The 66,660-nt window shown below is 44.2% G+C and overlaps 1 protein-coding gene across 1 annotated transcript; it reads right to left on the bottom strand.

Moving 5' to 3' along the window:
- Positions 1-10,463: 10,463 nt before the first annotated feature.
- Prp16 (ATP-dependent RNA helicase l(1)G0007) lies at positions 10,464-60,333 on the bottom strand. Its single transcript, XM_068393780.1, has 2 exons — positions 60,218-60,333; positions 10,464-14,611 (listed from the first exon to the last, which is right to left on the bottom strand). The coding sequence occupies exon 2, from the start codon at positions 14,606-14,608 to the stop codon at positions 10,691-10,693; it is 3,918 nt and encodes a 1,305-aa protein (XP_068249881.1). The 5' UTR covers positions 14,609-14,611; positions 60,218-60,333; the 3' UTR covers positions 10,464-10,690.
- Positions 60,334-66,660: the final 6,327 nt, after the last annotated feature.

Below are 66,660 nucleotides of genomic sequence, written 5' to 3' on the forward strand. Positions count from 1 at the left end.
GTGCTTAGAAAGAACCTCTGCTACATCTTTGGGGTCAGATATATATCTATTATTTTCCCTTAATATTGGTAGAGGCTTAGGGACGAATTTACCTTGAAGTTTTCTAATCTTGTCCCATATTTCCTTTGAAGGAGTTTTGGTATTAATATTAGATATATATTTCTTCCAAGATGCTCTCTTTGCTTTTTTAAAAGTTCTTTTTTGTTTGGCACAGGCTCTGAGGTACGCTATTCTATCTGCTACATAGTTTGTTCTCAAGTATCTTCTGAAGCAAGTTCGGGTCACTTTTCTTGCGTTGGCACATTCTTTACTCCACCAAGGAACTACAGAGTGATGAGGTAAACCGCATGTTTTAGGTATAAACTTGCTAGAATTATCATCAATAATATTTTCAAGATGTTGATAGGCATGCACTGGAGATGTAAATTCATCATACTCTTTATCGGTGTGTGAACAGTTTTCATAAGCTGCCCAGTCTGCCTCATCTATCTTCCATTTTGGTGGACACTGAGAAGGAAGATTATGGACATAATTTAACATTATTGGCCAATGGTCACTGCCATGTAGGTGTTCATTTACTGACCAAAGGTAGTCCAATCGAATGGATGAGGAACAGATTGACAAATCAATGGCTGATGTAGAGTTGTGGAATACATCATACCTAGTTGGAGAACCATCATTCATTAGTATTACATCATTGTTGTCGATTAATTCTTCAACAAGATTACCCCATCTATCGCACACATTTCCACCCCATAAAGTATGCTTTGCATTAAAATCACCCATCATAATAAAAGGGGCAGGAAGCTGATTGATCAGGTCTTGGAGGTCAGAAAGTCTAAGCCTTCTTGGATTACCAGCATGATCTAAGAGGAAAAGTTCTAAAGATGGTTCAATATATAGCGAGCATAAAGTAATTTTTTTCCCGATATGAGTTCTAACTGCACATGCCTGTAGTGGTGTATTGAGTAGGATTGTTTCAAATTTTACAGATTTGTGAATAATAAAACCTGTACCACCTTGAGCTCTTGCAGCTTGCAAAGGAGGTGATCTACAAAAATGATAATTGAGTCCAGGATTAAATGGTTTGTCACTAATCTTGGTTTCCTGTAGACAAATTACCTTCGTGTCTGAGTCCCTGGTTAAAGATTTTATTTGCTCAATGCTAGTACTTAGACCTCTGCAATTCCACTGGATGATAGACATTATCTTTTGTTATTATTTTTCTTTCTGTCATTTGTCTTTTGGGACTTTTCAGATGAAGCCATGTAAGGCCTGGAGATGGAAGGCTTTACTAGGCCACCACTCTTCTTTTCTTTCTTTCTAGGATCTTTATAAGAGTCAACCTTAGGATCATGAGCAGTAGGGCACTTACCTGACTTAGATGAAGGTGAGGATGATGGGGACCTTTTCCTCTTTGGAAGATCTTGTTTTCCAATCTCCATCAAATCAGGTAGAGATTCTGCCTGAGACAATACATTTAAGGTGGTGGAAGCCACATTGGCTTCCTTGGAAGATTGTGCTAGAACTTCAACAGTTCGAGCACTTAACCCAGAAGGCTGGGCTACTACCTCTAGGGGAGATGCTCCTATCGGTGACAATACTTTTGGTATGTTGGAAACCATATTGACCTCTTTAGAGGTTTGTGCTCTGGCTTTTATAGGCTGAGCACTTGACCCAGATGGCTGGGCTACTACCACTAAGGGAGATGCACCTGACGGGCCAGGTGCTGCCACTGGTCCCCCTGTGGTAGTAAGGGGTAGTGGATTATAATCTTTTGGTGGCATCTTAACCGCGCGAACAAAATTAAGTTGCCGATTGAGTAAATGCTTTGCATAACCTACACTTATATGTTCAGCATTTGCTTTCAAGATTGCAGCTTTTTCTTTCTTGTATTCTCTACATCTTTTATCATTTGATTTATGATGATCTTTACAGTTTGCACAGGTTGTATCTCTGTTGCATTGGCCATGTTCTAACAAAGAACAGTTAATACAGATCTTCGTATTATTGCAGTACCGGGAAGGGTGACCGTACTTGAAACAATTAAAGCATTGTAAAGGCCTAGGTTTATATTCTCGAACACGTACTCTTTCATTCTCAATAATTATATGATCTGGTATAACAGGGGTTTCAAATGTTAAAACTATCATGCTTGTTTTTGGGATCTTACTTACTTTCCAAACATTAGCAGGGCACATGTCCAGAATTTCTGGTTCTGAAAATTCATATAGATCTTTATCAAAAACTACTCCTTTACCATAGCTGAAGCTCATATGTGGTTTAATATCCTTAATAGGATCAATTTCTGCAATCTTCATGCCACAAAGCATGTGAGCTTGAGTATCTGATTTTGCATTAATCAAAACAGATTGCTTCGAGTATCTGCTAATATCCTTACTTTTAATTAAACCAACTTTTTTTTGTATAAATTTACTAATCTTATAATAGTTATAATTATCTAACTTCCCAGATGCAATTATCCATGTTGGGGGCTTGGGGGTTCTTACTTCTGGAAGTCTATGCTCTATTTCTTTTTCCATCCATTCTTCTGGTTTATATACCTCTAGGTGTCTTGGTGCTTTATCACATAGAGCCCCAGAAATCAAACAATTGTCAATTTTTATGCTCTCTAAATTTTTATTTGCTTCTAAAGCAATCTCAAAACTTGAAAATGATACCCAAGCTTCCAAAAAGCCTTTACCACCATTAAGCTCCATTAAAATTTCTTTGATTGCCCCAAATCTACAGAAGGCTTCATGAATTATGTCATAGCTACAACCAATTGGTATGTTTTTTAAGTGGAGAATTTTCAGATTTTTTGTTGGATCTGGTAATGAGCCAGAACCAGAGAGTAAAGTATTACATACTGTTATTACAAGAATCATTTTCCACCAGTGCCGATAAATTGTCTTTAACAACACTGGTCAGAGAAGTATTGTTGGAGGAATCCTTTTTATTGCCGAGGTTGTCAACAGAGCTTTCCCTATTTAAACAAGCAGAAGTCGTCAACGGTGTCTGGGGTTCGCCATTTGATCCAGGGGTACGGGGAATATTAAGTTTACTCATTAATTATTTTTTTGGGGGGAGGGAAGGGGTCATAATAACAATGAAAAAAAAACAATGGAAAAAAATAAAGTTTAAGGGAGAGAAAAAATTAAGACTGTCTGAAATTCCAAAGAGGACACCGTTAACCTCTCACATGTGAACATGGGGAAAGATTGGTATCAAGTCCAAGGAGACAGACTGTATATCAAAAGGAGATGCTTTTCCCCACTTATAAGCTTCACAGACCTCAAGGATTTTAGGACTGGCAATGTCAATACTGTGATGGAAGGACACAGGTTCCTCTCCAACAGCAGGCGATGACTCTTAGATGGTAACCACGTCGCACAGCTCCATTGTAGGTGGAACAGCCAAAGACACCAGACCCTTTAGAAGCTTTTCAGCCGATAGGATGCCATTGGTACCATAGAAGGCCAAAACATGTCATCGTCAGGCAACAAAACAGAGGGGGTATTTCGGGAGGCAGAGGAGTATTACTTTTACTGCAATGCTTCAGATAACTCTCAAAATGTAATATTGAAAGGAGGTTTTCGTCACATAAAATGAGATTCTTCTCTAACTCCTGTCAGGAAGAAACTCAGTAACGCAGAAATCTCTTTAAGCTTCGTGGGACGAGAAGCATAACTTTCCCACAGGGAAGGAGACTACTCCCTACAATAATTACATGAAGATTCTTTTGAACATCTCTTGTTTAGGCAAGGTCCGCCCGGCTCATAAAGACACCACAATCGTTGCTATGCCGTCCTGGGCAAAAATGTAAAAATGACAAATTCGGAGATAATTTGTATTTTTCCCTAACTAATACAAATCTGGGGTTATTTATGTGGATATTCTTTCAACAGCAGCTGGAGGTAGCCATTAGACATTAATTGCAAGGTGGCAACCCTGACTAACCACTTAGCGGGTAGGCTTAGGGGTACCCAGCCGCCTCTATATATATTCTCACAGAGGTGTGAGATGTCATTCTTACTGCAGGCAAGACTTCTGGAGGACAGGTGATGGCAGGCCAATTTATATAAATAACTCCAAGTTTGTATTAGTTGGGGAAAATTACAAATTATCTCCGAATTTGTTATATGTTTCCATACTAACAAACCTTCCGTTATTCATGTGGATGACTCACTCTTAGGTGGGTGAAAGTCCTAGATCTGGCATGGACATTGACCCGGTTTTATCTAGTACAGTATATGACTGTGGTCTAGAGAAAACTTTAACACCTCGCTGAAATATGCAAAGTGAGTATACTCGCGGCCTGTGCAATGTAGTAAAACAGAGGTTGTTATTTGTATGAATGTCTGTGAGTTTATAAGGAAAAACAACAAGACGTATCCCATTGCTCCCTCGCAGATAGCAATTGGGCGTAGACAGTAAAACAATTTTATAACTTACACTAGGCTGCACAAGGGAAGTGATAATTACCTGCAGAGGTTGAAGCCAACTTGCAGAGGAACCCATGGTGCTGCATCCCAAGGGAGGGGAAGATGAAGAAAGGAAAGCCAGACATTCTTCTCATTCATCCTAGTCTTGACCTGGGTAACCAATGCCCTCAACCAACTGCTACTTGTCCATCAAGGAACTTGAGGTATCTTAAACCACTTGTTGAGCAGCCACCACAGGACCGATAGTAAATGTATCGAGTCTCCTGTGGGTCATACCTTTGAAGTAATGGGCTGTGAATGTGGTTTGTCTTTTCCACATGCCCGCTTGGAAAACCTGCAACATGGATAAGCTGCGTTTAAACGCCAGAGAAGTACTGATTCCCCTGACTTCGTGGGCCTAGGTCAACGAGCCCGAGGATGATCAGGAGCCAAGGCTCTTTCGATCTCTTGGCGAATCCAGGAGGAAGCTGTGTTCGTGGTGATCCTCCTCTTTACTCTCCCTGAGTTATCGAACAGAGATGTTAGTCTTGGCCGTGTTGCTGCAGTGTTTAATATAGTATCTCAAACTCCTCATTGGACAAAGTAACAACTGATCTTGGTCGTTGGTTACAGAACGAAGACTTGCAATCTGAAAGGGCCCAAATTTATGGTCCAGCACCCCCGGATTTTGAGTCTAAGCAATAAACTCAGGGATGAAGCCGAGCGTCTTCGTCTCCCGTCGATCTTCTTCTGGGGTCTTGACTCCCAACTGAACAGCTCGACAAGGGTTCCAGAGGGATTCTAGAGGTTGCCCCGACTGGAACAGTCGGGGGTTGTGGCAGTGGAGGTGCTAACTTCAAAGCCCTCAGGATATTGGACATGAAGGTTGATGACCATGGAGGAAGCTCTGAATCCCTAGGTACACTCTGGAGGTCCCTAGAAGAGTGTCTTTTGGGTGAAACACCAGAAGGATTGCCAGTCAATGTAGGAGATAACCTCTGAGGACAAAGAACACGTTCGTTCAGACTAATAGGCACATTTGTGAACCTATTAGGAGGCTCCTTGAACCCTTCTGGGAAGGAGGTCGGTCTTCCGCGGGAGGTGGAAGATGCAGAAGGGCGATAGGAAGGTGTTGGATCCACAGTTGCTCGCAATTCTGACACACCTACTAGCGAAATTCACGGATTTGCTCGTGAAATCTCGAACTTCACGCGTCAACGGACACGATTCGCGAGCAGAAGTGCTCGCAACAGGAGCACTAGGAGTCACAGAGGAAGAGGAAGGTCTAGTGCCTTCCTGCTGGCCCAAAGGAGCACCTACGTCCGACGAAGTTGGCAGAGGAGGTCTCTAAGTAGGGACTACTCTAGAAAGAGAATGCATCACAGAGGGATGCGTCTATAAGCGCCGCGTAGGCGAGCGCTTCGCTAAAACTCCCCATGCTGTGAATGGCACTGAGGGTTTAGCTGGACGCCTGTCTGAGGAGTGGTCAGGCTCATCATCAGGTTTGGTCCGAGGTTGTTTGGAAGGTTTGGTTGACGGGCTGCGTGTTGATGGACTGCAGATAGGCCTACCTCTACCTCTAGACGAGGAACGTCTACACATTGGTTGGGAACACACGGTTCGTGATCGTGATGTTCGTGAACGCGAGTGTCTAGCTTTCGTTTAAGAACGGCGTGGATGTCGTTCTCGTTAACAATACCCTCGCAAGCGCGAACGCCACCCTCATGATCGTGAGCGTCGTTCTCGCGAGCGCGAGTACCGTCCTCGTGATCTAGATTGGAACGATCTAGAATTTGAGCGTCTGGACCTAGGTCTAGACCTTGCTCGCTATCGTGAAGAACGCAACAGGAGACTAGTCCTCTTGAAGAGGAAAGCCTCCGAAGAGGGCATTGAGACCTTTGGTCTCATGAGCGCGAAACTCTAGAACTTGAGTGTCTTCTAGCCGAAGAACGCTTTGATCATGATGACCTACGATCATTACGATCTTTCGATCGTTGCGAATGGTGATCGGTGGAAAAAGTTCCAGAAGGGCGAGGCGAGCCTGTGGGAAGAAACAGAGGGTTGAGGGTTAAGGGATGACAAGGTCCGAGGTTGGAGAGAGGTTTCGTCGTCAGCAGTGGGTCTTTGGTGAGGCGAACGATCACCTCGTCCACGCGTGGAAGGGCCAGGGGAAGGCGACAGATGGACCTCGCACAGCTCCAGAGCGTGAGATGTCGACGCCTCCGGAGAAGGATCCCGCGTGGCACCATGCTGAAGAAGGCGCTGCAGCTCCTTCGAAGGGGGTCCCGAAATCCCTAAGGACGACCACACCTGAAACAGATCTGAAAGGGGGAAAGGCTCGCCAGCAGCTGGAGAAGTTGCTCCTTTAGGGGAAGCAACAACCCCTCCAGTACCCTGGGTTTGCCAAGGAGATAAGCGATCTGTGCTTCTACTTGCACGCCCCCTGTGGAAGCGCGAGCAAAATGGAGCCTTTGAAAGAGATTTGGGGGTGCGAGAAGAACACGCACCGCTCGCTCCTGATGGAGAAAGATCGTGCTTAGTCGTCTTCTTCCTAAACCGCCCAAACTTCTCCCACTGGGAGGCAGACCACTCCTTACACTCAGCGGAGGGCGAACCCTGCTCGCAACGATGCCCTCAGCATATAGGACACAGAGTGTGTGGGTCAGTCTCCATCATTCAATCTGTTTTCTTTATTTCCTTATTTTCAGTGGGCTATTTTCCCTGTTGGAGACATTTAGGACCTATAGCATCCTGCTTTTCCAACTAGGGATGCAGCTGAGCTAATAATAATAATAATAATAATAATAATAATAATAATAACAATAATACATACATACATATACCAAGGCACTTCCCCCAATTTTGGGGGGTAGCCGACATCAACAAAGAAACAAAAACAAAAAGGGGACCTCTACTCTCTACGTTCCTCCCAGCCTAACAAGGGACTCAACCGAGTTCAGCTGGAACTGCTAGGGTGTCACAGCCCACCCTCCCACATTATCCACCACAGATGAAGCTTCATAATGCTGAATCCCCTACTGCTACTACCTCCGCGGTCATCTAAGGCATCGGAGGCAGCAGCAGGGCCTACCGGAACTGCGTCACAATCGCTCGCCATTCATTCCTATTTCTAGCACGCTCTCTTGCCTCGCTCACATCTATCCTCCTATCACCCAGAGCTTCCTTCACTCCATCCATCCACCCAAACTTTGGCCTTCCTCTCGTACTTCTCCCATCAACTCTTGCATTCATCACCTTCTTTAGCAGACAGCCATTTTCCATTCTCTCAACATGGCTAAACCACCTCAACACATTCATATCCACTCTAGCTGCTAACTCATTTCTTACACCCGTTCTCACTCTCACAACTTCGTTCCTAACCCTATCTACTCGAGATACACCAGCCATACTCCTTAGACACTTCATCTCAAACACATTCAATTTCTGTCTCTCCATCACTTTCATTCCCCACAACTCCGATCCATACATCACAGTTGGTACAATCACTTTCTCATATAGAACTCTCTTTGCATTCATGCCCAACCCTCTATTTTTTACTACTCCCTTAACTGCCCCCAACACTTTGCAACCTTCATTCACTCTCTGATGTACATCTGCTTCCACTCCACCATTTGCTGCAACAACAGACCCCAAGTACTTAAACTGATCCACCTCCTCAAGTAACTCTCCATTCAACATGACATTCAACCTTGCACCACCTTCCCTTCTCGTACATCTCATAACCTTACTCTTACCCACATTAACACTCAACTTCCTTCTCTCACACACTCTTCCAAATTCTGTCACTAATCGGCCAAGCTTCTCTTCTGTGCCTGCAACCAGTACAGTATCATCCGCAAACAAAAACTGATTTACCTCCCATTCATGGTCATTCTCGTCTACCAGTTTTAATCCTCGTCCAAGCACTCGAGCCTTCACCTCTCTCACCACTCCATCAACATACAAGTTAAACAACCACGGCGACATCACACATCCCTGTCTCAGCCCCACTCTCACCGGAAACCAATCACTCACTTCATTTCCTATCCTAACACATGCTTTACTACCTTTGTAGAAACTTTTCACTGCTTGCAACAACCTTCCACCAACTCCATATAACCTCATCACATTCCACATTGCTTCCCTATCAACTCTATCATACGCTTTCTCTAGATCCATAAATGCAACATACACCTCCTTACCTTTTGCTAAATATTTCTCGCATATCTGCCTAACTGTAAAAATCTGATTCATACAACCCCTACCTCTTCTAAAACCAAATTATAACAATAATAATAATAATATCACTAATGATAATGGTGAAGGCAATTGCAAAAGGAGAACACACACACCTGTAAAGAGAAAGCAAAAATCAAAAAGTCTAATGACAGTCAGGAGGAGAGCGGACACGTCTGTTCTCTACTTAGCCAAAAGAAAACATGACGTCTCTCACTGCTGTGAGAGCATATATAGAGATGGCTCGGTAACCCCCAGCCTACCCGGTAAGTGGTTAGGCAGGGTTGTCACCTTGCAATTAAAGTCTAATGGCTACCTCCAGGTCCCGCTGAAAGAATATCCACATAAATAACGGAAGGTTTGTTAGTATGGGAACAAACTGAGATTTACTGGACATAAGCACTCACTCATATCTCACTGTTACTAAATAGTCACTCAAATGACTGTGAATTAAGGATAAAACACAAGTAAAGACAGCTAAACACTAAATGGGTAAACAAGAAGAATGCGAAAGGCTCGATCGTAGAGAAGTGAGAGAACAACCTCTTCACTTCAAGACCAGCAGCGTTGAGAGAAGATGCTGTGAGCAACCTCCCGCTTGCTTCTTGCGCATGAGTTTACCCAACACGAAGCATGGCGCAATCAACTTTTATTGGCCTGTCGTAGAAACCATGATTAGTAGTTTTCATCTTTTTGTTATTTTCAAGTTTTTATAGATTATAAATGAAAGATTTATTTTAATGTTGTTATTGTTATTAAACTTCTTTTAGTTTTTCCTTATTTCCTTTCCTCACTGGGCTATTTTCCCTGTTGGAGCCCTTGTGGTTAAAGTATCCTGCTTTTCCAACTAGGGTTGTAGGTTAGCAAGTCATAATAATAATAATAATAATAATAATAACCCCATATAAGTGATTAAAAAGTTTGTATCGGCTTGAAAATAAAAGGTATATAAGACCACAAAATTTTGTCCAACATATTAAGATGAGGCCTGATTATAACTGTCAATTACCAAGCCAGTGATGGAACATTGGAAAAAAGCAATTAAAAAAGGAAATAAGAACCATGGTACAGTATGATCTAAATTCATCGGGACCCCAACTTCGATAGGTCGTGATCACGATGGTCGTAACAGATAATTCATAAATGTTTTCATCAACTAACTTCTTATCTGTTGGTGACGTTAGTATACCCAAACGATATATTGTAGGCATTACTGTACTTAATAAGTCTTAGTACAGTGGAGTTCTGTGCTCCCTTTCCAACTTTTGACTATACAGTATCTTTGTTTCCACTTCTTTCGTGGTGTTACAGTGGTGCCCTTTCCCCCCCCCCCCCCCAAGGTACATCCAGGCACTGGATAGTCTTATCCCAATCCCATCTTCATAAGCATTTTGAACTTTTCCACAAACCTTTCTTTTTATTCTATTCTGAGCTTATCATATGTCATGCTGATTGGCCTCAGTGAATGTAATCCCTGTCAGAGCTTTCATGCTGAATGTCCCACCTGTAAGTCCATCTAAACCAAAGAGGTATCACAGACCTTCACCAGGTCAATTTCAATTTTCCACCTTTGTATCTCTTGAAGAAGAAGAAGGGGTTGCACCATCATTCACTATGTGTGAATCAACTCGTCACATTCTATTTGGATTGTAACTGGACAGACATCAAGAATCTGTGACTTGGCTTTATAATTTGAAAGCAAGCAGTTTGGTGTCACTTTAAACTAGTGCTTGTATTCATGTGGGGACATCCGCTAATAAACCTAAATTTTCTAAAGATAAAACAAAGGAGCATAACATACACTACTTCAAGTACAATTATTTTTAATATAAATCTCACAACTGTACAAAAACTACTTTAATTATATATTACAACAGAGATGTTAATCTACTAAACAAAAGTACTTGGTTGTTAAAATATCACAGTAATTGTATTACTGTTCAAAATAATTCATAGACCTGTGATAAAACTACACCATAATTACACCACTATTTACATAACATCTGTTTCTTCTGCAACTTACGTGCCTTTTAGAAGCCATAACGGGCTGACGTCTGTGCTCGTCTTGGAGTGCCTATCACATACACCTGTTGTTGGTGGGAGGATTCCTCCCTTCTCTGTTTTTCTTCGGCACGATCCTTCAGCGTCTGCTGTGCCCTGTCCATCTCGGCCTCCATGGCTGCTTTGTGGGCCATCGCCATGCGACGTTTCTCGATACGCGATGCTCCACCCTCGTTAACACTGTAGAACTTGTCGCCGACTTCCGCCAGCCAGCCACCCTCGACGGCCGTGACGCACTGCATGTATTCCTTGCTGGTCATGACCAGTTCGTGATACACTATGTAGTCCGGAGTGTATCCCATGCCAAACAGGGCCGACGTCGGGTGCAGGTGACACGGCGTTCCCGTCCTGAGATTGACATATTCTCCGATACCCTTGAGACGACACGCTTGATGAAAATAGGCTGCGCAGATGCACTTCCTCACCAGGTCTTCATCCATGCCGCAACTTATCAAGTCGAGCTTCTGTTGGTCCATGATGTCGTGGAGCTGTTGCCTCACTTCACGAACCTTCTTCAGCGCTTTGAAGTGCAGGAAATGTTTATTGCACCAATTCATGGAGTACTTCTGGATGCGCCACTGGCGGTAAATATTGAGATAGGTCAGATGGTCAGACTCGGGTACCTGGAACTTTTCCCGCATGGCATCGGCCTCTTCTTCTCGGCCCTTTGGTCGGTAAAATAAAGCGGGCACAGACAACATGGACACAATAGTCAATATCTCTTCAGAACACCCCATCTCGACCCCGGCTAACAGCATCTTGGATAACGCCGGATCCAAGGGAAATTCGACCATTGCACGGCCCAGCTTTGTGAGAACGCCCGTGTTGTCCAGAGCACCTAGCGTCCACAACTGGTATTGTGAATTCAGTAAGTTATCCTGAGGTGGGGGATCCATGAAATGAAACTTTAGTAGGTCTTCAACTCCGAGGGATTTGAGCAGAAGTACAACGTTAGCCAGATTCGTCCTCTGGATTTCGGGGACTGTTGTCGCTAGGAGCTCATCCTTATACTGCCTCTCGGTATACAACCGGTAACACATGCCAGGACCGGTTCTGCCGGCTCTTCCAAGCCGCTGATTGGCATTGGCCTGGGACACTGGATACACCTGCAATCCATCCATACCCACTCGAGGATTAAAAACTTTCAGCTTGCAGTACCCAGAGTCGACTACATACTTGATGCCATCGACAGTTAGAGAAGTTTCAGCGATGTTGGTGGCCACGACGCATTTGCGTAGACCGTTTGGAGCACGCTGGAAAATCTTCGCCTGAAGATCGGATGGCAGCTGTGAATATATGGGAAGGACGGCTAGTTGGGGAGCATTATCAATCTCGTCCAGCTTTTCGACGATCAATTCGCAGGTTACTTCAATATCCTCCTGGCCCGGCATAAAGACGAGAATGTCCCCTTCATCAGCCTGGAGGTGAATCTGTAGCGCCTGCTTAACAGCTGCTTCCACGTAATCTTCAACAGAATTGCGAGAAAAGAATAATTCTACTGGGAATGTACGGCCAGGAATTGTGAAGACGGGTACTTCGCCGAAGAATGTGGCAAATTTTTGCGCATCCATTGTGGCTGAAGTTACAATAAGTTTAAGATCCTGCCTCCTGGCAACTACCTCCCGAAGCAGGCCAAACAGCACATCCGTACTGAGCGATCTTTCGTGGGCTTCGTCCATGATGACAGCACTGTAATTATCCAGGTCACTTTCACGCAGGCATTCTCGAAGTAGGATACCATCAGTCATATACTTTATGATTGTATCTTCGGTGGTACAGTCTTCAAAACGAATGGCGTAACCAACCTCCTTTCCCAAGTGTGTCCCCATCTCATCAGAAACTCTCTTGGCAACAGACATGGCGGCCACACGCCTTGGTTGGGTACAGCCGATCATGCCGTGCTCACTATAGCCGTCTTCGTGCAAGTACTGAGTCAACTGGGTCGTTTTTCCACTGCCCGTTTCTCCGACGATAATGACAACGGAGTTTTCCCTGATGATCCGCAGCAGTTCCTCTCTCACGGCAAAGGCGGGGAGATACTCCCTCTGCTGCTTGATCGATTTCTTTATGGCGAAGTCACTGCATGCCTCTCCGGTGTCCTTCATGTGCTCGGCAAACTTCTGATCGGCTTTATAGTCAGTCTCGCCTTCTTCTATATTCCTGTCATCCTTCTCATCTTCCTTCTTGACTCCGATGAGATCTCCCAGCTGAGTCCCTGCAAGCTCCCATTCTTTCTTGGCTGCCTTCCTTCTCTCTCTCTGTTCGCGACGGGCCTTCACTGCCACCGACCCTTTCCTCGACACGATCGCCATGTCTGAAGTTGAATCCTTGACGGGAATCACCGGCTCTGGTTGCTTGGTGAAGACAATCCTACCGTCCAAAAATGGAGGAACTATGTTATGCACCAGAATATGAACTCTGTTTGTGAATTCTTCTTCAAAATCCTCGTCGTAATCAATTTTCTGAACGACGCCGCTGGTTAACATCCTGTTGGTTTCCCAGAGTTCGTTATCTTTGTGAATCTGTCTCTGTTTGGCACTCATTTTTCGCTTGCTCTTTTCCACCTTTTCAGTCTTCCTCTTCTCGTACTCCGCGGAAACGTCAGAGAACGGATTGTTGGTGTCGTCGTAACCTTGATCCATGTCGTACCACTGACGATCCAGCCTCTTCTCTTCCTCCTCCCATCTCTCTCGTTCCTCTTCATCCTCAAACTCCATCTCTCCTTTGTTGCGCCTCTCGGACATCCAGACGTTATCTTTGTATGACGGCGTCGGCAACGGTGTCTTGTCGCTTATCTGGTGATGGCTTTTCTTACCAGGCGAGTTTCTGTCTCGTACAGATCTGTTCCCACTTCTGAAGGACCAGTCTGAATCTCTAGATCTGTTATGCACTGACGGAGTTGGTAAATCCCACGACGACGTTTTATGTGGAGTGTTATCGTCCTCGTCCCAGGGGCAATGCGACGGAGTGTCTTTTACTCCAGGTATCCGCGGGGTTTCAGGAGCATCCGAGAACCTGGGAGTTCTGCCATATCTCTCAGACCAGTCGCCTGGTCCAGATGATCTCTCTGAAAAGTTGCCCCTGTCGGACCGTGCACTAAAGTCGTTACGTCTCCTCTCGCTTCTGTCATTCTCTCGTCTTTCGCTTCTGTCATTCTCCCTTCTTTCGCTTCTGTCATTCTCCCGCCTTTCGCTTCTGTCGTTATCTCGCCTTTCATTTCTGTTCTTCTCTCGTCTTTCGCTTCGATCGTTCTCTCGCCTGTCGTACCTGTGTCTGTCACCTCTGTCTCTACCCCTGCCATATATATAATCCCTTTCCCTCTCGTCTAGGTAACGCCTGTCCTTGCGATCATTGTAAGAGCCTCTTCCACCGTCTTGCTCTCTGCTGTTTTTTGACGAGGCATGGACATACTTATCTTTCTGTTTTCTCTGCTTCTCCATCATCCTACTCTGTATGTCTCTGTTGACACCGCCGGTGTATGTCGGCGTTTCGTCATACCTGGCTCGGTACTCCCTGTCTTTCACCTTGTCTTCTTTTTCATCTTTTGGCTTGTCCGGTTTGCACCGATCCTCATGCTCATTCTCTCTTTTCGTATTTTGCAGCCTGTCTGGTTGGCATCGGTCCTTAAACTCATTCTCGCCGTCACTTTCGCTGTCGCTCGATGACGAGGATGAGGACGAGTTGTGCTGATTCCTGGCTTTCTTTTTCTCCAGGTCTTCGTCTTCGCGTATTTTTCTCTTCAAGGCGGCTAATTTGTCTAGCCCCAGCAGGGACCCTCTCACGGGCAAGCCTGGCTTCTTGAATGTGCCATCGCTGTCTTCTTTCTTAGTCTTGCGGATGATGAGGCCACCTCCTCCGCCGGATGAGCCCGCCAAGATGTGTGACATGTCCTGGAGAAAAGAAATAAAAAGTTAAAATGCAGAAAACAAATAAAATACAAAAATATCAATAAATATAAATAAAAACCAGACATCATACCCTAGACAATACACCACTGCATTAACCATCAGATGTTTTGAATGTTAACATCAGTTCCTAACAAGGAATACTAATTATAAATGACACTTTCTTTCATCTTAAGTACTACACAAGAAATCATGATATGACAAATTGGTAGATAATCTGTATTTTTCCTAACGATACAAAACTTTATCTATTTATTTGGGGGTATAATTTTTGGCGAAGCTGAAATGATGAGCCATTAAAATTTATTGAGGGTTAACTACCCATTTCGCTAGTTAGCAGGGGTAGGGGGGGGGGTGGCTTGCTACCACTCACACACTGGTGACTTAGCTCACTTTGCTTGGAGGTAGGACTTCAAGGGGGATAGGGCTGGTGGGTAAGTTTGTACAAATGGCTAAATGTTTGTATCGTTAGGAAAAATACAAATTATCTATGAATTTTTCCTTTTTTCCGTAACTGGAATACAAACCTACGCTATTTATTTGGAGGTGACTCACCCATTACGAAGGGTGGACATTCCTGCCAATCTGGCTTTTTGGCTTTACCTGGGGGCTCCTTATTTGAGTATATTTGTACCCAAAATAAGGAGTCCTTGCACCTCCCTAAAACCTTGCTATGTAAGGTTTGCGGCCTATGCAATCGGTGTGTTGAGATATTTAGAAGTGTGACCGTACAGGTAAAGGTTATTTCGCGTCTTTTGTAGGAAAAACTGTTGTAACCAAGACTTTCCCAATACCACCTCGCCAGGGTATGGGGACGCAACAGTGTCAGCTTAATACTAGGTACAGAAGGGAGCATGGTTTACCTGCAGTGGTTTGAGGTCAGCTTATGCAGAGAACCCAGGATGCTGCTTTCCCCAAGAGAGGAGGATGAAGAAAAGAATGAGAGACAGACAAACCTTTTCATTCACGCAGACTAAAACCAGGTAACAGTGCCCTCATCCTTCTCCCACTTGTCCAATAAGCAGCTTGAGGTATACAACCAGCTGTTGTGCTGCCATCACAGCACCAATAAAAATCGTATCGAGTTCCTGTGGGTCACGTCTTGAAGGAGAAAGGTTATGAAAGCCACCTGGAGCATTCACACCCTTTCATGTAGAACATGCGTCACAGAGTAATCTGCTTAGAAAGGCCAAGGGCATAGCTAAGTCCCTGACATCGTGGGTCAACGTGTTGGATGAGGATCTGGATTCAGAGCGTAATTGATGACTCTGCGAATCCAGTAGAGATGCTGTTTTGGTGATCCTCCTGTTGTCTCTCTCAGTGCTGACGACAAGAGAAGGGATCCGGGTGGGTTGATGCTGTTTTCTTGAGGTAGAGCATCAAACCTCACCCCGAGTACAGTAACAGATGATCTGGATCATCAGTTACTGAGTGGAGACTTATTGTCTACGATCCTTCACCTCTGGAGACTGACTGGCAACAAACTCAGGGACAAAACTGAACGTCGCCTTTCACCCTTCTCATGAATGGCCGATGTCGAAAGAGAGAACATGAAGTTCCTTGACTTGTTTGGCCGGTGTCAAAGTGTGTAGGAACACTGTCTTCTAAACCAGGTGAAAATTTATTGCCAGGTGAAGTGGAACATAGGGAGGTCTCCTCAGAGACTGGAGAACTCGAACCATGTTCCGAGAGGAAGGTCTCAATTTCGACTGGGAAAAGGCAAGTTTGCAAGGCCGCATGAGTTAGGAAAGATCTAGTGATGGGGGGATGTCCCTTCCTTTCAGTTTGAAGGCGAGGCTCAAGGTTGAGTGATCGTCTTTACCTGCTGAAACTGAAAAGGGGGTCTTTTCCTTGTGCATATACTTAAGGATTCCGCTATTGCTGGAATAGAGGTATCAAGTGGAAAGATACGCTTTCCCAAGACACCAACCACAGAAGATGTTATACTTTGCCTGGTAGACTGATGCTGAGGATTTCCTCAGATATCTAGACAACCTCTTCGCAACTTATTCGCTATAGCTTGTGGTAGATGTCGAAGTGTAGTTGTCTGTGACGTGGAGAGGATTCTCTTGGAGGCTCTATCAGGAGCTGCGGAAGGTTTGGAAACCATTCTGTGTAATGCCATCGCGGAGCTATGAGAGCCCTTGAGAGGCTGACTGATGTTCTAGCCTTGTTGAGTACCCTTCTCTTCAGACAAAAAACAGGACGAGACATAAACGTCGTTGTTGTACCCACCGTTGTTGGCATGCTTCTTGCCAGACAGCCTTGGGGTCTAGGACTGGGGACCAGCGTAAGCCTGAGGTTCAGGGGCGTTGCATACAGATCCATAGTTGGAGAACCCCGTAAAGTCAGGACTTTGTTGGCTACAAGGTGATCCAAAGACCATTCTGTGAAGCCTCTTCCCTCCTTTCCCGGTGGGCGATGGTGACCTGTCAAAAAGTTTTCCCTTTCGTTCTTTCAGCCTGATGCATGAGTGCGCAGGAGAGTACTGGAGCGTTGGCGATCTGGAGAGCGCTGGTGCACAGGATGATACTGGTGTGCAGTTTCCAGAGAATGCGCAGGAGAGCGCTGGCGCGCAGTACGGTGATGCACAGGAGGAATCTAGTGCGCAGAAGAATGCTGGCGCGCAGGAGAGCGCTGGCTCTTTGGCGAGTGCTAGATCTGAGAGTTCAATTGCGCAGGAGAGCGCTGGCGCACAGTAAAGCACTGTGCAGTGTGTTGCGCAGTCTCTCTAGATTGCGCAGGAGAGCGCAGGCACGCACTAAGACGCTGCGCAGGGTGTTGCACAGTCTCCTTAGAATGAGCTGCAGTTCGGCGCTGCACAGGAGGTTGCTACTAGAGAATGCAGGTGCACAGGTGAGCGCTGGCGAGCCGGAGGTTGCTGAAGAGCTGGTGAAAGCTTCGGTGCTGGAGAGCCTGATGCACAGAGGAGCACTATTGCTAGTGCCCAGGAGAGCGCTGCGGCTTGGGAGAGCAACGTCGTGCTGGAGAGCGTTGGCGAGCAGAAGCCTGAGGTTGCTCAGGAGCGCGCTGTGGTTTTGGTGAGCGTTGACAAGCTCGAGCTGGAGAGCGCACTTGCGCTTGCAAGCGTATGTAGGCTGGTGAGCACTGGTGAGCTGGCAAACTCTGCTCCCTGGAACGGGGAGGCTGCGCTGGAGAGTGCAGGCGATTGGGAGATTGCTGGGGCATTGGAGGGCGCTGAGGATGAGCAGGAGAATGCTGCAAGTCAGGCGAACGCCGAAGCGTGGTAGAGCGCTGACGAGTTGGAGAGCGGGGGCACTCTGGAAAGCGTGAAGAAGCAGGCTGGCACTGACACGATGTTGTTGAGCACTGGTGCACTGCAGGGCGCTGGCGTGCTGGAGACCGTTGGTCTCAAGAGGATGTACAGGAGACAGGAACGGCAGGTCTGAAGGTCAGCTGGTAGGATGATTGGGAACTGGGATGTGCCCTTTGGAAGGGCAAACATCCACCTATGGAGATCGCGGCCAAAGTCCGAGGACTAGCTGCAGCTTCATCAGGAGAAGGTCCAGGAACAGATGATGCCCCTGAGGGCCGGTGGATCAGCAAGCTGACCTTCAGCCAAAGCAATCCTCCGAAGAGGAGTCTCTGTGAGTGGCCCTTCTCGCAAACGAGAGAGGTGATCACTTCGCAGGAGAGACTTGCCTAAGACTATGCTCCGCCCCCAAAGGAGGAGAGACTCAGCAAGGGGGGGAGCGTAGTCTAGGCGAAGACAGCAACAGCAGTCAGAGTCGATGAAGTGATGAAGAAGATGCAGGGAAGTTCTCCCTTGGAAGGGAAAAACAACCGCACACCTGGGGAGGAAAACTCTCCCTCAGAAGGGAAAGTAGTCCAACCCTGAGGTGAACCTCCTGGTAGCACTCTAAGATGATCTGCCAAGAGCACTGCCTGAGGAAGCGTAGCCGGAGCTAGTTCCTCAAAGATGAAGTACTGATCAGGTGGTGCCATGGGCGTACTTCTAAGAAGAAGGGATGACGCCCTCTGAGGGTCGACAGTGACAGCAGATTCCCCAGGCATGAACAGAACAGCTCTGCTTCGTGGCTCTCTTAGTCGAATGATGAACTGCATTGCTAACTGAGGAAAAATAAAATAAATTATGTAACAAAAAACTACCTCGGGTGGAACACCTAGTCCGTGACGGGAAAGGAGACCACCGAGGGAACAAACATAAAATACGAACTGCGCCCTCCCTTCCCTCATTGACATCGACAGGAGAAGGGGAGCGGAGAGTAACTGTAATAAAATGGTATTTTCATTATAAAATAAATTTTTGAACATACAGTACTTACCCGGTAGTTATATATATAGCTTACGTCCCTGACGGCACGGCAGAAAATTCAAAACTCGCACCAATCGCCGATTGGATAGCCAGGTGTACCACCCCTGCGCCCTAGCGAGGTACCTAGGAACCATTCCAGGAACCCTCATATATTCCATGCCTCTAGTCTCTTAGAGGGGAGGAGGGTGGGACTTTAATTATACAGTGAACCCTCGCTACTTCGCGGTTCGACCATCGCGGATTCACCACTTCGCGGATTTTTTCCATAACCCATATATATACAGTAATATATATATATATGTATGCATGTATTTATGTATATATGTAGGTATGTATATATATATATATATATATATATATATATATATATATATATATATATATACACACACACACACACACATATATATATATATATATATATATATATATATATATATATATATATATATATATATATATATATATATATATATATATATATATATATATATATATAAAGTAGGAAGATGTGATGTAGTTCTAAGGGAAAAGTATGGGAAATATGTCTGGGTAATAAGCAAAGCTCTACCTCCAGTTTGTTTCTTCATTATGATCAGAGATAAATGTAAACAAAACATTGGTTGCCATTTTTTATCGTGCTTTTTAGCGTGTTTAGGAAATGCATGATATAAAATCACCTTTAATATTTGTGCCTGTTTTAGTTTAGGGTACTGTAGTACATGCATTAAGTGTTCTGTACATTAAAGGGTAGTTTGTTAACAGAACTACGTACAAGAGAAGGTTTTAAAAGTCTGAATATACATGTTGAATAAATAGGTAAGTATGGTGTCACTACTTCGCGGATTTTCACCTATCGCGGCCGCGACTGGAACCCATCTACCGCGATAAACGAGGGTTCACTGTATATAACTACCGGGTAAGTATGTTCAAAAATTTATTTTATAATGAAAATACCATTTTTAAACAAAAAACTACACCCGGTAGTTATATATATAGCTGATTAACACCTTTGGTGGAGGGTTAGAGACAGCTAGTATATCTGGAATTTTTCTCAAGAGTTAATTAAAACAAACTTAAGGGTTCGTACCTGATAAGGAAGCTGACTTCAATGATTCTCTGTCTCATTATGTCTGCTAGCCTTATGAGATCCAGCAATCCTCCCAGGGGGCTGAAGATCTTGTAGGGACTGTCAAACCGGTGTATATACCTCATTATGACAGAACCTCCTCCAATAACCAGTTCCGGGCGCTCTTCAAGGAACAAAATTGACCACCTGACTAAAATCAATGATTTTGGAAGACTAACAGTCTCCACAAACAACCATAAAAACAAATATAAGTTCCAAGAGAAGAAAAGGTTATTGGGATTACGGGAACGTAGTGGTGGATCCTTCACCCACTACTGCACTCACTATCACGAATTGTCCCAGAGTGTAGCAGTCCTCATAAAGAGTCTGGACACGATTAAAATAGTGTGAAGTGAACACAGATTTACTCCCCCAAAAGGTTGTGTCCATAATACTCCACCACAATCTATTCTGCTTGAAGGTCATTCAAGTTATTATAGTACTAACCTCATGCGTCTTGACCTTAAAAACTTGAGGCCAGTCTCACTGTAATGTATATGAGCCTCTCTTATAAGAGTCTGATGAAGAATGAAAGGACATTCTTGACATCTGATAACGAGGGCTTCTTAATCGAGCACCAAAGAGCTTTCGACTTGCCTCGCAACTCTTTCATACTGCCTGGGTAGAACTTCAGGGTTCTTACTGGTCACAGGACTCTCTCCAACTCCTCGCCAACCATATCCGAAAAATTCGGAAACTCAAAAGCCTTGGGTCAAGGTTGAGAAAGGCGGTCATTCCTGGCGAGAAAGCCTAACTGCAATGAGCACATAGCTTCGTTATCTCGAAAGCCAACGTTTTACTAAACGTATGAATTAACCGATTCTTTTAGATGTCACAAGACTAACAAAAAAAAAAGTTTTCATCGAGAGGTCCTTAAAATGAAGATGAAAGCAAGTGCTCAAGCTTGTCACTCATAAGGAACTTCAGGATTGAGTCCAGGATCCAAACTGGTGAATCCTGGTTGTTTGATGTTTCAAACAAGTTGAAAAGTTCCTGTAGGACTTTATCAATCGAAAGGTCCAAGATACTGTGTCTGACAACAGTCGCTAACACACACCTGTATCCCTTGATGGAAGAGGACGAAGAAATGAGCTTCCTTCGAAGGTAAAACAGGAAGTCAGCAATCTGAGTTGTAGAGATACTGGAAAAGAAAAACAGAGTTGACTCTGCACCTTTCTCTAAAGCCTCCCACTTGGATTGATAAATCCTGATGGTAAAAGTTCTTATTGCTCTTGTAAAAGACTTAGCTGCCTCTTTCGAAAACTTCTAGTTCCTGTGAGGTTTCAAAAGGCTGAAGGTAGCTAGAAGAAAAGCTTGGAGACTAGAGAGGTAACATTCCAAGAGAGGTTGTTTGAGTAAAACTACTCTTAATGGAGGACTTCTAGGAGAGTCCACCATCCATTCCAGTATCTCTGTGAACCATCCTCTTGAGGGCCAAAAGAAGGCCACTAAAGTCACCTGGTCCCTTCGTGTGACACAAACTTTGTGTCACCTTGTAAGGAAATAGAATGAGGAAAAATGTTATTTTCATTAGTAAAATAAATTTTTGAATATACTTACCCGATAATCATGTAGCTGTCAACTCCGTTGCCCGACAGAATTCTACGGAAGGGATACGCCAGCGATCACTATACAAGAAGGGGGTGTACTCACCAGCGCCACCTGTGGCCAGGTACTGCAGTACTTCTTGTTGACACCACCTCAATTTTTCCTCGGTCCACTGGTTCTCTATGGGGAGGAAGGGTGGGTCAATTAAATCATGATTATCGGGTAAGTATATTCAAAAATTTATTTTACTAATGAAAATAACATTTTTCAATATTAATCTTACCCGATAATCATGTAGCTGATTCACACCCAGGGAGGTGGGTGAAAACCAGTGTACATGTATATCAAGAAGCTAAGTATCCCGTATTTCATATTATCAGTTATTCAAAATAACAATGAAATTATAAGTACCTGGTAAGGAAGTCGACTTGAACCATTACTCTGCCTTTAATAAGTTCGTCTTCCTTACTGAGCGCAGCGTTCCTCTTAGGAGGCTGAACAACCCTAAGGTGCTGAAGTATAAAGGGCTGCAACCCATACTAAAGGACCTCTACACAACCTCTAACCTAGGCGCTTCTCAAGAACGAATTGACCACCCGCCAAACCAACTAGGATGCGGAAGGCTTCTAGCCTACCGTAACAACCCAAAAAACAACAATAAAAGCATTCAAGAGAAAGGTTAAAAAAGGTTATGGGATTAAGGGAATGTAGTGGCTGAGCCCTCACCTACTACTGCACTCGCTGCTACGAATGGTCCCAGGGTGTAGCAGTTCTCGTAAAGAGACTGGACATCTTTGAGATAAAATGATGCAAACACTGACTTGCTCCTCCAAAAAGTTGCATCCATAATACTCTGCAGAGAACGGTTCTGTTTAAAGGCCATCGAAGTGGCTACAGCTCTCACTTCGTGGGTCCTTACCTTCAGCAAAGCAAGGTCTTCCTCCTTCATGTGAGAATGAGCTTCTCTAATCAGAAGCCTTATATAATACGAAACTGCGTTTTTGGACATAGGCATCGAAGGTTTCTTGATGGCACACCATAAGGCCTCTGATTGTCCTCGTATAGGTTTTGACCTTTTAAGATAGTATTTTAGAGCTCTGACAGGGCAAAGAACTCTCTCTAGCTCGTTACCCACCATGTTGGAAAGGCTAGGAATTTCGAACGATCTAGGCCAAGGACGTGAAGGAAGTTCATTTTTTGCTAAAAATCCGAGCTGTAAGGAACATGTTGCTGATTCGGATGTGAATCCTATGTTCCTGCTGAAGGCGTGAACCTCACTAACTCTTTTGGCTGTTGCAAGGCAGACGAGGAAAAGAGTTTTGAGAGTAAGGTCTTTGAAAGAAGCTGACTGGAGAGGTTCAAACCTAGGAGACATAAGGAACCTTAAGACTACGTCTAGATTCCAGCCTGGAGTGGACAATCGACGTTCTTTAGAAGTCTCGAAAGATTTAAGGATGTCTTGTAGATCCTTGTTGGAGGAAAGATCCAAACCTCTGTGGCGGAGAACTGAAGCCAACATACTTCTGTACCCTTTGATCGTAGGAGCCGAAAGAGATCTAACATTCCTAAGATGTAACAGGAAGTCAGCAACTAGGGTTACAGAGGTATTGGTAGAGGAAACTGCATTGGCTCTGCACCAGCTTCGGAAGACTTCCCACTTGGATTGATAGACTCTACGAGTGGATATCCTCCTTGCTCTGGCAATCGCTCTGGCTGCCTCCTTCGAAAAGCCTCTAGCTCTAGCGAGTCTTTCGACAGTCTGAAGGCAGTCAGACGAAGAGCGTGGAGGTTTGGGTGTACCTTCTTTACGTGAGGTTGACGTAGAAGGTCCACTCTTAGAGGGAGAGTCCTGGGAACGTCGACCAGCCATTGTAGTACCTCTGTGAACCATTCTCTTGCAGGCCAAAGGGGAGCAACCAGCGTCAGCCGTGTCCCTTCGTGAGAGACGAACTTCTGAATGACTCTGTTGATGATCTTGAACGGTGGGAATGCATATAGCTCGAGATGGGACCAATCCAGCAGAAAAGCATCCACGTGAACTGCTGCTGGGTCTGGAACTGGGGAACAGTACAAAGGGAGCCTCTTGGTCATGGAGGTGGCGAACAGATCTATCGTTGGCTGACCCCACAAGGTCCAAAGTCTGTTGCACACGCTCTTGTGAAGGGTCCATTCCGTGGGGATGACTTGATCTTTCCTGCTGAGGCGATCTGCCGAGACGTTCATATTGCCCTGAATGAACCTCGTTACCAGTGAGAGGTTTAGACTTCTTGACCAAATGAGGAGGTCCCTTGCTATCTCGTACAGCTTCCTCGAATGGGTCCCTCCCTGCTTGGAGATGTATGCCAAGGCTGTGGTGTTGTCGGAGTTCACCTCCACCACCTTGTTTAGCAGGAGGGACTTGAAGTTCATTAAAGCCAGATGAACTGCCAGCAACTCCTTGCAGTTGATGTGAAGCGTTTCCTGTTCCTTGTTCCATGTTCCCGAGCATTCCTGTCCGTCCAAGGTCGCGCCCCAGCCCGAGTCTGATGCGTCCGAATAGAGATGAAGATTGGGGGTCTGAACCGCTAACGATAGACCCTCCTTGAGAAGGATGTTGGTCTTCCACCACATGAGAGCAGTCTTCATCTCTTTGGTAACAGGAATAGAGACTGCTTCGAGCGTCATATTCTTGTCCCAGTGAGCTGCTAGATGGAATTGAAGGGGGCGGAGGTTGAGTCTCCCTAACTCGGTGAACAGGGCTAACGATGACAGGGTCCCTGTTAGACTCATCCACTGTCTCACCGAGCATCTGTTCCTCTTCAGCATGCTCAGAATGCACTCTAGGGCTTGGCTGATTCTTGGGGCCGACGGAAAAGCCCGAAAAGCTTGACTCCGAATCTCCATTCCCAGGTAAACGATGGTTTGGGAAGGAATAAGCTGGGACTTTTCTAAGTTGACCAAAAGACCCAGTTCCTTGATCAAGTCCAAAGTCCAGTTGAGACTCTCCAGACAGCGACGACTTGTGGGGGCTCTTAACAGCCAGTCGTCTAAATAAAGGGAGGCTCTGATGTCCGCCAAGTGGAGGAATTTCGCAATATTCCTCATCAGTCGCGTAAACACCATAGGCGCCGTGCTTAGGCCAAAACACAGGGCTTGGAATTGGTACACAACCTTTCCAAAAACGAATCTCAGGAAAGGTTGGGAGTCTGGATGAATAGGAACGTGAAAGTAAGCGTCTTTCAGATCCAACGAGACCATCCAGTCCTCCTGCCTGACCGCTGCTAGGACCGACTTCGTCGTCTCCATAGTGAACGTCTGCTTGGTGACATAAGCAATGAGCGCACTGACGTCCAGCACCGGTCTCCAACCTCCTGTCTTCTTGGCCACCAGAAAGAGACGGTTGTAGAAGCCCGGGGATTGATGGTCCCGGACTATCACCACTGCCTCCTCCTGTAACAGGAGCGACACCTCTTGGTGTAACGCTAGCCTCTTGTCCTTTTCCTTGTAGTTGGGAGAGAGGTTGATGGGAGAAGTGGTCAGAGGGGGATTGCGGCAGAATGGTATCCTGTAACCCTCCCTTAGCCACTTGACAGACTGGGCGTCTGCACCTCTTCTTTCCCAAGCTTGCCAGAAGATCTTGAGTCTGGCTCCTACTGCTGTCTGGAGAGGAGGAGAGTCAATGTTTGCCTTTCGAAGGCTTGGGACCTTTCTTGGACCTGCCCCTGAAACCGTCTGGACGGGTACTTCCTCGGCTGGGGGCTCTGCCACGAAAGGGCGGAATAAATCTTGTAGCAGGAGTATCGGCCACTGGGGTGCGGTAAGTTCTAGGAACCGAAGGAGCAACCTTAGCCTTACGTGCTGAAGAGGCCACAAGGTCATGAGTGTCCTTCTGAATAAGAGCCGCAGACAATTCCTTGATAAGGTCCTCAGGAAACAGGAACTTAGAAAGCGGAGCAAAAAGTAACTGAGACCTTTGACAAGAGGTGATACCAGTGGAAAGGAAGGTGCAAAGTTGTTCCCATTTCTTGAGTACTCCCGAAACAAACATGGAGGCAAGTTCGCCGGAACCATCGCGAATTGCTTTATCCATACAGGACATTATAAGCATGGCCGAGTCCTTGTCAGATGGGGCAGTCTTCTTGCTCAAGGCCCCCAGGCACCAGTCGAGAAAATTAAAAATCTCAAAGGCGCGAAAGACTCCCTTTAAGAAGTGGTCTAAGTCAGAAAAGGTCCAGCAGACCTTAGAGCGCCTCATAGCCGACCTTCGTGGAGAGTCAACCAAACTTGAGAAGTCAGCCTGGGCAGAGGCAGGGATTCCCAAGCCTGGTTCCTCTCCTGTGGCATACCATACGCCCGCCTTAGAAGTCAGCTTAGTAGGCGGAAACATGAATGACGTCTTCCCTAGTTGCTGCTTGGACTGCAACCAATCCCCTAACATTCTCAAAGCTCTCTTAGAAGATCTAGCGAAGACGAGCTTAGTGTAGGCAGACTTAACAGGTTGCATGCCTAGAGAAAACTCTGATGGAGGAGAGCGAGGGGTAGCAGAAACAAAGTGATCCGGGTAAACTTCTCTGAAAAGAGCCAGGACCTTGCGAAAGTCAATGGAGGGTGGTAACGACTTGGGTTCCTCCACGTCAGAAGAGGGATCATCCAGGTGCGCAGCTTCCTCCTCAGAAACCTCATCACCTGAGGGTTGAGAAGCGAGAGGTAAAGTTACAGCGGTATGCTGAACGGCAGAATCCTGACAAGCGGGTGCATATACACTTGTGGATTCATCCTCAAGTCTCTGTTGAAGAGGATGAGGGCTGGTAATGACAAAGTCATGAGGCTGGGAAGAAGGAGGCTCTGCGGGAGTCTGGGGAGCAAGCGTGGTGAGAGGCGACTGTAGTAAAACCTGAGGTTCAGGCTGCAAAGACTGCTCAAGCTGAGGAGAAAGAGGTAGATGCATGCGTTGAGGTGGCTGACTCATTGCATGAGGTTCATGTCTCAAGAGTTGCGCTTGCTTCAAGGGTTGAGGTGGCTGCGCAGTAAGAGGTTCCTGTCTCACGAGTTGAGGTTCTTGAGGTGGGTGCTGCGAGAGTTGAGGTGGCGGCTGCGCAGAAAGAGGCTCCTGTCTCACGAGTTGAGGTTCTTGAGGTGCTTGCCTCGAGAGTTGAGGTTCTCGCCTCGAGGAAAGTGGAGGTATCAGCTGCGAGAGCTGAGGTGGCTGCCTCAAGGATGGCAGAGGTTGTCGTACCTCAAGAGGTTGCTGCCTCGAGGATGGTCTTACTGCAAGAAACTCTTGCCTCAAAGGTAGAGGAGGTTGTAAGGCATAAGACTCCTGTCCCCATTGTTGAGGAGGTTGCCGCGTGGTAAGAGGTTCCTGCCTCAAGGAAGGTGGAGGTTGCTGCACAACGCTGGTATCTGGCAACTCCCAACGCGGTAGCTCACACATGGAGGTAGCTTGAGGAACCTCAACTTCGTACGTCTGGCAGACTGGACTGCGTAGAGGAGGAGGAGCGCTCGCAGGAGGAGGTGTAACCTTCTCTGCCTGAAACTCACGCATCAATACCGCAAGCTGCGACTGCATAGACTGCAGCAAAGCCATCTTGGGATCAACAGACGTTGAGGTCTGTTGAGGCAGAGCCTTAACAGAAGTTGAGGTCTGTTGAGGCATCGCCTTACCTCTCTTAGGAGGCGTGCAGTCACCTGATGACTGCGGCGAGTCAGAGCTAGCCCAATGACTACATCCGGGCTGTAGAACTCGTGCGGTCTGGACTTTACGCTTAAGAGGTCTTGAGACCTGAGTCCAGCGTTTTCTCCCCGAAAATTCTTCTGCAGACGAGTAAAATAAGGGCTCAATCGTCTGAGAGTGGAAGTGACGATCTCTGTAAGATACGCCCGCAACCACCGAGGATACTGCTGTGCGCCGATCAAGGCCTGCCGAACCCTTTTGCCCTTCGACATTGCTTCTCCCCTGGGCTTGGGAGCTTGCAAGAGGTCCCGGACTGGGAGGACGACTGGCACGCACAGAAGTACCCTCACGCACAACACTGACACTGACACTAGCACTCGGCACAGCACTGGCACTACCACTTCCCACTGCACTTTTCACTTTAAGTTCCTTGACGTCTGCCAAGAGGAACTTGTGGTCACTCACTACCGACTCCACTTTATCACCTAAAGCCTGAATGGCACGTAAAACATCAGACATATCAGGCTGAGCACAAATAGTAGGATCGGGGGTAGCCACTACAGGGGGAGGAAAAGGTTGAGGATCATGGGGTGAGGAATAAAGCGAAGAGCGAGCCGAACTCCTCCTAACTCTCTCTCTCTCTAACTTAGTGGTATACTTGAGGAATCGAACAAAATCAAGTTCCGAAAGTCCGGCGCATTCCTCACATCGATCTTCCAACTGACAGGATTTTCCCCTACAGTCGGAACAAACGGTGTGAGGATCAACCGAGGCCTTCGGAATACGCCTAATACAAGTCCTACATCGTCTTTGGGGAGGAGCTTGAGAAAGGTCGGACATCTTGAATCAAAGAACAGTCAAGGGGGATTCCAATTAAAGCAAAATATCGTTAACCATTAATCAAATCAATCTAAAAGCTATCTAAGCTAAGAGACAAGTTTCCTGTATAGCGAAAGCTGAAATCTTAGAGCAATACTTCACCAAAAACCGTGAACAAGACTCCAAAATTATAAGCGTATCCATGTAGGTCTTGCCGGAAGCACGACAGAGGAAAAATTGAGGTGGTGTCAACAAGAAGTACTGCAGTACCTGGCCACAGGTGGCGCTGGTGAGTACACCCCCTTCTTGTATAGTGATCGCTGGCGTATCCCTTCCGTAGAATTCTGTCGGGCAACGGAGTTGACAGCTACATGATTATCGGGTAAGATTAATATTGAAAATGTACACATCCAGATTGGACCAGACTAATAGGAAAGCGTCTATGTGGACTGCTTCGAGATCTGGCACTGGAGAGCAGTAAGTTTCTAGTCTCTTTGTCTGATGTCACGAATAGGACTATACAAGAACGACACCAAAGTCGCCACAGATTCTTGCAGATTTCTCGATGGAGTGTCCATTCTCCAGCTGAGACTGTTCTTCCATAAGTTCTTCTCTTTTTTAAAGAACCTTGTTAGAAGGAATACATTCTTCTCCTTAGCCCAGATGAGAAGACTCCTCTCAGTCCCGTAAAGGAACCTCGAGTGGGTTCCGTCTTGCTTGGCAATGAAAGCCAATTCTGTGGTGTGATCGGCATAGACCTGCACCACTTTCTTCCAAACTGACCCTTCAAAGCTTTTTGAGAGCCAACTGGACTGTCAACAGTTCCTTTGAGTGATGAGGAAGCTCTTCTGATCCTCTGTCCAAAGTCCCGAAGCTTCCAACTGTCTAGTGTTGCTCCTACCCCGAATCCGAGGTGAGGAAACACAACACAAGGTCTAAGATCCTCTGTTCAAAAGGGGTGACCTTCCGGAAATTTGATTGGATTAAACAACCACTGAATACAACTTCTTATAGCATCCTAAAAGAGATGCATATCGACTCAAGACCTTCTCCTTGTCCCAAAATGATTGAGGTTGAAATGGAGAGAATAAAGATAACTCACATAAGGATCATAGCTTCTAGCTTCTGACTGGCCGGGAATCGAGCCCTGGTCCAGGACAACTAGGATGAACAGTGACATAACAATGGTCACAAAGAAAGAATCAGTCTTCCCAGGGAAAAAAAAACCCTCCCCAAGAGGAGAGGTTTCCCAACACACTCATCCTCTTCCTCGCAGAACACTTCTGTATCTTAGAAAGATTGCAGTTTCAAGAAGGTTTGCTCCGTTCTAAGAGGAGACGTAAAAGCCCGAAAAAACTTGACTCTGAATCACCATCCTTAAATAAAGTATTTTTCGTGATGGTGTCAGAAGATCTAATGGAAGTAGTGACTTTGTGTTTATCAGGATACATGTATAAGGTCCTGACTCCTGGCGTCAAGGAAACCCAGATCACCGCCTATGTCGCCGCGTTGTACTAAGGCTAGACGCTCGATAAAAAACTTTCGTGATCAAAGAGATCGGAACTAAGGCATCCTTGATCTCGACATTCGATTCGACTAGTGTCACCACGAAGTCCGAGGTTCTCATGTTCAATGTCATGCCTCCTTCTAGATCTCCAACGTCGAGCGTCCTGAAAGACGGGGCGCCGAGCGTCATGTAAGACGTGGCGCCGAGCTTCCTGTAAGACGTGGCGCCGTGCGTCCTGTAAGACGTGGTGCCGAGCGTCCTGAAAGACGAGGGTCCTGTAAGACGTGGCGCCGAGCTTCCTATAAGATGTGGCGCCGAGCGTCCTGAAAGACGTGGTGCCGAGCGTCCTGAAGACGAGGCGCCGAGCGTCCTGTAAGACGTGGCACCGAACGTCCTGGAAGGTGTGGCGCTGAACGTCCTGTAAGACGTCCTGGAGTCAGAAGAGACTCGTCTAGTTGACAGGAATACGCAATTCTTCTGAAAGGTTCAAAGTTATCTGAAAATCCTTCATGAAGATCGTAAGAAAGAGCTCTGATAAATCAATCGTCCAGATACAGGGAGGCTCTGATGTCTCTTGAGTGCAGTACTGTATTCTGCTACATTTAGCAAAAGTTTAATTGCAAAGCCTGCCTCTTAAACTCCTCTCTAGATCTGTGAGAGATCTATTGGAGCTAAAACTAAAGGAGGTTTTCCTATGAAAGGAAAATGTAATCCTCCTTCAGAAGATGTACTGACCAAAGGTCTGCTCCCCTCTTCTCCCAAGATTGCCAGAAGTTATGTAGTCTGGCTCTACTGCTTGAAGGCGAAAGCAGTCAGACTCTGCTTCGCCTTGTGACCAGGCTGACATGAGACTTTAAATAGTTCATGATTTCGATGTCTCCATGGAGAACTTTGACTTCTGAACGAAGGCATTGAGAGCAGTTACATCCAGGACCGGAAAAAAACCTCCCTCTCCCAAAAGAGAGACATTTGATGTTGCAAAGTCTGTTTTGCAGAGAGGTCTTATCAAAGTAACTAACAAAGGAGGTTTCACTAGGAAAAAGATTTTGCATCCATCCTCAAGGAATAGCATGGACCTCAAAGTTATCCTGCCCCATTGTCTGAATTCCTTAAGAGATTCAGCGATCCACCCAGGGGGCTGTAAAAATCTCTGTGGGGCTGCCACAAGGTCCTCAACCTTAACGTGGTTAGACCTCCACCCTTGCTATCCTGGAATACCTGATAAGGAAGCTGGCTTCATAGCTTTATATGTCTCATTTACCTGCATTCCTTGAGAGAGTCAGCAATCCACCCAGGGGGCTGTAACAGTCTCTGTGGGGCTGCCACAAGGTCCTCGACCTTAAAGTGGCTAGACCTCCACCCTATATGACATATCTGTTTTAGACGTTGTTACTGTTTTAAGAATGATTTATTGTTAAATTATTCTCATCATTTATTTATCTCCTTATTTCCTTTCCTCACTGGGCTATTTTTTCTCTATTGGAGCCCTTGGGCTTAAAGCATCTTACTTTTCCAACTAGGGTTGTAGCTTGGCTAGAGATAATAAAAAAATTAATCTCGTACCTCAGATACAAGATCTAGAGGCCAGGTTATTCAGAGGAAAAAAGAAAGCTGTCTTTCCTTGGTGCTTCTGAGACTCTAAACAGTCTCCCACCATCCTTAAAGCTTCATTGATGACCACGTGTAAATTCAGAGGGTAGCGAACGTGGAGCAACAGGCATAAAATAATTTGGAAACTGATCATAAAAACTTTCATGAGTTTCTAAATCAACTGAATGACGAAAGGAATAAGGATCTTCTCCTTCTGAGAATCTCAAATTCAACACGAGAAAAGTGATTACCAATGTCTTCTACTGACAAAGATCTTGTAAGACGTGGCGCCGAACGTCCTGAAAGACGAGGCGCCGAGCGTCCTGAAAGACGAGGCGCCGAGCATCCTGAAAGACGTGGCGCCGATCGTCCTGAAAGACGTGGCGCCGAGCGTTCTGAAAGACGAGGCGCCGATCGTCCTGAAAGACGTGGCGCCGAGCATCCTGAAAGACTTAGCGCAGATCGTCCTGAAAGACGTGGCGCCGAGCGTCCTGAAAGACTTAGCGCCGTGCGTAAAATGATCTTCATTACGTCACTCGGCGCGTTCAGTTCATCAGAGGGTTCTCAAGGCCGACTTGCGCTCTGGAACAAAAACCGTGTCTATGTTGGTTCGTAAAGCATTATAGTATTGCTATTATTAGCAAATGTGATGCAATGCAAGACTCTACCAGCAGTGTTAGTAGCTTAACGTCCAACGCTCTTTGCTTCCCCATGGCAAGGGCGAGCATTCTTGGGAACGTCAACAGGAACGCTCGAGAGGACGTCTGCTCGTGAGCTTACGCCTCTCGTTTCCTTTGGCCGATCGACATTCCTTCTCCCAGGGGTTGGGGAGCTTGGAAGAGGTCTAAGGCTAGGAAAAAACGTCCACTGTGCTGAATAAATTCACTGCAATAATTTAGCACTGAAACTTGCACTTTAACTCTAACACAAAAGACCATAATTAGTCCTGCCCGTTGTGATAGATCTTTCTCTACTGCCAAGGGCTTGAATGAGAATGCAAAATCGTTTCTAGTTCTTGCTATATAAAAATGTAACAAAATATTTTTTATAAAATATTACCCTGATATTTTCATTGTAAATAAATGTTTGAACACACTTACCCGGTAATTACATATAACTACCGGTAAAGATAAATGTTATACATACTCACCCGGTAGTTATATATAACTACCGGGAAAGTTACATGTTATATGATTCAAATGAACATATACAGTATAGGAATAACATATATATACTGTATATGTAAACAACCCTTAAATCTTAAAGGTTCCCAGAAATAGTGATTTGTTATTATTAAAATTAACAGATATCGTAATAACGTATATATATATGTAAACAACCCTTAAATCTTAAGGGTTTCCAAAAATAGTGGATTGCTACACTTTACAATTGGAACACATATGTGAATATATGAATAATACTAGAATCCCAACATCGAAAGAAAATAAACAACGATATCAAGAATTATTGGGACTGCATCGTATTTTCATGAGAACTACGCAGCGAAAATTAACAATACGCTAGTTCTATTTAATCTTTGAAAATAGTATCGATGATTCAAAGAACGAATACTAAAAACACAAATATTTCTTGAACATGAATATAATCTTTTAATATTAAAAGTTAAATACTTATTGTAAGTTAGATTTCCTTTTCATTCTTTACAAGAAAAAGCAAAGAAAAGAATTATGCAACATATTACGTAGTACTATGTTGCTTACGTCACACGATTGTGACGTCATAGAGATGGTGGAACGATCTCCGCCATCATGTTTAAAGAGTAGGTTTGTGAGTTTTACAGTAGGGGGAAAAAACTCCCATTCCTACCTCTGTTAAGATACAAACGTAGTTAAAGCACTAACACTCAGTAAAAATAAAATCCAACCAGCAAAGGCTAAAAATAAAATGTACATCACCAAGATAACTGTAATATACAGGTTATAGCGAGTGAAAAATCCAACATCTTGCCGCTAGCGCGGCAGGGAATATATGAGGGTTCCTAGAATGGTTCCTAGGTACCTCGCTAGGGCGCAGGGGTGGTATACCTGGCTATTCAATCGGCGATTGGCGCGAGTTTTGAATTTTCTGCCGTGACGTCAGGGACGTAAGCTATATATATAACTACCGGGTAAGTCTTGTTTAAAAACAAGAATTAAAATTATTTCAATCAGCTAAAAATATTGACTAATATGAAGAACCACGGATCCTCCGAAGGGAAGTGTTCCCCGCGGAGAAGAAGCTGAAAAGTTAAATTACAAACAATTATAATTTCACTTAAATAATTATGAAAAATGATATTTTAATTATAAAAAAAATTTTTGAATATACTTACCCGGTGAATATATAGCTGCAACTCTGTTGCTCGACAGACAAACTCTACGGAAAAAACTCGCCAGCGATCGCTACACAGGTTGCGGGTGTGCCCAACAGCGCCATCTGTCGACCAGATACCCAGCTCTTATGTAAACAAAGACTCAATTTTCTCCTCGTCCCACTGCGTCTCTATTGGGGAGGAAGGGAGGGTCATTTAATTTATATATTCACCGGGTAAGTATATTAAAAAATTTATTTTATAATTAAAATATCATTTTTAAATATTTAACTTAGCCGGTGAATATATAGCTGATTCACACCCAGGATGGTGGGTAGAGACCAGTAATATATGTTTACATTTTATGAGCTAAGAGTTTTTTATTTCATTTTAGAAGTTATCAAAATAACAAAAACAAAATAAATAGGTACCTGGTAAGGAAGTCGACTTGAACAATTACTCTGCCTTTTAAGTACGTCTTCCTTACGGAGCCTCGCGATCCTCTTAGGATGCTGATCGACCCCTAGGAGCTGAAGTATCAAGGGCTGCAACCCATACAACAGGACCTCCTCAATCCCCTAATCTGGGCGCTCTCAAGAAATGACTTTGACCACCCGCCAAATCAACCAGGATGCGAAAGGCTTTTTAGCCTTCCGGACAACCCATAAAAAACAACATTTCAAGAGACAGATTAAAAGGATATGGAATTAGGGAATTGTAGTGGTTGAGCCCTCACCCACTACTGCACTCGCTGCTACGAATGGTCCCAGTGTGTAGCAGTTCTCGTAAAGAGACTGGACATCTTTCAAGTAAAATGACGCGAACACTGACTTGCTTCTCCAATAGGTTGCGTCCATTATACTTTGCAGAGATATATTTTGCTTAAAGGCCACGGAAGTTGTTACAGCTCTAACTTCGTGCGTCTTCACCTTAAGCAAAGTTCGGTCTTCCTCACTCAGATGTGAATGAGCTTCTCGTATTAACAATCTGATAAAGTCTGACCAAGCATTCTTTGACATAGGCAAGGATAGTTTCTTAACTGAACACCATAAAGCTTCAGATTGGCCTCGTAAAGGTTTAGAATGCTTTAAATAGAACTTAAGAGCTCTAACAGGGCATAAGACTCTTTCTAGTTCATTGCCTACGATCTCCGATAACCTGGGAATATCGAAAGATTTAGGCCAAGGCCGAGAAGGCAGCTCATTTTTGGCTAGAAAACCAAGTTGCAGCGAACAAGTGGCTTTTTCCGACGAAAATCCGATGTTCTTGCTGAAGGCATGAATCTCACTGACTCTTTTAGCCGAGGCTAAGCATACCAGGAAAAGTGTCTTAAGAGTGAGATCTTTCAGGGAGGCTGATTGTAACGGCTCCAACCTGTCTGACATGAGGAATCTTAGTACCACGTCTAAATTCCATCCAGGGGTAGCCAAACGACGCTCCTTGGTGGTCTCAAAAGACTTAAGGAGGTCTTGCAGATCTTTATGTTGGAAAGATCTAAGCCTCTATGTCGGAAGACCGATGCCAACATGCTTCTGTAGCCCTTGATAGTGGGAGCTGAAAGGGATCGTCCTTTTCTCAGGTATAAGAGAAAATCAGCTATTTGAGCTACAGAGGTACTGGTCGAGGATACAGAAACTGACTTGCACCAGTCTCGGAAGACTTCTCACTTCGATTGGTAGACTCTAATGGAAGACGCTCTCCTTGCTCTAGCAATCGCACTGGCTGCCTCCTTCGAAAAGCCTCTAGCTCTCGAGAGTCTTTCGATAGTCTGAAGGCAGTCAGACGAAGAGCGTGGAGGCTTTGGAGTACCTTCTTTACGTGTGTCTGACGTAGAAGGTCTACCCTTAGAGGAAGACTTCTGGGAACGTCTACTAACCATCGAAGTATCTCGGTGAACCATTCTCTCGCGGGCCAGAGGGAAGCAACTAACGTCAACCTTGTCCCTTCGTGAGAGGCGAACTTCTGCAGTACCTTGTTGACAATCTTGAACGGTGGGAATGCGTAGAGATCCAGATGTGACCAATCTAGGAGGAAAGCATCTATATGTATTGCTGCTGGGTCCGGGACTGGAGAGCAATAGATTGGAAGCCTCTTGGTCAGCGAGGTTGCAAAGAGATCTATGGATGGTTTACCCCAAGTGGCCCAAAGTCTCTTGCACACATCCTTGTGGAGGGTCCATTCGGTTGGAACTGCTTGCCCTTTCCGACTGAGACAATCTGCTATGACGTTCAAGTCGCCTTGGATGAACCTCGTTACTAGGGAGATGTCTTGACCTTTTGACCAGATGAGCAGGTCCCTTGCGATCTCGTACAACGTCAGTGAGTGGGTACCTCCTTGTTTGGAGATGTACGCCAAGGCCGTGGTGTTGTCCGAGTTTACTTCCACCACTTTGCCTCGAAGGAGATACTCGAAGCTTTTCAAGGCCAGATGTACTGCCAACAGCTCCTTGCAGTTGATATGCATGCTCCTCTGACTCGAGTTCCACAGACCTGAGCATTCCCGACCGTCCAGTGACGCGCCCCAGCCCAAGTCCGATGCGTCCGAGAAGAGAACGTGGTGGGGAGTCTGAACAGCCAGGGGAAGACCCTCTCTTAGGTTGATATTGTCCTTCCACTAAGTCAGACAAGACTTTATCTTTTCGGAAATCGGGATCGAGACCGCTTCTAGCGTCTTGTCCTTTTCCCAGTGAAAAGCTAGATGGTATTGAAGAGGACGGAGGTGTAGTCTTCCTAGTGACACAAATTGTTCCAGGGATGACAGCGTCCCTACCAGACTCATCCACAGCCTGACTGAGCAGCGTTCCTTCTTAAGCATCTTCTGGATGGATAGCAGGGCTTGATCTATTCTGGGGGCTGATCGTCTTGTCGTTCAGCAACGTCCTCATCAAATAGTTCCTCATCCGAAAACTGATGAGGAAACGGCAACGGAGTGGGCAACGTCTGGCTCGCTGAGTCCGGTTGCACTGGTGCATGCGTGACGGAGCCGGACGCAACATCATGGAACTGCTGCACAGTCTGTGAACTGTCAACAACCATGGGTGCGCGAGGAAGCACAGCGTCCACCCGAGACTGTCTAGACCGTCTGGGTTGTGCAGTCAACACCATACCGGGTTGCTGAGGTTGACACACTGCGTCAAAACAAGTCACCTCTGCTGGTTGTTGAACGTCCTGAACGTCAACAACCACCTCCGAGCGTCGCTTAACGTCAACATGCGGCTGGCAACCCACACTGGGTCGCCTCGGTGGAGGAACCACCTCAACTGGTAGGCGCGAGAAGGTTACCTCAGCGTCAACAGGACGCACAACCGACCGGTTGGAAGGTTGTTGGCCAGAAGGTTCGGCAGCAACCTTCTCCTCATTAAAGTCCTCTATCAAGGACGCAAGCTTGGACTGCATGTCTTGCAGCAAAGCCCATTTAGGGTCTACGGGAGCAGGTGCGGCAACAGACGGGGTTAGCGACTGAGGCGGTACCGCTTTCTATCCCTGAAAGCCTTGTTTATGCATGACATAATTGTACAGTAAAACATCAAAGGCTCGAAAAAACAGTTGTGAAGTTGACCTGTAAAAAACTTGGAGCGTCTCCTGGCCAGGCGCCAGGGAGAGTCTACCAGAATTGAGAAGTCTATCTGGGCAGAGACATGTACTCCCAAGCCGAGAACTTCTCTCGTGTCATATCAGACTCTCGCTCTATAAGCCAGTTTAAAAGAAGGGAAAGCAAAGGCTGTATCCCCCAAACTCCTCCTGGTGATAAACCAGTCGCCTAGCAAACGTAAAGCTCTCTAGGAGAGCGAGAGAGCACTAGCTTATAAACAACGGCTTCGAAGTAGCTAGGCCTAGTGTAAGCTCTGACGTTTAGGCGAACGAGGAGCAGCAGTTACAAAAAGATCCGGACAAAGATCCTTAAAAAAAATCATCATGATTTAATTAAAGTCCATAGAGGGATAAGCAGCTTTAGTCTCCTCTCCGTCTGACAGAGTCCTCAAGAGAATATCAGTAGGAGGGGGAACAGCAACTTCCTCATCTACAGGAACCTTGTCCGATAAAAGCTGAGTCTCAAGCAAGGGAGAGACCAACCGTGGTGGCAATGTTTTACAAGCAGAGTCCACACGCACTGGTGCATTAGTAGCGGACCAGGACGCAACGTCATGTAACTGCTTGACAGTCTGTGAACTGTCAACAACTGAACTGTCAACCACAACAGGTGCGTGAGGACGCACAGCGTCCACTCGAGACTGCTTTGACTGCCTAGACTGAGCAGTCAAAACAACTCTAGAATGCGGAGGTTGACGCACAGCGTCAAAACAAGTCAACTCCGATTGTTAGCGAACGTCCTGAACGTCAACAGGAGCATCAGCAAGTGGCCTAACGTCCAAATGCGGCTGAAAATCCACACGAGACCGCATCGAGTGTGGTTCTAAACAACCTGACTGACGTGAGTTAGCTACGCCAACGTCAACAGGAAGCACAAAGGAACGTTAGGTTGGCTGAAAGCCAGGATATCGATGAGATAAACGGCTAGACTCAACGGACTAATCGGCAGAATAGTCTTCCATCAGCAAGTGGCCTAACGTCCAAATGCGGCTGAAAATCCACACGAGACCGCATCGAGTGTGGTTCTAAACAACCTGACTGCATGTCTTGCCGTACAACCCATTAAGGATCAACGGAAATAGTTGTGGTAAGAGACGAGGTTAACGTCTGTGACCGCAACACTTTGCCAACAAAAAAGACTCTCGGAGTCTGTGTTACGCTTTTGTTAGGCGGCGAGCAGTTTTCCGATGACTGCATACGGTCAGAGCTGTCCTAATGGCTGTAACCAGGACGCTGGACCTGTCCTGAAAGGACTGACTTTCGCTTAAGGGCTTCGAAACCTTGTTACAGGTTTCTTATGCGAAAAGCCTTCGGATGACGAGGAGAAAAAACGTCTCTCTCGCCTTATGGTAGGGGAGATCTTGGTAAGATACACCCGATACCATAGAGGGAAACGTCTGTTCGTTGATCAAGGCCTCTCGAACCCATAAGTCGTTCGACATTACTTCTCCCCTGCTAGGGAGCTTGCAAGAGGTCCCGGACTAGGTGAACGACAGACACGAACAGACGAACCCTCGGACGCAACACTGTAACACTTTGCGCAATATCACTTTATCACTTCGATTTTCTGTTTTGCACTTATTTCACTGACATCGAAACTTTTACTGATTCTTACCTGAAGCACGCAAATCTACCCTTATCAAAAGGTAGTAATTGCGAAATCAGTCGTATAATGCAAGCTCATTAATACCAGCAAAAAACAGAAAACATATTTTAAGATAAAAATTTCAGTGGCTGGGGAAGAGACTAAACACTAGTTCCTTCAAAACTACGTTTTCAATCTCTAACCGCACATAGCCTGGGGACGAGAATAAAAACTAAAAACGTTTTATCCTTTCTCCCCGTACCGAGACTAGGGACGAGAGCAACTCGAGAACAACGTTACCCGCTTGAACGGAACGTTTTCTCTCCTCTCTCTCCCTCCGTCTCTAAATCTCTCTCTCTTTATCTCTTGATTTCGCACCTAAGAGAAGAGCCCAATTACATTTCGTCAATAAAACATGTTATTTGACCAAAGGAAAAAACTGAAAGGTTTTTCAATTAAAAAGTTCCTTTAAAATAGAATTTAAAACATTTAAGCTTAGAAAGAATGAACAAAACGTCAGAATCGATTTACTCTTTCTGCAAAGTGAAACCGTGATACACTCTCTCTCTATCGTAACGATAGAGCGCATGTTGAACGTCCTGAACGTCAACAACTGCGTAGCATAAATAAACTAAACGTTAGTTCATCTTTGAAAAAGGTACGAAGACTATTCAAAGAAATTCTTTCATAAAATATTTCATTTAAAAAGTTTTAAATCCTTAGCTCTTTAACCCTGGATAGGTACGGTCCTCGGACACCCCTTTAAGGGTATACTCGGACGCGAACGACCCCGACGCCAAAAAAAATTCTTGAAAAATCAGTTTTTGCAGTAACCTCCTTTTTTCTTTTGCCAAAAAAAACTTCAATGAATGCTTAAAACAACTGTAAAGATAAATACTACTCATCTGCAGAAAAACTATTTATTATAAATATTTTAAAAAATTAAGTAGAAAAAAAAAAAGACCTGACATAAAAATTCATAAAAAAAAAGTTTATACATATATACACAAATCCTTTTAGGAATTGATTCTTGAATGTTTAGGACACATCTTGATGTATTTTGGATGAAGTCAGACCCATGGAGGTGAAGATCTGAAATGAGAAAAAAAGGGTAACTTTTTTTGGCCAAAAAAAATTGTCCAAATTTCATGAATTTTTTTGGGTACCCAAATGAAATAGGAAGTGGCTAATTTTTTTAGGGAATAAACATATGTTATCCTAAAATAGAAATATGTAAAAAAATCTTCATTATTTTGTAAATTACATTTATATCAGGGGCCATATCTAAAGGTAATTTTTTGAGTACTTGGAAATTTCGTAAAAAAATACATATATTTAATATATATGATATTTATGCAGGTAAAAATATACCAAAATATCACAAATTCTATAGGGAACAAGAATATATATAGATAGGGCAGCTTACGCTTCGGATATGTCCACAAAATGGCCGCCAACCACACTGACTCAGACTCCCTAATCTGCCACTTGAAATGTAGGAAGGGTATGTCAATTTCAAGGTGTTATTTACTAATCTAATTATTATTGGATATGCATAAAAATTGTATGGTGGGTTGCTGGATAATTGTCGATTATTTTACGACTATAAAATTAAAATTCTGACCCAAAAAATTTTTTTGAAGGGAAATAAAATCGAAAAAAAAAATGTAAAACAATATTTTAGCTAAAAAAATTTGATGATATTCAATCAAAAAAAAAGTAAACAAAATTTTCCGACAAATAAACATCTAGAGGAATCATTACTCTGTGATAGTTCCTTAGTACGTAGTAATTTTGAAAGAATTGGGAAAAAACGAAAAAATGGCAATCACCGGAAAATCGAACACATACCTATATATACGCCATATCTGGCTAAAAAAAAGATAGGCATGGGTAGCCAGATCATCTAGAAACACTTTCCAACACTATAAAAATATAAGTTTTGCGACACTACTTGCCAATTCCTTACGGTAACATGACTAAGCAAAAAAATGCAAAACAAATAAAAAGGGGCACTCGTGGAAAAATGGCCATTCTAATATACGGCATTTCAGAAAAAAAAAATATCAGCCACGTGCTAGGCAAACCATCAAGGCATATTTTCCGACAAATAAACATATAAATGAAATATTACTCTGTGATAGTTCCTTAGTACGTAGTAATTTTGAAAGAAATGGGAAAAAACGAAAAAATGGCAATCACAGGAAAATCGAACACATACTTATATATACGCCATATCTGGCTAAAAAAAAATAGGCATGGGTAGCCAGATCATCTAGAAACACTTTCCAACACTATAAAAATATAAGTTTTGCGACACTACTTGCCAATTCCTTACGGTAACATGACTAAGCAAAAAAATGCAAAACAAATAAAAAGGGGCACTCGCGGAAAAATGCCCAACATTCTAATATACGGCATCTCAGATAAAAAAAAAAGACATGCACGTGTTAGCCCAACCATCAAGGCACACTTTCTAACACATAAACATGAAAAAAAAATCAATAATATACGGCAATTCCTTACTACGTAGTAAATTTTTACAAATATTGAAAAAAAAACAGAAATTGGCAACCGCAGTTAAATACCCAATATACCAATAACTACGTCGTATCTGACAAAAACAAAATCACGCATGGGTAGCCAGATCATCTAGACACACTTTCCAACATTAAAAAAGCAAAAGTTTTACGACACTATTTCGCAATATCTTACGGAAAAATGACTTGGCAAAAAAATTAAAAAAAATTAAAAAGGGACACTCGCGGTAAAATGCCCGACATTCTAATATACGACATCTCAGATAAAAAAAAAGACATGCACGTGTTAGCCCAACCATCAAGGCACACCTTCTAACACATAAACATGAAAAAAAAATGAATAATATACGGCAATTCCTTACTACGTAGTAATTTTTACAAATATTGAAAAAAAAACAGAAATTGGTAACCGCAGTTAAATACCCAATATACCAATAACTACGTCGTATCTGACAAAAACAAAGTCATGCATGGGTAGCCAGATCATCTAGACACACTTTCCAACACTAAACAAGCAAAAGTTTTACGACACTATTTGGCAATATCTTACGGAAAAATGACTTGGCAAAAAAATGAAAAAAAATGAAAAAGGGGCACTCGCGGTAAAATGGTCCTCGTGGTGATGAACGACATTTTAACTAAAAAAAAAAACATGCACATGGTAGCCAAACAATCCACCAAGACTTTCCACAACTGATAACCTATACAAGTTGCACCATTCTACGACAATTTCATAATACGTAATAACTTTGATAATTATGCAAACTACCTCAGAAGGGTAAACTCGGACGCGAACGACCCCGACGCGTCTCAGAAATCGGGGAAGGAGTACAGCTACAGCAATGCACATCTGGACACTACTAGAGCGTGTAGGGGAGACACCTCCTGCAGGTCGATCACCCACAAATTCAGTCACAGGGGTGAGTCACGTGAGAAAAACCTGTTTTTTTTTGACGCTCGGGGTCGCAAACGACCCACCGTACCTATCCAGGGTTAAAAGCTATTTACGATATAAAGGGCTCAACGTTGATTAACTTCGGTTTCCAAGTTAGGACCGCCTACTCTCAGGAAAGGTCGCATATAATCAAAACATTAAAATTTATTTTTCATGTTTATTATAAATGGAAAGTTAATCGAAGAGGAAAATCTATAATTAATTTATAACGTGATAAGATAATTACTAAAAACCTAAACACACTTCCGTCTAAGGGAAGGGTCGGCCATTTAAAAGTGAAAGAAAGTCCATACTCTCTTTGTCACCAAAATTAAATCTATCCAAAACGAGTTTAAGATTTAAGATGAAGATAAAACACCTGCACTGCGAAAGCTCAAACCAGAATATAGTACTTCACCAAATATGATGGGAAAAACTCCAGGTTTCAACAGCGAGTAAAGTACGTCTTGTCGACACCTCGACAGAGAGAAAATTGAGTCTTTGTTTACATAAGAGCTGGGTATCTGGTCGACAGATGGCACTGTTGGGCACACCCGCAACCTGTGTAGCGATCGCTGGCGAGTTTTTTCCGTAGAGTTTGTCTGTCGAGCAACAGAGTTGCAGCTATATATTCACCGGCTAAGTTAAATATTTAAAAACAATCAGAAGCGCAACCTAACCCACGAACGGGAAAGGTGCTCCCCCCCCGTTAGTATACTGTTGGAACCCCATGAAAGGTGAACGGCCTTGAGAAGAGAAAGACCAAAGTCAATCTCTGAAAGGCCACACTCCCTTCCCTCAGTAATCCATATGTTCCCCGTGGAACAGGGAGAGCCGAAGACAACAGTTGAACGAGCAGGGTCCAAACGATGATGATTCCTCTGTCGTAGCAGACGAGTCAATGGTAGGTTATCCGCCGACGGGAAGACCGATGGACAACGGGGAAGAGGTCAAAAGGAAAGGTTCTCTGCCCTTGCGCAAGTGTCTTGAGAACCTGCCGTATACGTTATCACATGCACAGCACAAACACTGAAAAGGAAACTTACAACATATATATATATATATATATATATATATATATATATATATATACAGTATATATATTCAAATAAGCCATATATATTTTTGATACATTAATGTCTGGATTCTCTTAACGACCTCAGGATCAGAGCCCCAGGCGAAATCACACAAAGACAAGAGCTTGTTACCGGCCGGGAATCGAACCCTGGTCGGCAAGCTTGTATAGACAGTGACTAAACCACTTGGCCACGAAGAAAGACCAGGGTTCCATTCCCGGCCGGTAACAAGCTCTTGTCTTTGTGTGATTTCGCCTGGGGCTCTGATCCCGAGGTCGTTAAGAGAATCCAGACATTAATGTATCAAAAATATATATGGCTTATTTGAATATGGAAAACACGTCTAAATGTGCAAAATTTATCATATATATATATATATATATATATATATATATATATATATATATATATATATATATATATATATATATATATATAAGAAAAATGCTATTTTCATTAAAAAATAAATTTTTCAACATACTTACCTGTTGGTTATATATACAGTATAGCTTACGTCCCTGACGTCACGGCAGAAAATTCAAAACTCGCGCCAATCGCCGATTGGATAGCTAGGTGTGCTACCTGCGCGCCTCTAGCGAGGTACCTAGAAACCATTCCATCGCTATCCATATCTTCCATGTCTCTAGTCTCTAAAGGGGAGGAGGGGGGAATTTTAATTATATATAACCACCAGGTAAGTATGTTCACAAATTTATTTTATAATGAAAATAACATTTTTAAACACAAGACTTACCTGGTGGTTATATATATAGCTGATTAACAACTTTGGTGGAGGGTTAAAGACAGCCAATATAGTTGGAATTCTGCTTAAGAGTTTAAATACAAAACAAACTTAAGGGTTCGTACCTGATAAGGAAGCTGACTTCAATGATACTCTGCCATTATGTCTGCTTTCCTTATGAGATCCAGCGGTCCTCTCAGGGGCTGAATATCCCTAGGAGCTGCCAACCAGTGATCACACCTCTTTGTGACAGAGCCTCCTCTAATACCCATTTCCGAGGCGCTCTCAAGGAACAAAATAGACCACCTGACAAATCAATGATTGCGGAAGACTGTCGCAATCTCCACAAGACATCCATAAAAACACCAAATAAAAGTTCCAAGAGGAGAAAAGGTATTAGGATTATGGGAAAGTAGTGGTGGATCCTTCCCCCACCAGTGTACCTGCTGCTACAAACGGTCTAAGCGTGTATCGGTCCTCATATAGAGTCTGGACATTTCTCAAATAGTGTGAAGCGAACACAGATTTGCTTCTCCAGAAGGTTGTGTCCATAATGCTTTGCAACAAACGATTTTGTTTGAATGCCACCAAAGTTCGTGAGTCTTGACCTTTAAAAGTCTAAAGTCTATCTCACTGCAATGAGAATGAGCCTCTTTAATTAAAAGTCTGATAAAGTATGACAGGGCATTCTTAGACATTGGCAAGGAGAGTTTCTTCACCGAGCACTACAGTGCTTCCGACTTGCCTCTTAAATATTTTGTTCTGTCTAGGTAAAACTTGAGGGCTGTTACTGGACATAAAACTCTCTCTAACTCATTTCCAACCACGTACGCCAGGTGCGAAATCTGAAAGGCCTTGGGCCAAGGTTGGGAAGGGTGCTCATTCTTAGCGAGAAAAGCCAACTGTAATGAGCAGATCGCTTTACTATCCTGAAAACCCACATTTCTACTGAATGCATGGACTTCACTAACCCTCTTGGCTGTTGCCAGACTAACCAAGAAAAGGGTTTTCATCGTGAGGTCCTTCAGAGATGTAGAGTGCAGGGGTTCAAACCTGTCACTCATCAAAAATTTTAACACAACATCCAGATTCCAAGCTGATGAGTCCTGGTGCTGTTGCTTTGTTGTCTCAAAGGATTTAATTAGTTCTTGTAGATCCTTATTATTTGAAAGGTCCAGGTTTCTGTGCCTGAATACAGTCGTCAACATACTCCTGTATCCCTTGATAGTTGATGTAGAAAAACTTCGTTTTCATCTCAGGAATAAAAGGAAGTCAGCAATTTGAGCTACAGAGGTGCTGGAAGAGGAAACAGAGTTGACCCTGCACCATTCCCTGAAAACTTCCCACTTGGATTGATAGACTCTGATGGTTGACGACCTCCTAGCTCTTGCAATCGCTCTAGCTGCCTCCTTCGAAAAGCCTCTAGCTCTTGTGAGTCTTTCGATAGTCTGAAGGCAGTTAGTCGAAGACTTTGGAGACCTTGATGGTGTCTTACCAAGTGGGGTTGTTTGAGTAAATCTACTCGTAAAGGGAGGCTTCTGGGAGTGTCCACCACCCATTCCAGTACCTCTGTGAACCATTCTCTTGAGGGCCAGAGGGGGGCTATCAAGGTCATTCTGGTCCCTACGCTTGTTACAAACTTTTATAGCACTTTGTACAGGATCTTGAAAGGCGGAAAAGCGTACACATCTAGATTTGACCAATCTAGCAGAAATGCGTCGGTGTGTACTGCCTCGAGATCTGGCACTGGGGAGCAATATGTCTCTAGTCTCTTGGTCTTTGAAGTCGCGAACAGGTCTATGTAAGGGCGACCCCAAAGCTTCCACAGACTTTTGCACACTTCTAGGTGTAGAGTCCACTCTGTGGATAGGACTTGTCCTTTCCCGCTGAGACTGTCTGCCAAAACATTCTTTTCCCCTTGAATGAACCTAGTGAGTAGAATCACCTGCTTTTCCTTCGCCCAGATGAGCAGATCTCTTGCCATCTCGTAAAGGGATATCGAGCGTGTTCCTCCTTGTTTGGCAATGTAGGCCAATGCTGTGGTGTTGTCTGCATTGACATGTATCACCTTGTTCCGGACTGACCCTTCAAAGCTCTTCAGGGCCAAAAGAACTGCTAGCAGCTCCTCTTGATTTATGTGGAAAGACTTCTGAATCTCCGTCCACACACCCGATACTTCCAGTTTGCCCAGTGTTGCTCCCCACCCTGAGTCCGAAGCGTCGGAACACAACACAAGGTCTGGGCTCTTCAGCTCTAATGAGCAACCTTCCTGAAACTTGATCGGGTCGTTCCACCACTGAAGGCAACGTCTCATTGACTCCGTGACAGGAATACACACCTTCTCCCTGTTCCAGCAAGAGTTGAGGTGAAATTGGAGTGGGTGAAGGTTCAGCCTTTCCAGAGAGATGAACTGTTCTAACGAGGAGAGAGTCCCCAACACACTCATCCACTTCCTCGCAGAACACCTCTGCTCTCCTAGAAACGCACATATTTTCTGAAGGGCTTGCTCCGTCCTTAAGGGAGACGGAAAAGCCTGAAAAACTTGACTTCGAATCATCATTCCTAAATATAGAATCTCTTGAGATGGTTTCAGAGAAGATTTGTCTTTGTTGACCAGAAGACCCAATTCTTCTGTCAACTTCAATGTTGTCTGAAGATCCTTCAAGCAGCGATCTTGAGAGCGAGCTCTTAAAAGCCAATCGTCTAGGTACAGGGAGGCTCTGATGCCTCTTGAGTGGAGAATCCTTGCTACATTGAGCATAAGCTTCGTAAAGACTTGTGGGGCGGTGGTGAGGCCGAAACACAGAGCTCAAAACTGAAAGACCTCTCCCTGGAATACGAATCTCAGAAAGTGCTTGAACCTCGGATGAATCGGGATGTGGAAATAAGCATCCTGGAGGTCCAGTGACACCATCCAGTCGCCTTTCCTTACCGCTGCAAGCACTGACTTTGACGTCTCCATCGAGAACTTTGTCTTCTGGATAAAACCGTTAAGAGCACTTACGTCCAGAACTGGACGCCATCCTCCCCAGTTCTTGGGAACCAGGAAAAGGCGGTTGTAAAAGCCTGGTGACTGCCAGTCCTGTACTTTTTCTTAACTCCCTTCTCCAACAAGACACACTTGAAGCTGTAATGCTTGCCTCTTTAATTCCTCCCTGTACCTGGGAGAGAGATCCACTGGGGTTAACTTTGAGGAGGTTGCTTTATGAAAGGGATCCTGTAGCCCTTCCTTAGAAGTCGGACTGACCAAAGATCTGCACCCCTCTTCTCCCTTGCCTGCCAGAAGGTGTGTAGTCTGGCTCCTATTGCCTGAAGACGAAAGCAGTCAGACTCTTGGCTCCTCTTTTCTTAGTTCCCCTTCCATCTGATTTAAAGTTACCTCTTATGGAAGGCTTTCCTCGAAAGGGCTGGGAAAACTTTGGAAAAGGAGCAACTTCCTTAGGTTTGCGGCTAACGAAAGATGATGGCAACACTTTCCTTGCCGTCTTTGAGACTAGGTCTTGAGTGGCCTTCTGCGTTAACAAGGAAGAAATCTCCCTAATAAGATCTTGTGGGAACAGAGATGATGACAGCGGAGCATACAACAATTCAGATTTCTGAAAAGGAGAAACCCCTACAGACAGAAATGAACACAACTGGGCTCTCTTCTTGAGAATGCCTGCTGTAAAAATCGCTGCCAACTCATTCGCCCCGTCTCGCAATGCCTTATCGATGCAGGACATGACATGGATTAAGTTCGAAGAGTCCCCTTCTTTGAGCGTAGCCACCTTCTTACCCACGGCCAACAGAGTCCAATCAAGGAAGTTACTGTAAATACCTCGAAGGCTCTGAAGACATCTTTGAGCAAATGGTCCAATTCAGAGGTAGACCAAAAAACCTTAGTCTTCCTCATGGCCGATCTACGGGGAGCGTCTACCAGGCTTGAGAAGTCTCCCTGGGCAGAGGCAGGAACTCCCAAGCCGAGAACTTCTCCCGTATCGTACCATATACTGGACCTAGATGCCAATCTAGTAGGGGGAACGCGAAGGCTGCTTTCCCATGTTCCTTCTTAGATCCCATCCAGTTTCCCATCAATTTAAGTGCTCTTTTTGATGAACGAGAGAGCACCATCTTAGTGAATAGAGACTTCTTCTTAGGCTTCCCTAGAGTAAACTCCGATGGAGGCGATCGTGGAGCCACGGGAACGAAAGACTCTGGAAATTCATTATGAAAAATCCTCATGAGCTTCTTTAAGTCTACCAAAGGACGAAAAGACTTAGAGTCTTCCTTTGCAGATAACTCCTCAAAAGGCTCGGTAGGCGAAAGAGGAACATCAGCTTCTTCCTCCGACAAAGAGCCTTGACGCTCCTCGGAACGCTCGCGATCCACACGATCAGAGCTAAGAAGAATTGTATTTTGTTTGACGTCCTGTCTGGATGTTTGCTGTTCTACATCGCGTACAGGAGGACGCTCGATGTTACGTACCAGAGAACGCTCACGCCCTGGAGGACGTTCGATGGAAGAACACTCGACATCACGCCCCGGAGGACGCTCACATTCTGTTGAACGCTCGATGGGAGGACGCCCGACATCACGTCCTGGAGGACGCTCGGCTTTGCTAACAGAAGAAAGAACAATGCCTTGCTTAGCTAAACCAGAATGCTCAAGAGGACGCTCGACATCGTGCCTTGCTGAATGCTTGAAAGCGCTTTTAGCAGGACAATCACTATCACTGCTAAGCGCATGAACAGCACCTCGATTAGGAGGACGCTCGACTTCCTGAAAGTTAGAGCGTTCAACTTCACGTTCATTGCTATGCGTCACCGCCCACTCAACGTGTTGAGAAACTTGATCAACAAGCGTTTGCCGACTCCCCGTCTTGCGCCGTTTAGTGTTTAGAGAGGAGGCTTCCGTATTCTGATAGCCTTTCATGAATGATGAAAGCTTCTCCTGCATTTCTTGCAACATCTTAAAATTAGGAACTGCTCTTATGTCCTAACAGGACGCTTAGAAGGCGAGATTTCTTCGGATGAAAAGTGTTCAGGGGTGCTCCAATGACTACAGCCTGCTTGTGATGTCCTGGAAGGACGCTGGTCAAATTTCCTCTTAAGAGGTCTGGAAGCTTGACGCCAACCTCTTTTAACCTCACCTTTACTATGGTAAGGGCGAACGTCCTGGGAAACGTCAACAGGAACGCTCGAGGGAACGTCTGCTCGGGAGCTAAAGCCTCTCGTTTCCTTTCGTCTTTCGACATTCCTTCTCCCAGGGGTTAGGGAGCTTGGAAGAGGTCCAGGCCTAGGAGAACGACAAGCCCGAGCAGGCGCACCCTCCACAGCACTAATAACACTCACTGCATCTTTAGCACTTTCACTTTTCAGTTGTTTAACATCAGCCATCAACTGCGTTCTATCCGCAGTGATAGACTCTACCTTCGTACCCAACGCCAGAATAGCCAACATCATATCTTTAAGTGTTGGTTCATTAGTGGTACTCGTAGTGGGATCAGGAACTACCACTACAGGGGAAGGAATAGGAACAGTGACATGGGAAGAGGACTCTTTAGAAGAATGAGAAGAACTACGTCTTACCCTATCTCTTGCTAACTTTCGTAAATAGCGATCGAAATCCAGCCACTCATGATCAGAAAAAATAAGGCATTCGCTGCACCTATCATCAAGTTTACAAACTTTACCTCTACATTTAATACACAGTGAATGAGGATCAATGGAAGCCTTTGATAAACAGGTCTTACACCCACTAGCACACAACCTAAAACCACTAGAGGGGGTGGCCATTTTGAACTTTGAAAGCGAGATCAAATACAAGCAAGGGTCAAAATATCAATATCCAAACATATATCTACAGTATCCAAACGAAAATCCAATCAAGCGAGAGTCAAAAAACCAGAATTATTGTACTTCAACAAAGGGACAACAATAATCAGTCAAAAAGCGAGGAGAATATCCAACCAATGTTACCGCTAGCGCCAGCAGGGAAGATATGGATACCGATGGAATGGTTTCTAGGTACCTCGCTAGAGGCGCGCAGGTAGCACATCTGGCTATCCAATCAGCAATTGGCGCGAGTTTTGAATTTTCTGCCGTGACGTCAGGGACGTAAGCTATATATATATAACCACCAGGTAAGTCTTGTGTTTAAAAAAGTAAGTTAAAAGACAAAATTTAATGGCTGTCCAAAATAGGCTTGGAGGAAGAGCGGTAACAACCCGTCTCCATCCGAGCCAAAAGTAAAATGAGATAAATCATCGGTGTGTGAGCGGAAGCAAGCTAACCCCGCCAACCTCCGCTAACTAGCAGTATGGGTAGTTAACCCTTGCTAAATTTTAATGGCTCATCATTTCAGCTTCGCCGAAAGTAATACCTCTAAATAAATAGCGTAGGTTTGTATTTCAGTTACTGAACAACTAGGCATTGTCTAATAACACTAAATCAAAATATTTCCAAAATTGTAAAACTACCCTTATACAGTATTATCATATTTCAGCCCTTTACTTCTAAAAGATGCTACCCTCACCATTACGAAAAAATCCTTTCATGTTTCTTGGCTGGGACAGAATTCGCTTCTAGAATTATGCCAAATATAAGGCTACTTTCCTTTGAGAGAAAATAAGAGGTTTTACTGGTGTGCTTATAGGTGTTTTGAACAAATGTGATGTTGATAACTGTTGAAAAGCCGTTCTTTTCAAGCAATGAGGAAAAGAGATGCACAAGATGTTTGAAAACTTTATGTCACAAGGGAAGCTAAAATAGAGAGCCAACTTACCTTAAGGTAAGGTAAGAACACAGAGTCATTTGGGGAGGTAACAAGGGAGCATAGTCTCCCAAGGTAGATAAGATGGTTTCATTATAGAGCAGTGTAATATTAGTTAGGATGTTGGAACTCACTTAATTGAAGAGATCTTTGCAAATACGACAAATTCGTAGATAATTTGTATTTTTCCTAACTATACAAACCTTAGCTATTTAATATGGGTAATTACTTTCGGCGTAGCTGAAATGACGAGCCATTAGAATTTTAACGAGGGTTTACTACCCCACTGCTAGTTAGCGGGGGGTAGGGAGGGTAGCTTGCTACCCGCCCCTCTCACGCACACCTGCACTTGAGCTCACTTTGCTTAGAGGTAGGACTTCACGGGGGATAGGGCTGGCGGGCAAGTTTGATTAAATAGCTAAGGTTTGTATAGTTAGGAAAAATACAAATTATATACGAATGTCATTTGTTCCGTAACTGAAATACAAACCACACTATTTAATATGGGTGACTCACCCCTTAGGAAGGGTGGTAAGTCCCAGCCAGTACTGGCTTTTGGCTTTGCCCCAGGACTCAGTATCTGAGTGTGTCAGCACTCAATGATAAGGAGTCCCTGTACCTCGCTAGAACCTTGCTGCGCAAGGGCTGCGGCCTACATAAGCTGTGTGTGAAGGTCTGAAGTGTGACTCGTCCTAGGAAGTTGACCTGTAGTCCTTTAGATGGAAACTTTAGGCTAGGACTCTCCTAATACCACCTCGTCAGGGTATGGGGACGTGACAGTATTAGCTTAATACTAGGAACACAAGGAAACATGGTTTACCTGCAGTGGTTTGAGGTCAGCTGTGCAGAGAACCCAGGATGTTGCTTTCCCCAAGAGAGGGGAGGATGAAGAAAAGAATAAGGGCCAGACAAACCTTTTCACTCATGCAGACTAAGACTGGGTAACAATGCCCTCAACCTTCTGCTACTTGTCCATTAAGGAGCCTGAGGTTTAAACCAGCTGTTGTGCAGCCACCACAGGGCCGATAGAAAACGTATCGAGCCTCCTGTGGGTCACGTCTTGCAGGTAGTGGGCTGTGAAGGTCGTCTGACGCTTCCACACCCTTGCGTCACTGAGAAGTTCTTCTTGAAGGCCAGGGACGTAGCTACGCCCCTGACATCATGTGCTCTGGGGCAACGTGACGTAGGAGGGTCAGGATTCAGGGACAGATGGATTACCCTACGAATCCATGCTGAGATAGTATTCTTGGTAACCCTCCTCTTTGTTCTTCCAATGCTCACAAACAATGCCTGCACTTGGGGACGAACTGCAGCTGTTCTTTTGAGATATAGCCTCAGACTCCTTACTGGGCACAGTAGGAGATGGTCTGGGTCATCTGTTACAGAACGAAGACTCGAGATCTGGAAAGAGTCGAACCGAGGGTCCGGCACTCCCGGATTCCGAGTCTTAGCAACAAACTCAGGGACGAATCTGAACGTTACCTCACCCCATCCCATTGAATGGGCGATGTCATACGAGAGACCATGAAGTTCACTGATTCGCTTGGCCGAGGCCAAAGCTAGTAGGAACACCATCTTCCAAGTTAGGTGGCGATCTGAAGCCTGGCGTAATGGTTCGTAGGGAGGTCTCTTAAGAGACCTGAGAACTCGAACCACGTTCCATGGAGGAGGTCTCACTTCCGACTGAGGGTAGGTAAGTTCATAACTTCGTATGAGTAGGGAAAGTTCCAGCGAAGAAGAAATGTCCACTCCTTTGAGCCTGAAGGCTAGACTTAAGGCTGAGCGATAGCCTTTAACTGCCGAGACTGAAAGACGCATTTCTTCTCGCAAATACACGAAGAACCCTGCTATTGCTGGAATAGTGGCATCGAGTGGAGAGATACCCCTACCACGACACCAACCACAGAAAACTCGCCACTTTGCCTGGTAGACCCCTGCGGATGACCTTCGCAGGTGTCCAGACATCCTGTTCGCAACTTGTTGCGAAAATCCTCTCTCCGCGAGGAGATGCTGGATAGTCTCCAGGCATGAAGTCGAAGCGAAGCTACGACTTTGTGAAAGATGTTGGCGTGTGGTTGTTTGAGTAGCTCGTGTCGTGGAGGGAGTTCTCTCGGAACTTCCATTAGGAGTTGCAGAAGGTCTGGAAACCATTCCGCATGATGCCATAGCGGAGCTATAAGGGTCATCGAGAGATTGACCGATATTCTGGTCTTGTTGAGTACCCTCCTCATCAGACAGAACGGGGGAAAGGTGTATACGTCGATGTTGTACCACCGTTGTTGGAAGGCATCTTGCCAGAGTGCCTTGGGATCCGGGACTGGGGAGCAGTACAGCGGGAGCTTGAAGTTCAGCGCTGTAGCGAACAGATCCGCAGTCGGGGAACCCCACAAAGTCAGGACTTTGTTGGCTAGTAGATGATCCAAAGACCACTCGGTGCTCACTATCTGAGACGCTCTGCTCAGACTGTCGGTGAGCACATTCCTTTTGCCTGGAATGAAGCGAGCCAATATTGGAATCGAGTGGACTTCGGTCCATCTCAGTATCTCTACTGCGAGATGGGATAGCTGCTCTGAAAAGGTACCTCCCTGCTTGTTGATGTAAGCCACTACTGTGGTGTTGTCGCTCATCACCACCACAGAGTGACCCGCCAGGTAATGTTGGAACTGTTGAAGGGCCAGGAATACGGCCTTCATTTCTAGCAGATTTATGTGGAGGCACTTTTCTGATTCTGACCACAGGCCTGAGGTCCTGTGGTGCAGAACGTGGGCCACCCACCCTTTCTTTGAGGCGTCCGAAAACAGCATCAAATCCGGGGGGAGGAGGAGAAGATCCACTCCCCTTCGTAGGTTCTTGTCTGTCACCCACCACTGAAGGTCCGTCCGTTCTGCAGGACCCATAGGGATCATGAAGTCCGGGGAATCGTGATCTGATTCCACTGGGACTTGAGTCGCCATTGAAGAGATCTCATTCTGAAGTGACCGTTGGGAACTAGACGGGCCAAGGATGAGAGGTGACCGAGGAGACGTAACCACGATTGGGCTGGGAGCTCTTCTCGTCTGAGGAAAGGACTCGCGACCCTCCTCATCCTTGCTATCCTGTCGTCTGATGGGAAGGCTTTGTGGAGATTGGTGTCTATGATCATGCCTAGATATACCAGTCTTTGAGTAGGAAGCAGAGAAGACTTCTCGAGATTTACCATGATCCCTAGATCTTGGCAAAGTCCCAGAAGTTTGTCTCGGTGTCGAAGAAGGGCTGACTCCGAGTCTGCTAGGATCAGCCAGTCGTCCAGATAACGGAGGAGACGGATGCCGATCCTGTGTGCCCACGACGATATTAGGATGAACACTCTGGTGAAAACCTGAGGTGCTGTGGAGAGACCGAAACACAGCAACTTGAACTGGTAGATCTTGTTGTCTAGGCTGAATCTTAAGTACTTCCTTGAAGACGGATGGACTGGGATCTGGAAGTACGCGTCCTTCAGGTCCAGTGTACACATGAAGTCTTGCGGTCTCACTGCAAGTCTGACCGTGTCTGCCGTCTCCATGCTGAACGGGGTCTGCTTGACAAACCTGTTCAGAGCTGAGAGGTCGATGACTGGTCTCCAGCCTCCAGACGCCTTCTTTACAAGAAAGAGTCGACTGAAGAAGCCTGGGAAACCGTCGACGACCTCCTGGAGAGCGCCCTTCTTCAACATGGTCTCGACTTCTGCCCGAAGAGCTTGCCCCCTTGCCGATCCCATGGCAAGAGAGCTCAACGACACTGGATTCGCTGTCAGGGGAGGTAGAGATGTTGTGAAGGGACGCGATATCCTTGACTCAATACAGAAATCGTCCAGGAATCGGCCCCGAGTTGCTACCACCTGTTTGCGCAACTTTGTAGGCATCCCCCCACTGGTGAACATGCAGGGGGACTGCCAATCCTAGCATTTGCGGCCTCGGCCACTCCCTCTAGAATTCTTTCCTCCCCTGGATGACTTTTTGCCTTTCTTATCCTTGACAGGAAAGGGCTTCGACACCGTTGTCTTCGCTGTAGCTGCCGGTTTCATAGTCTTGGTAGGACGTGGCTGCTGGGTTGCTGGAGGTTTATAGGGCTTCGGTGTTAGAGCCCTATGTAGGAGAGAGTCCTGGTTGGACTTCCTCCACCTCTCAGCTGCCTGCTCCACGTCCTTAGGCTCAAACAAATTCTTCCCCAAGATGGAAGAATGTCTGAGCCTGCTGATCTCGGTACTGAGGACCTTTCAGTGGAATCTCTCAGACACCGCATCTCGACGTTTGAAGATGGTATTAGCCAACAAGTTCGAGACTTGGTGGGCTAGAAGCTTGATGGTACAAGTGCCTGAGTAAAAAGGTCTCCATGGCCTTCCTGGTACTCTCTTTGGACAAGTCCTCAGATTGTAACAGATGTCCAGAGACCCTAGCCAGATGTCCAGCCACGAAGTTGCCTGCATGGCACATTTCGCCACCTTCTCCTGGCTAAGGATCTCCGTAGCTGAGAACGACACTTGCCAGTTGGAGAGTCTCTCTAGAGGGACTCCCCTAGTAAGCTCTTCCAAAGAGTGGTGTAAGGGAAGAGCTAAACAAGTCTCCTCCATGATGTCAAAGTACCTCCTCTGATGGACACGAGGAGGCGGGAGGAGTTTGTTACCGGCACTGGATCGGCTGGAGGAAGCAAGCTCAGAGAGCTGGCCTTCCACCTTATCTCTGGCACTCTTAACCCCTTGAGACCAGGGCAAAGCCGCGCTGGCTTTTGAGGGTTTCTGAGTACCAAAGACTCGGTCCAAGACCGTGTCCTTGCCCTCATGAGGGGGAATCTCTGGATCCGCGAACCCATTGAGATTCCTCATAAGGGTCAGAACCTGCCAGAACACATGCTCTGACTCCTGTAGCTCTCCTCCTGAAGGGCTAGCAGCAAAGTCTCCCGTCCCCAAAGGCTATTCTTGAGGGGACTCGTGGACGTTCTCCGAGGGCTTAGCTAGCTCCGGTCTAATCCTTGAGGATGACTTCGGTAAAGTCTTTGAGTCCTTCGACTCCCTCCTGGGAGGGATGCAGGACTCCAACAGTGATGGTGGGAGGCTCTTCTCCACCCCTACCCGAGAAGACTTCCCTGCACGAGGTGGGGTTTCCCTCATTGGTGCGATGGGGGAACGCCTCACCTCGTGTGACTCCCGAGGACGGGAAATCTTCGTCCGAAGGGGAGGGAGAGAAAGTCTGGGGGGGGGGGGGAGGAGGCCTTCCTCAAAGACTTCCGTGGAGTCAGCTTCGCCCTTGGAGAAGTTACCACGTCAGCTACTCCTCTCTTCCTCTTCAGGGGAGTCGAAGCTGCCACTGATTTGTGGCCCAGCTCAGAGAGAACAGGCTTAAAAGCCTGCATGACCACTCTGACTAGGGACCCATACCAGGGCTGCTGACTGACAGCTGCGCTGTCAAACACTTCCTCTGGAGGGAAGGGAATCGTTCGATCCCTAGGAGGAGTTACTAAAGTAGGGTCTGCCTGAAAGGAAGAAGGAGAAAAGTCCCTGGACCTATCTGGAATCCTCCCTCCCTCCGGCGAGCGCGCTGTTCTGCGCTTGGGGGGGGGGACGCGATGATGATGACCTGGTCGCGCGCGTGGATCGCGCTGGCGCGATAGAATCTGGCCTGGGTCGCGCGCGTGGGCGTGCGGGCGAGCGATGGCGCGCAGGGGTGCGTTCTGGAGATTGCAGAGGGCGCGCAGCAGGCTGGATGAGCACTCGCGCGCGCGAAGGCGATTATACGTGGTCAGGATCTCGAAGAGCCCGTGAGGGCGATAACGTTGGGCGCGCGCGGGAGATATATTCCTTGCGCGCAAGAGAGCGCACATCTGGCAGTATAGGTGGGCGTGCGCAGATGAAGGATAGTGAGCAGGCGGGGTCCGATGGCGCGTTGGAGAGCACTGGCGAGCAGGGGAAGAGGTTATCTTCCCCTTTACGCCCAGATCAGAAGATCGTGGGCGCGCAGGAGATCGTTTGCGCGCAGGCGAGCCCTGGCGCGCAGGTGAGCGCTAGCGCGCTATAACAGAAACAACAGCAGGCAAGCGCTTGCGCGCAGGTGAACGATGGCGCGCAGGGGATACCTGGCACGTAAGGGACTTACACACAATTTTGTGTGAAAGTCCTTTGTGACCTGAAGGGACCGTTGCCTGTTTACAAACAGGGCGAGTAGGCGCCCACAGCAGATCAGCGGCCAGGAACGGCGACGGCAGGTCAGCAGGTCTGGCGGGTGGAAGGTCGTCGTGTCCTTTGCAAGGACGACCTTCCACCGAAGGAGATTGCAAACGATCTGCGGAGAGGTCCAGGTATGTAGCTGGTAGAGTCGGCGAACGACGGCGAGGTTCCTCTGCAGCGGACTGCGGGGATGATGAACCGAAAAGGCGCCTCCTAACACCCTTGTGAGGTGAAGGAAGGCCTCTACGGCGAAGAGGAAGGCGGGCTTTACGCTTTATACGCCCTCTGGGGGCCGTGGGGTCAGCGGGCTGACCATCAGCAGTCCTCCGAAGAGGAGTCTCTGTGAGTGAACTCCCCTGAGGGAGAGAATCACCGGCAGGAGAGACTGTTGGACTTAGTTCCTCCCTCGAAAGATGTTCGGAGGGGGGAACTAAAGCCTTCAGCTACAACAGCAATATCAGGAGCAGAGGTTTGATACAACTCATCGGAAGCCTCTGCTACAACAACGTCGACGATAGACAGAGGATCAAACTCTGCTAAAGTCGGCGATTGTTTGACAGCTGCGCTCAACCTGATCATGTCAAACAAGGCTTCCTTGGAGGGCGAACCCTCAAGCCCCAAGGAAGCCCAAAGCTGCAACAAATCATCATTTGTTACATTTACATTTAAATCCTCCCCTGGGGGAGGAGGAGGAGCTGCCTCACTATGGGAGGCAACTCCCTCTCCCAAACCCCGAGATCGGTCAACAGAACTGCGGCCTACGTTACCACTCGACAGTTTCTCGGAAGAAACCAATTGAGTGGGAGCTTCGGAGGAGGTTTGGGCCACAGATGAAGAGCCCTTGGGATTTTCTCCTTTCAAAGAAATCTTCGAAGGAGAAATATCCCGCCTGGACTTCTTCCGGCGCCAGGAAAACCTCTCCCACTGGGAGGTAGACCACTCCCTACACTCACCACATACGTTACTCTTATCACACCGTTGGCCACTACAGTATGGACACAAGGTGTGGGGGTCCGTTTCGACCGCCGACATATACGTACCACAAGGGCGGTCAGGTAAACCAGGACACTTATGCATTGCAGAGGCCAACTTCACAAACAATCTGTCAAAGGAAAAGCAAACAAAAGATTAGTAATGGCTATCAAAGAAGGCGAGGGTGACAGCGGACACGTCCGACTACCACCCGAGCCGAGAGCAAAGTGAGCTCAAGCGCAGGTGTGTGTTTGTGTGTGTGTGTGGGGGGGGGTGTGTTAGCAAGCTACCCTCCCTACCCCCCCTAACTAGCGGTGGGGTAGTAAACCCTCGTTAAAATTCTAATGGCTCGTCATTTCAGCTACGCCGAAAGTAATTACCCATATTAAATAGCGTGGTTTGTATTTCAGTTATGGAACAAACACTATTTTCAATCCCACATACTAGTGGTGGAAACCTCTATTAATGGAGTTACAAATTTTAATATAATAAAAAAAAAAACTGTTTTGCTCCTTTTGTCATCTTAGCACAGGCCGCAGAAGACTCCTTCCATCCAGTAGTTCAGAAAAACACTGATAGGTAGTGCTGCTTCTGTCGTAAGTTACTTGCTCGAACAGAATAAAGTGCCCAACATTTTATATTCTAATCCTTTGATATTTGTTTTCAATATTGGAATATGCAATATAATTATAGCTCTCATTTTACTTATTATATTAATAATGGAAGGTTAGGGTAGATACGTGTGTTTGTATATATTTAAGTCTGATAATGGGAAATGGAAGACAAATCCATGTTCGAACAGAGGCTGGAGCGTGAAACTACAACTCACCCCTTAGTTAAGTGTGTATAATTGATAAATAATGATGATTAACTACCCAATAAGCCAACGCGTGTAGTGAAACATCCTCCACTTGCCATAACATAGGAGCAATGAGATGTTTAATAGCGGGCAAAGTGAGCTACGACAGAGCAAAAACCAATAAATCATTAGCTCAATTAATCATGGAAGTATTTGTAATATGATGAACACTGCTACGAGCGACTCCATTGAAAGTGGGATGAAAAATTGGTTTTCTAAGCATCTACAATTCCTGGCAAACAAAAGCTAGTTAATTTAGCCATGTTTCATTACTATTACTCGACTTAGATTACAGTAACTTTTTTTATTACGATGACTGTATTTTTATGACTGCCAGAAACAACAAAGTTTAAAAAATTAGACTGTTACATGGTATATTCTATGGTGTTTTGAACGTAATTGATGATGATATCTAGTGCAAAGCCATGGCTTTTCAGTTACGGAAGTAGACCCACCATAACTAAAAAATTCTGGATTTCTGCCAGAAATCATTTAACCAGTAAGATCAGGCATCTTATTTTGAATTAGATGGGGGAACCTTAAGATTTGTTTCCATTGTGAAAGAGCTATTCATAATCAATCCTTGTTTTAAACAATTTTATAACTTCGAGAAACAAGTTTCCAAACAAGTATCGTCTCAATATTGTTAAAATTATGGTACCTATGAATACAGCCCCAAACACCTAATATTTACTTTTTTAGGATTATCACACTGATATTTAAGCTCGGGAGCCTTTGTATATCGGCGGCCAGTTCCTCCAGCGAGCATAAAATATGGACACCAACTAACCTAAACTCGCCCCCTAACCTAACCAAGCCATGTCATTACCTACTTACATAACGGGGGCGGGAGACTAACGGCACTCTGCGACCCCGTCACACTGCCGTTTTCTTAGCTATCATACGTACACCCTTAAATTCAACTTAGGAGCCTTCGTAGTTTGTTGGGACAGAGTGAAAGTCCACATTTTACAAACCAACATAAGAACATCACCTAACCGATGGTTCCCCACCTAACCTAACCTAACCAACTTAACCTAAGGTTCTCCACCTAACCTAACAGCCATATCCTTACATATTTACTCACAGGGGGCTAATTCCCATGGGACACACCTTAGACTGCACTACTCTTATCTTACCCTGTCCTAACGAACTACATTCACCCCTAAACTTGTTGTCTAACTACTATTAACCATAACAGGAAAAAGGAAAATTTAAGTTAGGCTAGAACAGGTTCAACCTACGCTGTAGCTCAAGTTAAGCTATGCTGAAATGACATTAAGTGAAAGCTGAAGGGTAAATATCTTAATTAACATAAAAGAATGATTATTTACACGTTAGCAACTGTTGAAAATATCATGTAAAACTCAACTTTCAATCTACGCTATGCTGAACCACTGAGGGTGAAACCTGGCTGGTTAATATCTTATTTAACATCAATGAGAGTTTTATTACACATTATAAACTGTTAATAACTTCATGTATAAGTGCATTCAACTTATGCTTACCAAAATATGTCGATATTTCCATGAATTACACTAAATACCATATGAAGTCGGAGTCTTGGCCTCTTGAACGTTTCCTTTTATCATAACCATTGTCAAATGCAGCCTTAGAGAAGTACGATAAGTAAACATTTAGTATTGTATCTAGAAGAGTGTGTGTCAATTATGTCTTTTATTAAAATAAAATACATAAATAGTGTTAAAGTCCCAATTGAAATATCATAAAACAACAAATTATTATAAAGTTTCTAAATTTGAAGTACAAATGTAATTTTTTCTTACTTTTAAGTGATCGTAATACTAATACTATCAGTATTTTTTGTAGAGTAAAAAGGTAAGATGATAGTTTTTTATATGTTAAACACAATTCAACCTTGTGTGATCCTTTCAAAATATTTTTAATATCTATTTGCCTACTTCTCGAAGACATAATTTGAAAACATTACGAAAGTTGATATCGACTTTTCGTTGGTTGCAGAAGCAACCGTAGATGTAAACAAACCTCTTCTTCATACGATTTCGTACCATTAATTTAGAGCCTAAAACAACTAATCTATCGACTTACAAAATGTCATATTAACCCTTTGAAAAAATGCATTAGATTTTAAAATTCACAATTCTTGAATGAGAAAATTAATTATTGGTCTTGTAAACACGAAATCTGGAATTGCTGATTTCTAAGTTTTTTTTTCTTTCTTTTTAATGCCACGAGCAATATAGTTTGGCATTAATTGATTGAATGAGAGTTAATGGCGTCGTAATGCTGTAATACCACTGAGTGTTAATATAAAAAAAATATAATACGGACATATAATGTAATTCTGGGTTTGAGGTGTTAATTACTCATACTGCTTTCTCAGATATGCTTTGAGAAATTAATTTGTTGATCTACCGAGGAGAAATATTTGAGAGAGAGAGAGAGAGAGAGAGAGAGAGAGAGAGAGAGAGAGAGAGAGAGAGAGAGAGAGAGAGAGAGAGAGAGAGAGAGAGAGAGAGAGAGAAACACACGCCTTTTTACGTAATGAAAAATAACAGATAAGGAATATTTGATAAGAAAAGACTAACTAAATTTACCTGACTTTTAAGCACTCCAAAGATATAATTCTTATATAAACAGGAGCGTTAACACAACAGGCAATATTTCCATCAACATTTAATTTAAAAAAACGAGAAATGTGGCTTAAAATAATTTATCTTAAACTATTAGGTTCATATATAAGAAATGGTAGGGAGGGTTGTAACAGCTCCCATGCTAAACTTTCTTAAACAACACACACACACAAACACATTTTAAAGGTGATAGTGAGTCCTCACTTAAATTAGTATTAGAATTTATCTGAGAATATATGATTTATGATCCCAAGATGAACTGCTTTCATTTCACCTGTGACCTGAGAGCATTTAAGATTATTAAGACACTTTCATTCGACTTTCACAATGGGGAAATGGATCTGCCGGAGAGTAAGAGGGATTGGTAGACTTCATTCTGCAGTATTCTGTATCTGGGAACAGGTCTGTAGTTTGCAGCTCCCTAAAGAAATGCGATATTAGAGAAATATGGATGTATACATTATGTATGACTGTGGTAAGTCTTAGAAAACGTAAACCACAGACTTTCTTTTACAACTCTAGAAAGATTTTCTTTTACAATTCTATAAGCCTGGTTACACAATTAATAGAGTAAAAGCAATTAGTTTATTACCTTTACACAAAAATCATCGTAATAGTGACCGAAATAAATGGACAAAGATACCAGCCATTGAAATACAAATAGTTGCAAACCAAGAAAACTCAGAAAGAATAACAGACGGACGTTTTCATGGTCCCCGCAACATCTGGGCTTCCCAACATGGCGCCGTGATGCGCAAAGGTGAGAAAGAGAGAGGGAGGGGGGCTTTCCCTCCTCCGGACGAAAGGGAAAGTAGTAAACAGACGAACCAGCTCTCGGGGATTTTCAAATGGATCCACCAGATGACGGGACATCGGTTTGGATTGCGTGCTCTTTCTGAGTGCGCTTAGAAGACCTGGTGTTTTGTGGATTTCTTCTTCTTGCTTTTTTCACACGCAAATGTATATCTGTACGCGCTTTTCTTTGGCTATTCATTTCAAATACTGCTTTCTCGAGTGCCCTATTCAGTTTTAACTAGATTAACATGATGAAATGGACAAGCCTATATCCTGGCGTTGAACAAAATGCAATATGCTTCAAGAAATAGGAACATAGAAGCAGAAAAAGAGTTCCAATGCTTTACAGGAGATAATGTTACCATTCCATGCAATATAGAGTTGAATCAGTAAAAGGACATGATCTGTATATTGTGTGCCTGGTAATCAGTCGACTGCCGTAAGTCACAGTCATAATAGAGAAGGTCATAGACACACACACACACACACACACACACACACATATATATATATATATATATATATATATATATATATATACACACACACACATATATATATAAATATATATATATATATATATATATATATATATATATATATATATATATATAAACCAAACGTTTCTGTACTCACCTCCTCATTATCTAAAAAATCCACAAAATTACAATAAAATTGGGTGAAAACACTTCCTCATGACAGCCAATTTAATCCATAATTTCCCCCCAAGAAAACACCACGCTTATGCCATTCCGAGTAATCATCATTCGTGGTATATAATTCAGATAATCACATACAAACGAGTGTCTTCCCTGCGCATCATTTTTTTTTGTAACTCCCGATGTTTACTTTTCCCTTTGATGGAAAGTTGATGTTTAAATACGTTGCATAATACAGCCTTCACAAGCCTGTTGTGTGGTATCATCAATTCTTAGCATCATTATTGCTATACTGAGTTACTGACAGGCGGAATCGACTTGTTGCTATCAATCTAGCGTTGGTGGCGTTACGTATGAATCTATTTAAACAACGAGTATTTTATATGTCTTTTTGAAGTAATTAAACGCTTAAAGTTACTCATAAATAAATATACGTATCTAAAATTAAATTTAAGCCAGTATAAGTAGTAATAATGAATAAATATATTACAATACTTGGAAGAAAAGAAAATATTCTAAAAAGAACAACGCTATGTAAACAACGCAACGCAGGTCCCCTACTTGAGTATGGATGTCCGTGATTGCAGACCAGATGGAGAAAGCTCCAGACACAGTTCAACGAACGCAGATGTCATATCATTTCTCTATGGTTGGTCTCTCTCTCTCTCTCTCTCTCTCTCTCTCTCTCTCTCTCTCTCTCTCTCTCTCTCTCTCTGTAAGTTGAATAAATGTAAAGCTGTGTACAGCATGTTTTGTGTGAATGTATTGGCAATTTTAGTAGCATTAATGACAATAGTAATACATTGATAACAACAACAACAATAATAATATTAATAATAATAATAATAATAATAATAATAATAATAATAATAATGTAAGAAAAGAAAAAAAAATTGGCCAAAATAAAGCATGAATTGACTTTAAATAAAGTATCACAGGTTCAACCAAAATCAAAGAAACAACAGCGACAACATCAACAACTACAACAATTGATACAACAACCTGTATCTTGTATTATCAACAAGAACAAGCGCGCTCGCGCACACACAACAAACTTAATAATAACTACAAGATCTTCACGGTAACAACTCCAGTCATAACTAAAATGTAACGAGCGAAAATCTAAAATATTGAAGAAAAATTAATCAAAGACCCTTAGTTTGTTTTAAGATTCATTTAAATATTTACCAATTTTATTCCTTAATCAATTGGTCATGAATATAGAGAATTTCATTGAAATTCGTCTATTACATTTCTCCTTATCACAAACTAAAAAAATCTATATCTGGATTTTTTCTAGCGTTTCCGAATTCTGTTAATGGTAAACATATATTTATTTGTATATATAAATCGCTGGTAATTCATCAATATTTCACTTGTCAGTAGACAATAATAAGAAGAAATAAGTGATTATCACATACATATATGAATCAGATTAATCCAGTGTTATTTGACTTTATCTGGTGAAAATAATGAATGAACGAGTATCATAGGTCATATGTGGTGCTTTCGTACGTTATCGGAAATAATTATCTTTCTTTAAACTATAAACTGGTTACGTCGTAATCCAGCTCTGTTTGTAGACATCAATTGCAGGATGGAATTGACTGTAGTAGATTCAGAGAGAGAGAGAGAGAGAGAGAGAGAGAGAGAGAGAGAGAGAGAGAGAGAGAGAGAGAGAGAGAGAGAGAGAGAGAGTGAGAGAAAGAGATTGTGTGCCTGTTCAGCTGTCTTTCCGATGAAAAACTATGTCAATTATGGAAGAAACAGATGGAGTTCTATAACATATGTTAGACATTTCCCATGTGTGTATATATATATATATATATATATATATATATATATATATATATGTATATATATATATATATATATATATATATATATATATATATGTGTGTGTGTGTGTGTGTGTGTATGTGTGTGTAATTCTGATCATCCTTTACATTCAGATCTTATCGGACAGTTCCATCCTGTTCGTAATACTTGGCATGCAGTTAATTCTAATAGTCAGACCTTCTCCATCGTGAGGCTCAATACTACACAGTATTCTAGAAGTTTTATTCCAGCTAGCTATGACCAGACCAAGTTGTGGAATGATCTTCTTAATCGGGTAGTTGAATCAGTAGAACATCCAAAAGTTCAAACTTGCAGCAAATGTTTTCATGTTGAATAGGCTGACATGAGCCTTTTTATAGTTTCTATATGAAATATATAGTTTGACGTTGTTACTGTTTTGAAAACATTTTTTTAATTGTTAACTATTTCTCAAGATAAAGGCTTCAGACATGTCATGTTTGAGGTTTGGCTAGTTTTCATAAATACGCTGGCCACTGCAGATGGGTGATGATGGGAAACTTTTGTCTGGTCGCCCAGAGCCAACCAACCTAGTATGGGTGGCCCTAACTAGTACAGCTTTGCTGATCATAGTGATACACAAACCCTTTCATCACGTTAAGGTATCCCCACTTCAGAAAAGGGTATATAAGTACTTTATATATATATATATATATATATATATATATATATATATATATATATATATATATATATATATATATATATATACTAATGTGTGTATGTGCGTGTGTGTGTATTTCAATTAATCTTAATATAGGTACAATGCTGTATAATGGTATATGGTCAAATCACTTCGTCTAATACAGGAGTAGAACCAAGATTCTCTTGTTATCAAAGTAACGCTCTAACCACTGGACCATAGTAATCCATATACGTATGCATGCTATTATTATTATTATTATTATTATTATTATTATTATTACTATCAAGAAACAGTACATATAAAAATATGACTTAATAATTCACTGGTTTATGTAACGAGAGAATGAGAGTGAGAGATACAAGTATTTAAGTCTCTCTCTCTCTCTCGGCCAGCCCCCCACTCTCTCTCTCTCTCTCTCTCTCTCTCTCTCTCTCTCTCTCTCTCTCTCTCTCTGTCCACGCACTTTCCTTTTCTTTTGTTCTACCTTTATCCCATTCACTTCCGGGTTCCTTCTTTTTTTTTCTTGCGTCTCTTGGTATTCCACTTTCTCTCTCTCCCTTTGTTGCTACAGCTTCTTTCCTCTTTCCTCTGGCTAAGGAAAAAAAAATCTCTGAGTGGAGAGACAATAGACTCAGGTGACTTAAGGCTTCTTTTCTACCCCAGGTCTGCATATGTAACTGGGAAAATTAGATGAAGAGTTGTATTTAACTTTAAAATGAACTGACAGATCTTCCTTTCAATGGATATAAAGTTACAATTAAGGGGGAATATAAAAGCTGGGAGAGAGTTCAAAGACAGTTGGTGGAATTTATATTTTTTTTGCTTGTCTCAATTTTCTAATTACCTTAGCCAGTTTCATTGGAGCGAAAGTTATGTTTTGATAGGCGTGTATTTTGCATGTCTGTGTATGTTTGTGATTCGCATAACTCAAAAACCATTTGACTGAATCTTATGAAATTTGGTGGGATGATTGGCCATGATCTAAGGACAATTTGATTAGATTTTGGGAGTGATTGGGTCGAAGGTCAAGGTAACAAAAAGGTAAAAATTGTCTTGTTGGCATATCGTGGTCAATTCTTATCCGATTTGCATGCAATTAGTGATAAAATGAGCATAATTCAATTGCCTATCTTGTTATGTGGCGTTGTCGAAGGTATGAACCCTACCAAGTGCCCATTCTAGTTTCTTTATGACATGTCTCAGTATTTTGTGAAAGAATTTGAAGGATTTGCTTAAAAATCTTTTGGTGTGAGGGTCAATGGATTAGTATGATTTTGAAATAGACCCAAATCCTAAAACAGATTCAGTTATAGTTTTTTTTTTCTCAGTTTGTAAAATTACTCGCAAAGCTGAAGCCAGATTTAAGAGTTCTCTTGCTT

The sequence above is a fragment of the Palaemon carinicauda genome, chromosome 19 (genome assembly GCF_036898095.1).
Source record: "Palaemon carinicauda isolate YSFRI2023 chromosome 19, ASM3689809v2, whole genome shotgun sequence".
NCBI lineage: Eukaryota > Metazoa > Arthropoda > Malacostraca > Decapoda > Palaemonidae > Palaemon > Palaemon carinicauda.

Coding starts and splice junctions, on each gene's coding strand:
- Prp16 (XM_068393780.1), bottom strand. CDS start 14,608: ATGTCACACATCTTGGCGGGCTCATCCGGCGGAGGAGGTGGCCTCATC.